Below are 68,662 nucleotides of genomic sequence, written 5' to 3' on the forward strand. Positions count from 1 at the left end.
TCCAATGCCTGAGCAGCGGGTTGGCTGTATAGACTTGTTGGCATCGGGCTGGGAGTCAGGAGACTTGGCTTCAATTCTTGGCTCTGCCACAGACTCCCCCTGTGACTTTGGACAAGTCACTTAATGTCTCTTGTTCAGCCTAACCAAAAGAAGGCTGAGGGGAGATATGATTGCTCTTTATAAATATATCAGAGGGATAAATATCAGGGAGGGAGAGGAATTATTTAAGCTCAGTACCAATGTGGACACAAGAACAAATGGATATAAACTGGCCATCAGGAAGTTTAGACTTGAAATTAGACGAAGGTTTCTAACCATTAGAGGAGTGAAGTTCTGGAACAGCCTTCCAAGGGGAGCAGTGGGGGCAAAAGACATATCTGGCTTCAAGACTAAGCTTGATAAGTTTATGGAGGGGATGGTATGATGGGATAGCCTTATTTGGGCAATTAATTGATCTTTGACTATTAGCGGTAAATATGCCCAATGGTCTGTGATGGGATGTTAGATGGAGTGGGATCTGAGTTCCTACAGATAATTTTTTCCTGGGTGTCCTGCTGGTGAGTCTTACCCACATGCTCAGGGTTTAGCTGATCACCGTATTTGGGGTCGGGAAGGAACTTTCCTCCAGGGCAGATGGGCAGAGGCCCTGCAGGTTTTTCGCCTTCCTCTGCAGAGTGGGGCACGGGTCACTTGCTGGAGGATTCTCTGCACCTTGAGGTCTTTAAACCACAATTTGAGGACTTCAGTAACTCAGACATAGGTTAGGGGTTTGTTACAGGAGTGGGTGGGTGAGATTCTGTGGCCTGCGTTGTGCAGGAGGTCAGACTGGATGATCATAATGGTCTCTTCTGACCTTAAAGTCTATGAGTCTCTCTAGGCCTCAGTTCCCTAACTGTCGAATGGAGATGACAACATTATCTTTTGTCTGCCTTTTCTGTTTAGACTGCAAGCTCTATGAGGCAGAGACCGTTTCTCACAGCACTTAGAATAACAGGGCCCCAAACCTCAGTTGTGGCCTCCAAACACACCTGTAATAATAAGACTAATAATAGCGTTGGGAGGCAGGAGCTGCTGGGTCTAATCCCAGCTCTGACTCCCTGTGAGATGAGATTGAATCTCAGAGCCTCATCATTCACGTATCAGGAAGCCAGCCTTCCGCCCTCACTGGAACGCCACCGCCTGTTCCATGGGAGTTCTGAATCCACGAGCTTCGTGATCTCTGATGGCCTCAAAAACCTATGACCCTCTGGTGGCTTCACTGAGAAGTGTATGGTGACAGTGATCTCTTCCTGCTCACACACCCGAGCTTTGGAGGCTGCCCCTGGCACTATCCTTGTGATTCTTGCACTCTCACCCGAAGGACTTCAGGCTGTTCGTTCCACCCCGAGACCCTTCACCTGTGGCTCTTCTTTGGCTCTGGCATAACGAAGCGCTTGGAAACAGGTTTCCCATTCAGACTTCAAATGGCTGTCTTTCAGCTCAGGGCTGGCAGTGGAGGGCTCTGCCTCTCTGTCCCCTCAGCTTTGCCAGAAAAACATTTTGGTCTATGAATTGCTGTTTTCTTCCTTTCACCCTGCCTGTTGGCATCTCTGTTTCCACAAATCTTCCCCACAGGTACTTTCCCAAACGTTTGGCTGCAGGTTTACATGTGTAGGATCGCCCAGATTTTAACAATGCCCCTTTGACTTTGTATAGCGTCTGGATAACGTTATGTTGCTCCAGAAAGGTAATATCTCTCCCTACACACACACGCACGCACCCAGAGGTGTGATGGGCAGCAGTTAAGCAACTAGGCTAGGAATTGGGAGAGCTGGATGCTATCCCCAGTTCTGCCTCTGAATTGCTCTGCATCTTTAGGCTAGTCACTTAGGGCCAGGTTTTTAAAAGCATTTAGGCTCATAAAGATACAGATACACCGAACTCCTATTGAAATCAATGGGAGTTCGGCACTTAGGTGATTCTGAAAATCCCGTTAGGCATCCATCTGCATCTTTAAGCACCTAAATGCCTTTAAAAATGTGGTTCTTACCTTCTCTGTGCCTCTGTGTGTGGGGCCCTGGTTCCTTACTGGGGACTCTAAGCATTATTGCAATACAAATAATCATGTGTCTTGAGATCGACAGATAAGGATTATGAAGTTATTGTTTTTATTACTGGGGGGGCTGCCAAACTTAATGATTGTTTGTGCTGTGAGATCCTTGGAGGAAAAGGGTTGAATTGTTACATTGATTCCCATGCAGCTTTCAGACATCTTCCAGCCACTGCATTTCCTCCACCGCTAAGCAAAACACATGTGCATACGCATACAAAGAGCCAACCCAGGATGGGTGCACAACTGGTTTAAGGTTAAATGCCAGATTAGCTCAATCCTTGGCAAGGAGGCAGAATTGTGGTATTTGCTTATTCGCTTGCCATCATGCGACTCACAGAGCTTTAAATAAAACAGATTTGAAACCCCGATGCAAAGGGTTTTAATGCCTGATTCTACACAGCAGAACTGCTGTCCCAGCACATGGCCTCAGACAGAAACCTAGTCAGTACCACTTCTGTAAATTGTCCTGGAGGGGGGAAAATAGGTCAGGAACTGTGTCTTCTTTCATTAGTTTCTTCTTGTGCTGCTGCAGAAAGATCTGCCTGAGTTCTTGGGGCTGGTTTTTAGACTCAGATCAGCCCTGTGGAAGCCTGTCTCCTGGGTCTGAGCTGAAGTCTGGAGGGGATTTTAGTCTTGTGCATATCTGTTTGGACTGAATCTCTCCTACTCTGCCCCCATTTCCTGAGAGTGGTGTGTAAGATGATGGCGTTTCAGGTAATCTGATAAGTGCTGACCTGGCATGGCAGCCTCACGGGAGAGATGAATAGCTTTGAAATCCAGGTATTAGAGAGAGTTTTGTGGAGATTCAACCACTTTCATAGGGGGCTAGGATCAAAATGTGATGTTGTTTGGAAAGGTTCCGAGTATTTCCACTCCAGTAGGGAAGATGCAGAGAGTGTACCAGCCCTTTGTGCTGCTGGTGGGGGGTGAGGGTGTTGGTTTGGGTTTATAAAATTTATAGCTGTGTTTATTGGGGGGGAAATCCCTTTACTGTGCCCTAAAAATGTTCTTTTCCATACCGTTCAAGGCACCTTACAAAGGATTCTGTGTGCTTAATGCCCAGAAGTCTGGCACCCAAGGATCACAAAGTACTTTACAAACACCAGCTCCCACAGTCCCTCTGTACAGCATGTGTGTCTTGTCGGTCACCATTTTACAGAAGGGGAAAACTGAGGTGGCGAGAGAGGCTAAAGTGACTTTCTCAAGGCCACAAGCAAGTCAGTGTCAGCAGCATCCTGACACCCAGTCCTGTGCCTTCATAAGAACGGCCATACTGGGTCATATTCTGTCTTCTGACAGTGGCCGATGCCAGGTGCTTTGGAAGGAATGAACAGAACAGGGGATCATGAAGTGATCTATCGCCTGTCGCTCATTCCCAGCTTCTGGCAAACAGAGGCTAGGGACACTTCAGAGAATGGTTTTGCATCCCTGCCCATCCTTTCTCCATAAAACCGTGCAATAGAACAAGCTCTTTTAAAGAAGAGTAACATTAGTGCAATGCTGCCCACATTGATTGTTGCTGAGGTCTCCTGCATGTCTGCATCCATTGATCCTGCCAGCGGGTGGGGGTCGGGGGAGTGAGCTCCAGGCAAGATCTTTGATTCTATGCCACCTCTTGTAACAGGTAGAGGTTTGCCTTGGTATGCCTGGCATAATTCCTTCTCTTGCTGCTGCTGTTGTGTACCAATTGTCTGCCCACTCCATTCCTCTACACCAGAGGTGGCTGCATTTTAGTGGTAGGTGAAAATAGAGCATGTCTGAATTCTGATCTGTGAGATACAAGATCTCTCTCTCGCTCTCGGTCTCCTTACATGCATCCCACTAGTAATGGTTTTAATATGAGAAACTACAAATATTTCATCCCCCAGTGTGGTGGTTGTTTCAGAGTAAGCTGATAGCAGTTGATACGCAATCTCAGCCCTGCACGGTGTCTTAATGGTCATGCACAGTTGATTAGCTGGAGGTAGAGTTGCTCAGACTCTGCTGACAGCTCTCCTAGCCTTCCACAGCAGCAGCTGCCTACCGACTGCTTTCCTGCTAGCCAGGGCCAGGTGAAAGGTCCCTTAATCGGCTTGCAAATCTATGGCGAGGGTCTCGTGCATGCGGGAGTGCAAATACAAAGGCTGCAGCTCTGGGATGTAATCAGGTGACAGGATCAGGGTACAGGGATCGCTGCTGGGTAGAGCCCCGAGAGGATTAGGTTTGTGGACAGTAACTACCAAAGCTGTGCCTGGGTCACTCCTATTTGTGTGCGTAAATCGTACTCCCCCTCCACCCTCAGGAATGTGCGGCATTTACATAGGGCTTATTGTCACTCAGTGGCCCCAAAGCCCCTCACAGACCCTAAGCATCACAGCTCTCCTGTGACGTATCGCCTTCATTTTACTCGGGGGAACTGAGTCCCAAGCCAGAGACTCACGATGTGGGTTTAAGCAAGTCACCAGTGGCCTGATTTTCAGTGGTGCTGCGCACCCGTGGGTCCCTTTGGGCCTGATACTCTTGCTAAAGCCCTTTTGCATTGCCAGAGTGGTGTAAAAGGGGCTGAGTTTAAATGAGAATCAGGCCCTTTGCCTTCAGTGGGAGTTGAGCATCAGCATCTCTGAAAATCAGGCCATGGGTGACTTGCTTAAACTCACATCGTGAGTCAGTGACAGAGCTGGAAATAGACACAGTAATCCTCACCATCTATCTCCTGGACTAACCACTAAACCCTACATCTAAAAATAGAACCCTGTGCCCCAGCTTCTGTTCCTTCCCCACCATCAGCATCCGCTAGGCAAACAAACAAACTCCCTTCTAGAGCTGGGCCCAGAACCCAAGGATCCTGACTCCCATTCCCTCTGCTAGAGCCAGGAGTAGTACCTAGGTATCACAGCTCCCAGTCCTGTGATCAGGTCACTAGGCCACGCTAAACTCTTAAGTGGAAAAAATGAAAGGAAACAAAACTACAGTGTTTTGTGTTAAAGGCAGAGTTTCTGCTTCTGAAGAGAGAGGATTTCACCCCCTTCCCACAAACCCAGCAGCCCCACTGCTGGCAAAGGCAGGGCAAGGAAAGCCTGACTTTACTTTGCTGTCTGAGCTGAAATCTCTGAGTCGTTTATAAACTGGGGACACTGGGAGCTACGTGTGGGCTAGAAAGAGAGAGAATGAAAGCTCTAATTAAAAATTAAGGAAAATGGCAATTAAAAGGAGGGAGGCAGGCTATGCTACACGCGTTGCGTGTGGGCGATAATCCCTGGCTGCCCAGCTACATCCAGGGGGATGCTCTATGAAGAGAACGGTGGTTCTCAACCTTTTTCCTTCCAGGGCCCCTGGTCAATCCTCCATTCCTCTAGTAGGATCTCTCTCCCATTTAGCAATAGGGGAGGGGCAAGTGGTCGTGACCCCACCCCCGATTAAGACTGCCTGGGATAGATAATCAAATAACCTTTCCTTTGGTGTTCTGGAGTTAGCATCCTCTTTTTTAACTGTGTGGGAAGGTTGATTGCCAGAAATGTTCTCCTCCTACAGGAGGCAATAATAATAATATTTGGTTTGCCTTTCTGATGTATCTTTCATCCAGAATGGTCCCTAAACTATTTCTAAGCTATGCATATGTGACGGGTTCCCCCCGGGGTGCCACCTGGAACTGCGGTATCACTGAGCCCCCTGACCCACCAGCCTGGGCTCCCTCTCACACTGTACTGCTGTGACAAGCTGCAAAGCCCTCCAGTCTGCACTTTCACCAGCATACATACGGGTAGGGGCACACCGAGCTGCAGTTACATGCAGGCTAGCTGACCAGCCCCTTCATGGGACGGCTACTCCCAGCTCCTCAGGCATGCACCCCCTCTGGAGTAGAAACCCAAAATTATACCGTCTTGCGCTGTACAGCATAAGCTTATAAAATTCGCCCCCTCCCTCAATGTGGAGAGGAATATGCAACAGCCTTTTGCCCCGAGTTATGATTCCCACATACTTCACTCCAATTCACTGGTTTAGATAAAGCAAAAACAAGTTTATTAACTATAAAAGATAGACTGTAAGTGATAGCAAACAGATCATAGCAGATTACCTAGCAAATAAACAAAAAACGCAAACTAAGCTTACTATATTAAATAGATTGGATATGAATAACAGATTCTCACCCTAAGAGATGATACAAACAGTTTGCAGATTCTTACGGGGCAAGCTACGCTTGCTTACAGCTTGGAATCCCCAGGTGTTTCATTCACAGGCTAAAAATCCTGTTAGTCTGGGTCCAGTTCAGTCTTTGTTCCTCGGGTATTTCTAGGAGTCTTCTTGTGTGGGTAGCGAAGAACAGCTGATGGTGTCACTCCCTGCCTTATATAGCTTTTGCATATGGCGGGAACCCTTTGTTCTTGGATCCCAGACCAGTTTGTGGAAAAATACTGACATCCCAAGATGGAGTCTAGAGACATGTGGTCTCATCACATGTCCTTGTAGAGTCCGAGCAGCCATCACTCACAGGCTGTCTGGATCCACTATGATCGCTAAGAGCTCAAGACCCATCTACTGAGTGGCAGCAAATTAAACTTGTAATTTAAACAGTTCCAAGAAATAAATGAATACAAAGCCGAATGCACTTGTTTGGACCTTGGGTGAGTTCGATACGTTCACCGTCGCTGAGATTCTCATATTATTATAACCCTATTCTGGGCCAGATCCTCAGATGGTGACAAATGACGGGGCTGTGTTGGTTTGAAGGGGGCTATGCTGACTTCCATCAGCTGAGTATCTGGCCCAATAATCCCCTGAAAATAAGGAGCGTACTAGGGACACGCTGACACAACCACCTTCGCTACCGCTCGTCAAGAGCCCTGGTAGACTAGCAGACAATATGGGTATTGAACAGGCTACAGCCACTGGTGTGTGACAGGACCGTCTGTACTGGGCAAACGGGCTATTAATGGCCTATTGTCCAGCTGGCCAAACACGAGATACAGTCTCTCAGGTTAACCCCAGCCAAAGAATAAGCTCCTAGTGGCTTTTGGTTGCCGAAATAATGACTGTCATTTTAGTGCCTTCACTCAGAGCCATCAAGCGTTGCAAGGCTGTGACAGAGGGTCCTAGTGTGAAGTGCTGACTACACCGCCTGGGGCTGCTGGCCATAGAGAGGCAGAGATACAAAGGAAATACAAGCCCCCTTTGTGTGATCCTGTTACTGGGCTCATTGTCAGGACTTAGGGGAACCGGGATGGAACTGCTTATCCAGCAAAACAGCTCTCCTGCCCGTGTGCAGCAGTGTGCTGAGTGCAGGTTATGGCAGCTGGAGGCTGGACCTGGAGGAAGCTTTGTGTAAATTTTGCCTTGTGAGGCCTGGCAGGGTCTCTCTCTGTGTGCTTTGGACATATAGCTTCCCTCGCTTCTAGTCATCGCTTTGGTTCGGGTGCATCACCATTTCTGCTTCACCGGGACCCCACCGGGTTACCTCGTTGTCTTCACGGGTCCCGTGAATGAGGAGTGTTGTCGGGGGAGGCGGGGGTTGAGCAAAGGAGTAGGATCAAAACCACAGTGCGCAAGGTGCTGTACATGTGCAGAGCGACTGAAAGTCCCTGCCCCACCAAGCTGACAATCAAAGAAAGACAGACGAAAGGTGGGAGAAGGGAAGCTTTATCCTCCCTGGTTTACAGATGGGGAAACTGAGGCACGGCAAGAGTAAGTGAGAGGTGGGAATTGAACCCACCACTTCCTCTCTGACCAGGGCCTGGGGACTTGGAAGCTCGGGTTGTTCCCTGTGCCAGAATCGGGCTGCTGATAATTGCAAACGTGCTGTTGCTGAAGCCAATGTGAGGGAAAAGCTGCAGCCCAGGAAATTGAGTCAGTCCCTCAAGGAGCTAAGTTCTTCTTTCAAGCAAGTGCTTGATGCAAACAGCCTGCCCTGGGATCAGGGCTCCTGCTCTTTGCTGCGGGGCTCCTGTAGATTAATAGGAGTTGACTGCCCTCCCCTCCTTGCAGGAGCATGATCTCCTGGCAGGGGTCTTTGTTTCCTGCCTAGGAGTGAAATGTCAGGGCCCCTGAAAGGCAAAGCTCAGCAGCAGGAGAACTGCATGCCAAGCAGGGCTGTGGCCTTGTTCTCTCCCCTCATCACTCACGCTTCCTGGAGAGCAATCGGCACAGACAGCTGCGTGGGTTCCCAGGTCTCCACCGGGGCTGGATTGAATGAGTTTCCTGTGGGTAAACAGGGTCATTAGGAACCAGAGAGGGGGAGAGATTTTAGCCAAGAGGAGGAAACCCTTATATCTCTGTTGATAGGGTGCTACCGAATCTGTTGTGGAAATAGCTGTGCAGTGTGCATGCCTCATCACCAGCAGGCGGGCTTAGTAATAAAGGCCCAGGACCGGTGGCTTACATGGCATGAGCTGGCTGAATAGTAATGCCTATTTCTGACCTAGAGCGTTTCGTCAGTAGGTCTCAAAGCGCTTCACAATCTATTAGTGTGTTTATCTGCACCACACCCCCATGAGGTCGGGCAGGGCTCTTAGCCCTAGTTTGTATAGATGGGGACCTGAGACACAGAGAGGCCAAGTGACTTGGCCAAGGTCACACAAGAATTGCATGGCAGGAGCTGGGAATTGCACCTGGGTCTCCACATCCTAAGCCAGTGCCCTAACCACTGTTAACTGTTACCACTCAAGAAAGAGATCTTGGAGTCGTGCATAGTTCTCTGAAAACATCCACTCAGTGTGCAGCGGCAGTCAAAAAAGTGAACAGAATGTTGGGAATCATTAAGAAAGGGATAAATAAGAAGACAGAACATATCATATTGCCTCTCTGTAAATCCATGGAACTCCCACATCTGGAATACTGCGTGCAGATGTGGTTGCCCCATCTCAAAAAAGATATATTGGAATTGGAAAAGGTTCAGAAAAGGGCAACAAAAATGATTAGGGGTATGGAACGGCTTCTGTATGAGGAAAGATTAATAAGACTGGGACTTTTCAGCTTGGAAAAGAGACGACTAAGGGGGGAATATGATAGAGGTCTATAAAATCATGACGGGTATAGAGAAAGTAAATAAGGAAGTGTTATTTACGCCTTCTCATAACACCAGAACTAGGGGTCACCAAATGAAATTAATAGGCAGCAGGGTTAAAACAAACAAAAGGAAGTATGTTTTCACACAACGCACAGTCAACCTGTGGAACTTGTTGCCAGAGGATGTTGTGAAGGCCAAGACTATAACAGGGTTCCAAAAAGAACTAAATAAGTTCATGGAGGATAGGTCCATCAATGGCTATTAGCCAAGATGGACAGGGATGGTGTCCCTAGCCTCTGTTCGCCCGACAGGGGATGGATCACTTGATGATTACCTGTTCTGTTCATTCCCTCTGGGGCACCTGGCATTGGCCCCTGTCGGAAGACAGGATACTGGGCTAGATGGACCTTTGATCTGTCCCAGTTTGCCCATTCTTATGTTCTTATGGACCATCCTTCCCCTCCATTTCCTGCGTAAGGTGGGACATGAACTGATGTTGGCAGAGTCAGGTTCAAAGGACCACTGCTTATCCCCCGGAGCAACCTCCCAGGCTGTTGGGGGGGGGATGTGCCACCTTGTGGCTAGGGCTCAGACCTGAGATTCCCATGTGTTTGGATGAGTACACTGTGAAATCCTGCGTATTCTTCATCGCAGGATGTTCTGGTTATTTCAGTCCCACCTGCTAACTAGATCTAATCTCCCTTCCGCTCCCATTCCTCTAGCCACACGCACTTCCTCCACCTCACCCCATCTGCTAGTGCAACACAACAGGCTAGTGGTAGCCTTCAAAGTGACCCTCGATTTGAGCAACCTCCGCTTTGAAAAAGTTCTGGTCTCGGCTCAGCCTCTTTCACTGAATGCATAGCCATGCTCTGGGTTCCCACTCACTTCTGGGTGCTCTTCCCAATTTCCTGCTGCCCTGCATCTTGTGCAGTCATTTACACTAGTGCCAATGGGTGTAAAACTCTACCATGTTTTCACACTCACTTTGCACTGATGTTCATGACCAGCTATAATGCAGTCAATGTTCTAGGGCCTAGACAGTCTCCAAACCTCGTCTCTTCCTCTATACCCGATCCTGGCAGTTGTGTTCAAGGAATGTGCTTGCTGTCTGTCCCTAGGGTTGGATTCCTGAGGGCATGAGGAATGGCATGGCCAGTGGAGGGATCCGAACTCTGCAATGTGAGCCCTCAGAAACTGCCAGCCTCTATCAATCTAAACTAATCTCTCCAGGCATTCGATCATGCTTGTTGCTGTAGTTTCTGAGCATGTTATTGGAATGCTGGCGTTCTCTAGGATACTGTGTAAGATGCATCTGTTCAACCTGGCTTTTTAGCCAGCAGGAGATGTACCGTTGGCTGGGGGAAGAAGGGGCTTGTTAATTTGGCAGAAGATTTATTGTCGGTATGGGGTGGGGGGTGAAAGGCAGGAAGTGGTGTAGTTTGTGGTCATGGGTTGAAATTCTGTGCTGCCCCTCGTGGAGCCAAAGGGCTTTGCAGTCTCTGCTCCCTCAGGATTCTCAGCCACCCCAGGGGGTCAAAATGACCACCAGCATAAATTAGAGCAGCCACAGGGGTGTTCTAATTTATCTCAGCCTCCCAAGAACATCTGAGTCTCTGCAGTGGTATGTGCCAACTCCTCCCCCCATCCCCATTCTGGCAGACCTCCTGTAAGGGGGCCAGTGTAGGGCTGTGCTGGGGGAATTCAGAGCTGTGCCTGCTCAGAAGGAATTCTCCCTTAACCCTTCATGTTACAATGCCAGAGTGACGGATAGGGGTTGGGGTAAGGGATGGAATCTGTCCCATAATGGTTATGCGGCAGCCTCTGCTGCTGCTTCTCGGCAAGGATAGAACCCTAGACCTCCAGCTCTAAGGCACAGGCCTCTCCTACTCGAGTTTAAAGAGTAACTGCAACAGCTAATAGCTGTAGTAGGCTGTTATCCTGTGTATTGTCCAGTCATTAGAAGGGGACACCACACACTTATCCCGTGTGTTACATAGATTAGCTTCTGTTCAGTATGAGGCCCATGTCTCCATAGGGATAGGCACCTAATCAACCAGTGCCTTGATTCATTATTTACTTAGCCCTGTAAGCGCATGCGGTCCTGTACAGTGGATATGTTTGCCAAGCAAATAAGAGCCTCCGCTCTGAAAAGCCTCCAACAGTAACGAGTCAATGCTACCTAATAACTGTGAGAATAAAAAATAAATACTGAATCACAAGGCGTGCTGGAATGGAAAGGGGGCTGTTGCGCATAGTGATGGCAAGTTACTTATTGGCAGTTCTCTGGAATATCTGTCTCTTGAATTCCACAGCAGGGGGAGGGATAGCTCAGTGGTTTGAGCATTGGCCTGCTAAACCCAGGGTTGTGAGTTCAATCCTTGAGGGGGCCACTTAGGGATCTGGGGCAAAATCAGTACTTGGTCCTGCTAGTGAAGGCAGGGGGCTGGACTCGATGACCTTTCAAGGTCCCTTCCAGTTCTAGGAGATAGGATATCTCCATTAATTTATTTATTTAATTTAATTTAGTACGTCAGAGAGTTCTTCTGGGATGAATACAAGAGAGATTCATCTGGCTAATTACAGCCCAACTGTCTGTTGAAATAGTTTCCTGTGAAATATTGAGCAGAGGTATTGCTAGTGCAGCTACTATAGCTTTAGTAAGCAGTTAAGTATCTTGTCATCAGTCCATGTAATTAGCATTCTTGCCTGGATTTAGCTTTGGGTTCCGTCAACAGTTTTATCCAAGTATTTACTATTTGGCTGTTACAATAAATGCAGATCATTCACATCACTCGGTTTAATCCCGATTTCTTAGCCAAATTCCAATGACAGCGATTTCATTTTGTCTGCTGGGGCCTAAGTTTCCCATTGCCATTTCAGTGGGATTCTTCACTTCCTGTCCTAAAGTGCTGTGTGATGCTAATCAGCTGACTCTTTCCATCCCGGGGTGGCTGCCTTTCAGTGGTGGTTGTCATAATTCACTTTGTGCTTTGGGATGCTTTGAGCTCAAAACCATAATATTGGTAATACTATAATACCTAGCTCTTGTATAGCACTTTTTATCAGTAGACCTCAGAATACTTTACAAAGGAGAGGAGTCATTATCATCTCCATTTTTCACAGTTGGGGAAACTGAGGCACAGGGAAGTGCTGTCACTTGCCCACAGTCACCAAGCCAGTCAATGGCAGAGCTGGAAATAGAGCCCAGGTCTTCCAAGTCCCAGTGCAGTGCTCCACCCTCTAGCCCACACTGCCAGCCCCTGTAAAAGAGTTGTATGAATGCACATGGTATTATTGTTTTGCTTCTGTAAAGGCGGCATTGAAAGGTTTAACATGCTCTGATAGAGCCGATAAACACGTCTATTTCCTTTCGTAGCAGCAGCCCAAACTCATTTAATACAAGAGAAGGCCACTAACAGTCATTATTTTGAAATCCATTCTTGGGAGACTGGGCTCTCTCTGGCTCATTAGTGGGGTCTGCTCCTTGTAGTTACTCAAGCGTATGCCACAGCTCAGAAGAAACCCAAACAAAAATACCCGCCTCCCCAGTCCAAGAGACTGTAGATGCCATCGCCTTCAGTGACATTGCCAGTCATCTGCAGGTTTCCAGGAGCCAGTGAGAATGCAACCCCAGTGACTTCTTCATCAGCTGATTCCAAAAAGCTTTTGTCACTTCTGCTGTGTGAGGAACACCCGCAGCCACGGTGCCCTGAGGCTAGTCTGTCTTGTTCAGTGGTTCTGTTTTTCCCATAGTAATAGTTCCTTCTGGCTACTCACCTCTTGAACCTGCTGCTCCCAAAGGTTTGAGGGAGTGTCTCCTCTCCACCTTCTTGATCAGAGCAGTGAGGGGAGGGTCTGATGCAAGAAGAGATTAAGCTCTATATTGAAGATACCCTGGCTAGGGAGGTGGAGACTAACGCCAACGTTTCCCAGAATGGCCACTAATCTAGAGCGCTTTGGTTTTTGGATACCAAACTTGAGACACAGGGGACCAGATTTTCAGAAGTATCCAGCACCCACTTCTGGCCAGGTTGGGTGCAGAGCTCTTTCGAAAACGCGTCCCCTAGTGCCAGATGTTCAGAGTGCTGAGAAGCACCTACCACACCCACTGACTCCTTCCATCTGCAAGTGCTCAGGACCGCTGCAAAATCAGACCTAAAAATAGAGGCACCCAAAATCAGAGGCTGCCTTTGACAATTTGGCCCTGGGTGCCTCAAATCAAGCACCCAAAGGTGAGTGGAAACTTTTGAAAGTTTGGGCTGAAGCTGCTTCGTTGAAGTGAAATGTCTGAAGCTGAAACTCTCTAGAGTTGGGCTTTGACTCAGCCATTGATGCAGCAGTCCTGGATCAACTCCCTAGTGTAGACGTGATTCCCACCAGTGCGGTGCTGTTTGCAGTGGTGCAATTTACCCTGGCTTGAAACTGGGGTATGCTGCACTGATGTTAGTCACTCGGCACCCTGTGTAAATCATATCTACGCTGGGGGTTGCCCTGGTACAGCTGAAAACCCAGTGCAGAGCCTTAGAAACAGGGCTGAAACCTGACCGCATCAGAGATATTTTGCACCTGCCAGGCAGGACTGATCACAACAGGGTGGAGGCATCTCCGTTTTAATGCAGCTCGTGACCATACAGTACGAAGTAGGATGAATTCTTGTTTCGGGGAAATGGGGGGAGGAGGGGGAGAACAATAACCGTCCCATAAATTACAGCCTGTGGACATTTTAATGTGAACCTCTTCATCACGTGTCAGATCTTGATTTCGTTGGAGGAAGCAGCCAGTGTTACACAGTGCACAAAGTCATAAAGATAATGAACACCGAATAGTTCAGGCACATAGCAGGAGAGGTAACTAACAATATCCTTGTGATTTCTTTGCAGCTATTTTTACCCCCAACCCACTTCCTCTCTGAGCAGGTTTATATTTAGTAGCTTATAGCAGCTAACGCTCTGGTAGGTGGCAATGAGAGGAAGAGAGATTCTCAGCACTGAGATGTTGGATTCTGTTAAGTCATTGATTACTTGCATTAATTTTGGGAGTGAGTGGGGGAAGGGGCAGACCTTTTTTCCATTCTCATTTTCACTGTTTCAGATTTAATATCTTTTTATTCCCTGACTCTTCCTTGGTTCTCCACCTCTGGAATCCAGGCTCCTGCATAGTGCCCCCTTCTGGCAATGGCACAATACAGAATCATAATAGTGAAGGAAAAAGAAAAGGGCTCAGAAGGGATATCAACTATCATGCTTCAGAGTACAAGCCAACCTCTATCTGATTACGGTCAGGAAGAAATTTTCCCTTGTCGGCAGATTAACTGCAGGGTTTCTTGCACCTTCATCTGAGCTTGTGGGACTCAGTGTCTGGCACATTCGTCTGAATATCTGATGCTGAACTAGATGGGCTCATGGTCTGATCCAGTGTCGTACTTCTGCTGTCCCTTTGTCACAGCAGGCCTGGTGGCAGCTGATACAACAGTCCCTGTGGTTCTTCAGCCTCCAGGAGAAACAGGACCTTATCCAGGGCCAGGCACCCTTTTCCGTGGAAGGGGTCAGGTACCACAGACGGCACCTGCTGAGTTCCTGCACCATTAGATGTGGAAGCTTGGGCCCATTGCCTGACCAACCAGCCTAACAGTGGCTCTGCAACATTCTGCATTCTGTCATGGACCCGTTTCACCTCCTAACAAACACCCCCATGGCTTGGGTCCCAAAATCTTCTGTTCTCTGCATCACAAGCTCATCTGCTGTGCCTTCACCGTAATAATAAATTTGCTAGGCTGGGCTAAATAATCAGTCCCTAAAGCCACTGCTTTATAGGGGCTCCCTGACTGCCCCCTGCTTGTGCATTGGCTTCTGTCCTCCTCACAGGCCTGTCTGCATGGCAAAGGGCCCTACTTGTTTTTGCCAGCTGTCGCTGCGGTGCTAGTCTTGAGCATTGCCGCAGATACACATTCCTTCCGTGCTTCACCAGATCAAACAAGTTCCTGGGCCTCGCGTCTGTGTGGCACTTGACGTAATTCCCCGAGCCACGCCACCTCTGCACCTCCCCCAGCCTCGTTCCCTACTGACGGCAGCGTCACCACTGCCCGGGACCAGATTCCAGAGTGGCTCATTGCTGGCAGCGAAGCAGAACGAGCGTGGAGAGCTTTCCTCCTGCTGCCACTGGGAAAAACAAATAAGCTTGACAAATATGCAGCTGAAGTCCCAGAACAGAGATTCCACTCAGAGCCTGGGATCTGCTCTCTTACATCCTTCCTGAGCAAGGGAGACTTTCTGTCTTGTGGTTAAGGCACTAGACTGGGATTCAGGAGATCAGCAGTCAGTTCCATGTCCTGCCACAGACTGCCTGTGTGACCTTGAGCAAGTCACTTCATCTCTCTGTGCCATAGTGCCCCAGCTGTGAAATGGGGATAATAATCCTCACCTTCTCCCACCTTTTGTCTGCCTGGTCTATAGACTGTAAGCTCTTCTGTGCATGGGCTGCCTCTCGCTATGGGTATGTCTACACTGCATTCATGGGGTGTCCATTGAAGCGTGAGTAGATATATCCGAGCTAGCTTGACACAGTGGCAGCGTGCACTCTGCGCAGGGTGTACAAGCCCATCTGGAAGCTGAGTAGTTACTCGCACTGTTTAGCCTGCTGCAGCTTCTTGGCTCCAGTACCCAAGCTCACTACAGTAAAGCTAGCTCTCGGGTATGTCTGCTCGAGCTGTAATCACACCCTGTGATTGCAGTGTCAGCGCACCCTACGTGTGTATAGAGCACGCAGTGCAAGGGACCTCTGGGCCCTAGCATAACACACATTCATCAACAACAATTTCGAGCAGCTCTGCCAACGAGAGGTTGAAAGAGGGTCAGAAATTGCTGGGCAGCCACCCTTGATATCAGACCCTTTTAAAATGTCTCACATTGGGTGCCCAAAATCACAAAGGGTCTGTCTACACTGAAATCAGAGGTGCGACTGTGGCATGTGTAGACGCACCCCAGCTAGTTTTCATCTAGCTAGCTCCAGTAACAATAGCAGTGAAGCTGCAGCAGCGTGGGCTATCCATTCGAGTACATGCCCAGGGCCCATGCCACTTCCTGTATTGCCCCAGCTTCACTGCTGTTGGTATCCGAGCTAGCTGGGGTGTGTCTACAGTCACATGTGCTGATGTCACACCTCTGACTGCAGTGTACACGGACCCTAAGTCACTTTTGAAGCTCTTGACCAATCTCTCCAGGGCTGGGCGGAGGTGTCTTGGGATATGTCTACGCTGCAGCTGGGAGCAAGTCTCCCAGCCTGGGTAGACAGACTGGTGCTAGCATGCTAACGATAGCAGTGTGGACGTTCTGGCTCAGGCTCAGAAGCCCACCCGACCCCCTATGCTTGAGAGCCTGATCCCCAGCTTGAATCAGAATATCCACACAGCTAGATCTTAGCTCCATTAGCACAAGTCTGTGCAGGCTGGGAGGCAGTGTAGACATATCTTAGACATACTGTAGTGTAGACATACCATAGACTTCGTGGGCTAGTTTGGAGGAGTCTTGCACTATGCTTTTACCTGCTCTGCGAAATGAAGCAAGGACTGTCAGTTTCAAGTGACATCTTTCAGGAGAATTTGAAGCAAAGTAATTGCAGTGTCTGGTGCTGCTAGTGTGTAATCTTCCTGAACACATCATTACGCATAATAATACTACAGTAATGATATCTGTTGTTCACGTAGCACTGTGGATGCCAAAGCACTTTACATGCTGTGTATTTGGCCCTAGCTACTGAGATGCAATCACCTCTGCAGCACCCAGCAGCAAAATGCAGCAGCTGTTTCACAGCATGCTACATAGTAGTTTAGGACAGGAAGTGAAGAAGAAAACTGCAGTTAGTTCAAAGTGGGTGCAAGGGTGGAAGGAAGAATGTAATTGCCCATATTGGAATTGGGGTTAGAACCTCTTAGGGTCTACACTGGAGATGGAAGGTGTAATGTCCAGCTCATGTAGACATACCCTCATTAGCTCTGATCCAGGTAATGAAGAGTAGCTGCGCTGCTGTGGGAGGAGTTAGCCACCCAAGTATGTACCTAGCATCTTGGACAGGTACATGGGGCAGCTAGCCCCCACGCTGCTCATTCTGCTCAAACTTCTGTTTTTAGTACACTAGGTTGGTCAGAGCTAGCGTGAATATGTTTACACGAGCCAGAAGTTACACCTGCAGCTCGAAGTGTCAACATACCCATAGTCTTTCAAAGAGTCCCATGCCATCACATGGTCAGGAACCCTGCTTGTTGCCTCAATTGAAAGACAGCTCCTCCTGCTGGGGTGTGGCTGAACATTACTTTGGCGAGAACACCCCCTATTCGAGCACGGATGCAGGTCTGGATTTTCCCAAGAGTTCTCCCATCCGCTGTCTGTCAACTAGAGCCCCAGTCAATGCAGCGCAGCGTAGGCACATGGCACAAATGCTTGGTCGCTTCCCCCAGTGCTGCTTTAACAGCATGAGTGAGCGCACACAGCTGGAGTGAGAGACATCGGATCCATTTAGCTCCATGGATGCACATGACACGAATGGCACTGTCTAATGTGCTTAGGTTAGACCTTGCTTAGCTTGTGAGATGGAGGATAGTAAATATTGGTCACCATTCTGCTGGGGCTTATTAAATAGTGGGGTTAAGAGAACGCCCCCTGCCTTCCCTGTAACCAACCCCCCAAGCCACCCAGTTGTCTGCTGTGATTCCAGATGTGCTCATGTCGCGATCGACCCTTTGTCTGTAGATGGAGAGGTTTGCCAGGCTGGGGAATGTGGGGAGAAGTGGGGTTGCAGGAAACCTGGTTGAGTGCAGCCTTAGCTCAGGTTAATTCCCGGGGTTCCCAGGCGCTGAACGTGAGAGATTGCCTCAGTGTTAGGAGGCTGGGTCTGGGATGCGTGCGCGCTGGTGCGACAGCGGCTGATGACCGTGCAGAATGTTTATATTACTGACAGATGATCTGTTAAGGTTTCAGATGCAAGCATTTCAACCCAAGTGTGCTGGTTGCCACAGCGACACGATGCATTAACTCCCTGGATGTGGTGTCTGAGCCCATCAGTCTGGAATGTGATCACCATTTGTTTGTGCTGGTATCACAGGGGCGGCCAGGGGAGGGAATGAGCTACTAGCAGACAGCAATACAGCAGACCCCTTCCTGCTTTGAAGGTCTGAACGGGATTGAGGTCTGGGGCAGAACCCCCTGAAGTAGCATTCAGTGAACTGGGAGCCAGCGGCTGATATGCCCTTTAAGATTCCTTCTGTGCTGCAGGATGAGTGACTTTAAAGGAATGCAGTGCTCCTGAATGGCAGTCCCCTGCCAGGTACAAGGGCCTGGTGGAGGGGCAGCTCATCTGAGCCCAAGATATTCCATCCTTCCCCTTTCAGGCCTCCACTGCCCTCAGCACAGCCGCCACCCTTCCAGTCAGCATCAGGGCCAGGAGACAAGGCCCAAGGCAGTCAGAGACATAGCACATGGAGGATCTGACTTCAGCTCCTTGTCCCCCAGCCCACTAGGGCAGTGGGGGTGTGATATAGAGAGAGCGATTCTAAGGTAGCAGGACCTTGATATGGCTTTCCCTGCATCTTCCCTCCCCCCATGGACTGGCAGCTGGCAAGAAAGACACAGGGCTGAGGCAGTCAGTCCCAGAGCTGCTACAGTCCCACCCCCTGCAAGGGGACATGCCCGTGAGGGTCAGCATGAACTAGCCACTGGGCAACAGGGAGGGAGCCCAATCAATGGCTTTGCCTGCCAGTGCCTTGTGGCCAGCAGGGGGTAGCTGCCGGGTGCTGCTGAGCCATCGATTATTTCCCCCCTTCTTGTTAAGCAACAGCTGCTACATTTACTCCGCTTCTGTGCAAAAAAAGAAAAGGAAAAATAGCTTCTTTCGCAGTTGGAGGGTGGGTGGAGTGGGCGCAACCAGCTCTGGCTGGAGGCAGGAGGCAGGCTGTTCCGGGTCAGTGGGATTCTGTCCGGTCTTTATGGTGAAAGGGTTCATTGACTGGGCAGCAGCCTTCCCCCTCCTGCCAGCACACCTCATTGCTCCATCGCTTTTATGGACCATGCTGCAGCTGGACCATCGTAAAGCAAAGTACCTGCTCAGGGCTGGAAGAGTAGGGGGGCTGCATATGAGGACTGGCAGAGCGGGGTGGAGATGGCAGAACTGGATGAATAGGGGGCTGCAGGTTGCCACTGAGAGGCATCAGCTGATTTCTGTATGGGGGGAACCCAGGACTGGAATAGTGGGGGGCGCTATGGGTCAGGATTGAAGGGCATCGGCTGATCTCTGTGGGTGGGGAACCCGGGGCTGGAATAGCTGGGGGCTGTCCAGGATTGAGGGGCTTTGGCAGAGCTGTGTGGGGAGTCCAGGACAGAAATGGCAGGGGTGGGGCTGCAGATCAGAATTAAGGGGCATTGGCAGAGCTGTGCAGGGACTCTCTCCCTTTACGAGGTTTGGTTTAGGGCACTGCTGTTATCCCGTCAGTTTCAGGAGCGTTACCCTTTTCCTAAAACTGTCACCCCAGACAATTACTGTAACCAGAAGGCATCTCGTCGGTTTTTAAACACCAAGCGCAGAATGTGAGCAGCTCCTAAGCCAGGCCCTGTCTCCATTGCTGAGCTAGGGATGGAAGCTGCAGCGCGCAGTGCAGTGGCTTGTAAGCATTGGGAATTAAGAATGCTGCAGCCATGCCCTGCATGTGTTCGTTTACCCAGCCAGAGAAACAATGAACTTCGCTCTTTGTCCCTTGGGGGTTTTCTTCATTTAAGGGTTTTATTCTTTAATCAGATCTGTGGCTAAGAGGATTTCAGTGTCCATAAGGATTGGAATCAGACAAGAGACTGTAAATGAACGGTGAACGCTCAGGGCCTCACTTCTTCTCTTACATCTCAGGGGTCCCCTCCCAGTCAGAACCTCAGTCCTCTCTCCCCTTGGGAGTTCGCTGGTGCCCCAGAAAGTCTCTTTGGCAAAGGCAGAGCATAGAAACTGGAGAGACGCCGGCCTGGAAGCGTAGAGGATTTTCCTTTTCTTCTCTGTGGGAGTTAAATCTTCTTTCTCTTTATTCGTTCAGTCTTTCTTTCTTTCCTTCCTTTTCTCCCCCACTCCATAGCCCTCGCCCTTTCCAGCTAGGACTGGGAGTCCAAGCATGTTGCAGACCAGAGTGAGACTATGTATTTATTTCGATATTCCTGTATTTAGGTGTCTAGAACACAGCCCCTGGGCACATGTGACAATGAACGGCGAAAAGGCAAGCACCAGGGGCCTGTTAGACCACAGTTAACTAATGAAAACACAAGGGGCCTGGTTCCCTGACTTACAGTAAGGCCCCGTATGCTGCTCTCACAACGTAAAGGGGCCTTGAAGCAGGTGGAAGGAATGCCCTGAGAATATCCCGTGTACTGGGGCCTCCCCAGCTAGTTTAGCACTGGCCTGAGGGCTCTATGCTGGCCTCCTCCCAGCACAGAGAACACACAGGGAGCGTGGCTGGAGTGCCCTGCATCTAGGGCTATTCTTTGCTTCCCACGGCCCACAGGGAAGCTGAGCATATAACAGAGCAACCCCAAGGCTGCTTTAATTGTACACACTGGGAGCTGGGCAGGCTCCTGCGCAGCCCCAGAATACATGGGGCAAAATTGTGGCCCCATTGAAGCTAATGGTAAAACTCCCATTGATGTCAGTGAGGACAGGCTTCTCCTCTTGAGCTTTGGGTTCAAATTCACCTCAGGCTGTGAATGAAAATGAACATGGTCCTATTCCAGAGCTTGTGCTTCTCTCAAAGGGATCACACACCTGACAGTCCCTGCTTAGGAGCACGTCATGGTAGGAGGGTTTGCGAGGTCCTGAATGCACTTGTTAGACGCGGGAAAGAGTTTGGAGCCTTTCATCGCTAGGTCACAGGTTCGAATCCGGTCTAGGTTGGCGTCAATCGAGAGTTGTTACCGTCTGACAACTGTTTGATGATGGGCTACAGTGGAGAGCATTGCTAGGTGTCAGGCTGTTCCCTAGTGAAGGGGTGTTCATAGTGCAAGCGATACCTTAGCTGACTCCTTCATTTACTAAGGGGGCAAGGGTGTGACTGAGGTAGGCACGCTGCTGCCACACCAGGGAGTGAGGGGAGGAGAATGGGATATCCTCTGGTACCTGTTGCCTGCTTTGTCCAATGTGCGCCATGTACAGCTCCACGGGAATAAACCTGGAAAACAGATCCACTGGGTTCGGGTCATGTCCCCCAGTTACTCCCAGACCCTTCAGACATGGCCTGATTCTGTTCTGCAGCTGCTGAAGCTGAAAGGTAGAACTTGAGCCATCGCTGAAGCTTTAACAGGAGCGTTTCACTGGCCTGCGGTGGTTATTCCCTATGGAATTCTGCTGCTTCGTCTCACATTATTAGACAGGTGCCGTAATCCATCTTAATTACCCTGCTCAGTCACTAGCGGCTTTGCAGCGCATCTCAGCAGAGCTGACGATGCTGAGCACAAGAGGGGGTCAGTATTTTAGGCATCTGCTCTTCACTGCTGTGAGGCAGCGGAGAGAAGGGAGGCAGAGACAATCATTCCTTTGGCTTAGCATTGAGGATTCACGCTTAGGCCCCGATCCTGCAATCTGAGCTGTCCGGACAGACCCCTGCAGCCAGGCCAAGTCCCACTGAAGTCAGTCAGGCTGTGCATGGGCACATGGGTTCGTCCGCGAGGATCCATTGATAGGATCAGTGGTTTGGGTCTGACCCAAGGCCTGCTGAGTTCAGTAGAAAGGCTCCTAGTGATTTCAGTGGGCCCTGGATTGGGCCTCTTATTGGTAAACTCATCAGGAGCACAGACTGTATCTCGGGCCTGATTTTCACCAAGCACTCTTAAGTCCAGTCAGTCAGTGCTGCAGGTGCCCGACACCTCTGCAAATCAGGCCCTGTGCGTCTGGCTCCAGCCCCAAGCGGGTGGTCCTGCATGCAATCCAAGCCCTTCAGCCTACTCTCCTTGCTTTCCCCTTCCAGGGCCCTGCCGTCCTGCTGCAGCACAGGATAAAATGAACAAGATGAAAAACTTCAAGCGGCGGTTTTCCCTCTCCGTTCCCCGGACGGAGACCATCGAGGAGTCGCTGGCCGAGTTCACGGAGCAGTTCAACCAGCTCAACAACAGGAAGAATGAAGGTGAGAGGCCGGCAGGTTCATTCTGCCAGCCGGGGAAACCGGTCCAGGCTTGGCCAGAATCCCCTCCAGGCACAGACAGTTGGTGCAGGGTCAGGATTTCTTTCCACTTGACCTTTAACTGTCTCAAATGGGCCCAGAAAAGCAGCACAAATAGTGTGTGCAACCTTGGGCGAGTCCCTAGTCACTCTATGCCTCAGTTTCCCCATCTGTGAAACAGGGGTAATACCTCCCCAACATTCATTCCTCTATGGGGAGCGCTGTGGGTAGTAAGTGCTGTAAAAGGACAAAGCATTGTTATTTTTACATATCATTACACATTAAAGACCAGAGCAAAAAGTGGGGGAGCAAGCAGCTATTCTGCTTAAGGCTTGCGCTTCATTAAAGCATGGGGCCCCCTTCTCCCCGCCAGAAATAGTAGCGATTGGCTCTCTGGCAGGCTCGGGCCTTGTTCACATGCAGGGCAGTTCTCCCCCCACAGCAATTGTCTCAAGCTCTCTGCAAACTCAGCCACACACTGCTCCCGCATTTCACTCCGGTCACATTTACGCCTCTCTCTGCAACCACAACAGCTAGAAACATATTTTAAAACAAAACAAAAAATCAAGGCTGAGACCCTAATGTAATCACCTGGCTCCTCCATCCAGCTATCTTCTCTCTAAGCTGAGTGTAGAAGAGACCCAGCAGCCCGTCCTAGAGATGGCTTTCTTTCCTCCTTGTCCCAGCTCCCTGCCCCTCTGCAGTGCCCGCCGCGGCTAACTGATTACGTCAAACTGCCGGCACTGCACCCCCCTTAGCAAGCAGCCACGGTGCCTGTCTGCTCCCCCCACCCTGGCAAGCTGACAGGGCTATAATTAGAAACGAGCCTTTAATTACAGGCATGGAAGCTACCGGGATGAAACGGTGCGAGACTAATGAAGTGCTGGGTGCTGACAGCAGCAGCTGGCTGTGCCTTTCTCAGGGGACATCAGCCCTGGGCTCTCTGGCCCTTGGCTCGTTATCGGCGCGCACCAAACCCAGGCTCTGTCATATAACAAGGCGTCTTCCCCGTTCTCTCACTTTAATGAGTCCTCAGCCCTGCTTGTGCCTGGCCTCCTCCCCTTCACTTTTCAAACCAAGGTCTGCAGCAGCCCACTTGTTCTGCCCACCTCTGCTGGTCAGTACCTCTCCCCGGGTGACCCGGATGGAACAGGAGTGAGGGCAGAGCTGAGTACTCAATTGTCTCCCTTTTATCGGCCATGAGTTTGTCACTTTCTTGGGGATCCCTGAACCAGACCCAGGGGTGTGTGTCTACCCCCTGTGTGGCAGGAGAACCTAGTACCAGGCCCAGGGGTGTATGTCTACCCCCTGTGTGGCAGGAGAACGTAGTACCAGGCCCAGGGATGTGTTTCTGCCCTTCTAAGAAACAGAAGCCCCCAGTACCAGGCCATGTCTGTATTTCCTTCCCCCTGTTGGAGGCAGAAGAACCTGGCTACAGTTTGCTCCCCATAGTACATAGTAAATTCCTCACCCTGCAGCCTGTGCCCTTCCCATGCGGTACAGCCCAGACATGGTGCCCATCTCCACTGTCCCCAGTTCTGCGTCATTCCATCGGCTTCATTCCCTCGCTCCCATACAGCCCGCTCCTTCTGGCCCGAGATCTCTTGATTAAGTTTCTCACAGATTGTAAACAAGCCTGTGAAGTCACCTCTGCGCTGCCCTTAATCTCCTTCCCCTGAAAGCTGCGGATGTTATTTATTAAGAGGCCTGACAGCCGCATTTGTCCAACGTGTCTCTTCAGCCCTCCGCGGATGGCATTTAATAAACCCCTTGCTGCTGGGAGCTCCCTGCCCGCAGCATTGCGCCATCCGGCATTGGCAGGGGCAGGCTCAGCAGGGGAATGCCGCGTACAGATGCACCAACCTGTCTAGCACTGTGTGGGCTTGATCCACAGCCCACTGATGGCAGAGGGCATCTTCCTACAGATTTCAACGGTCTTTGGATCAGGGAGGGGGCCATGGTTACTGCAGGTTGGGGTTCAGCAGGAAAGGGATTGGTTTGCTTTTTTCTGGAAGGGAATCGAGCCGGGTTCATCTCTCTAGGGGGAGACTGGGAAGCTCGTGGGCTGCACCATTGGCAAATGCCTCGGTCTGACCCTGTTTTACAACCCTGGATGCGCTAAGCCTTCTGTGAGGTCGTTCTCATTACCCCGATTCTACAGATGGAGAAATTGCAGCACAGGATGGAGCAGGGACTTGCCTACGGTCACACAGCCAGTCAGTGGCAGAGCTGGGACCAGAACCCCGAAATCCTGATGTTGGGTCTTGTGCTTCAGCCACTCCTCCAAGCTTCCCCCTGTGCGGGCCAGGCCCAACCATTACCGGATGTGTCCTTTCGATACTGTCGCGTATGGTGCAGTTTAAATATTCCTGCTGCTCACGTTTCTGAACGAGTCTCCTGGGCTCTCTCTGCCCGTTCTGCGTGGCGGGCTTGAAAACAGGGCGTGTTGGCATCTCCTCAGGTGAACATGTGTCCAAGGATAACACGTGCAGGGAATCAAATTTCATGCGCCATGGAGAGAGCTAATCATTGTAGGGATCAGGAAATCATTTTCCTTTCATCGCACTGCGGAGCTGGCCGGGGGAATTATTTAATTATTTTCCCCAGCCTCGGCCGCTGCTGACAGCAGGTTATTGGAACTGATTAGACTCAGAGGCAGAGGTAGAATGGCAAATTCTGTAGGGCTGGCGGGGGGCCAATAACCTGTCCCTTAACCAAGGAATGCTGCAGCCTAAAGGGGGGATGTTACCATCTCGACACTGGCGTTTTCCTTTATTATGAGCCGTATCACTTATCAATTGACCCAAGCTCTGAGACTCGGCGCCCCAGGTCTTGTATTGCAGTGTAGACATATCCAGAGAGTTTAAAGCCAGAAGAGACCACAAGATCATCTGCTCTGACCTCCTTTATAGCAGACCACCACCTGGCACCTGCCCACTAACTCAACAACCGAAGAGCGACCCACGTATTGCAGCCCGCAGGGGACTAGGGCTTACAGTGGATCCCCCACTGCTGCAGCAGTGGGAGCACTAGTGTAGACAGGCTGCTAACAGCTTTGCCTCCCTATTGTCTGGACCAGCCCTGAGCAAGGTTAGGTGACTTGGGCCTGATTTTCAAAAGGACTCAGCACATTGGCTGCGAGTTAGATGCTGAGCTCTAGTGAAAATCCAGCATCATAAGGAAAGTGGTGGGGGTGTTGAGTACTTGGGAATCTGCCCTGGATTTAGGGGCCTAGATGAGCGCCCAATTGTTTGGAAAATCCGGCCCCCACTGTGGGTGCTAAGTACTGGGAAGTCTGGCCCTGAGCTCTTTGGGAAACCTGGCCCTATGGAGGTTAAAAACACCCATGCTCTGGCTACGTGAGCTCTCTCCCTCTCCAGCTACTTACCCTTGGGAGTGAATCCCCCAGTGGGATTTTGTTTGACGTGCTTTGTTTCAGGATCAAACTTCCCAGTTTGCAGCCTCTGCCTGTGCTTCCTTGCCCAGCCCTGCTGTGTCTGTGCTGGCAGCAGGATGGGTAAGAGCTGGAAAATTTCATTTAAATGGTGACTGCCACCATTTGCCTCCACTCCCCGGAGACACTCCCTGCCACTCTGCAAATACCTCTCAATTGCAGTCACATAGGAGGAAAGCTGGAATGAGGATCTGTTCACCCTTCAACCCTGATGGCTAGCAAATGTTTCACGGCCGAGCTATGTACTTCTAGTGTACCATGATATTTAGGCAGCTGTGCATCGGTGGATGCCAGAATTTAATGTCTGGAGAGCTGCTTCGCCATCCAGGGAAGTCACAGTGATGTACAAAGCCACCAGCGTCCATTCATTGCATCGTCATATTGCAGTGCCCTCTCATATTGATATAAGCAGGAGTTGGATTGGTGAGTCAGTTCCTGGTCCTGGTCACTGCCAACTTGTGCTCCAGAATCTAAGCCGTCAATTAAAAAAACATAGTCTGTAGCCCTTATGGTTCTGAAGATAATCTTCAAATGGTGGATGGAGGGTAGGCTGAGAAGGTGATGTAGGATGACCAGATAGCAAGTGTGAAAAATCAGGTCAAGGTGTGGGGGGTAATAGGAGGCCATATAAAACAAAGCCCCAAATATCAGGAATGTCCCTATAAAATCGGGACATCTGGTCACCCTAAGGTGATGTCTGAGTGGGTCTGCAGATAGCCTGAAACAATAGCTTGGAGAAAAAACAACGAGGAGTCCTTGTGGCACCTTAGAGACTAACACATTTATTTGGGCATAAGCGTTCGTGGGCTAAAACCCACTTCATCAGATGCATGGAATGGAAAATACTGTAGCAGGTATATATATACACAGTACATGAAAAGATGGGAGTTGCCTTGCCAAGTGGGGGGTCAGTGCTAACGAGACAATTCAATTAAAGTAGGCTATTCTCAACAGTGGTTTGAACTAGTCCTGTTCACCTCAATGGGATGTTAATTCTGAAGCCTAATGGTGGCTGCCAGCCTTGGTAACTATTTCATTTTGTGCAAGGAAAGAGTGGGATGATCGTACTGAGAGTTCAGTGCAGTCTGCTGTGAGTCGCATTTCGTTCCTGGTGTGCAGAAGTTGGGTTCTGGGAGGAGCCGAAAGAGTATCACCACTTATTTTTCCCCCAGTCTGATGCAACATCACAACATGGTGTTGTGAAAACCTCTTGCCCCCTCTTCTCTTCTTGGGTGCTGGCTGGCATGTAGGGAGATTACCCTGCTGGACAGCCTTCTCTTCCCTGGGGCAGGGGTATATGATGGGAAATGAATCCAGATAGCTCCTGCAGAACCTGGGCTGGATTTCAGTCCCTGGCCCCACCTGCACTGGGGGGCCTGATTCCCCATTGTCCTGCACCTGATGTAGTCAGGTACCTCAGTGCAAAGTGAGTGTAACAGGCGAGCAGGCTTTACCCCACATTGCATTGTAAATGGAAACACAAGGTATAAAGCAGGACGGAATCAGGCCCGGGTTTTTACTGGGCACAAATCACGCCTCACTGGTGTAAGTCACAATCATGGTTAGCGCAGCGCAGCTACCCGCATGGCCGAGAGCCTCGTCATTCTGGTTGCAAATCCAGAGTCACTCCTGTTTTGCAGTGGCATTCATCAGAGGCAAACCAGGCCTTTGCTTTGCCTTGCCTCCCAAGGAACAAGGTATCGAGGGTGGAAAGAGGCCGAATGATCCAAGCTCTGAGTGGGGCTCAGCCTTGCAAGTTTAATGGAGTTTTAAGAGGAGAGTTCACACTTAGCGAGGTAATTAAAAGTTGTAACTCAAGCAAGCAGTAGAGGGTTTTGGCCCCTTTCCCTGGGAGATCAAAGCTTGTTTTGGCAGAGGCAGTGTTTAAATGTATTTATAAAAAGAGAGAGAGAGAGAGACTCGTCTAAGGCAGCTGCAGTGTCTGCCGCCTCGCTTTAACTTGCTTTGATATCCTAGGCAGCCTCATTATTCTCCGGATGTCGGGGCCTGCTGTAATCCACATGAAAAGCAGAGCGGAATCAAACAGGCCATGGCGTTTGCTCACCCAGAGCCTGACATCATCTCCAACCAACACCCAGGCAGGGCGGCGAGCACGCAAATGCCCAGCAGGCAAACGCTGCCCCCTGCTGGAGCGTCCCCTTTCCCTCTGCCTGCAATTCGCTCCCACGCTGCGCATGCACCTCAGGGTGGAGGTGCTAGGGAGTGGCTGCGTGCATGTGACCCGCTTTGTCTAGCACAGGGGCATTTGGAGAGGGCCAGATTCCATCCTTCATTGCGGGGTCTGCGGGCTGAGATTCAGAGCCGACTTCACACTCGGCTCAATCCATGGCAGATCCCTCGCTGATGTCAGTGGGAGGTTTGCACAGAGAGCAAGGGGGGAATGCAGCCTTTATGAAGTAACTGCATTTTAAAGGATGCTGTCCTTTGCTGTCACATGCAGCCCCTCCCCATGAGAAAATCTGCTCCCTTTTAGGCCAATGCTCCTGCAATCTGCTCTCTTCCTTCCCCATCCTCTTTTCTCTTTCTCTCCCTCTTCCCCTGTCTCTATGAGTCTTCTCTGCTCTCCCTTTTCCATATTCTTCCCTGCTGCAATTCACACCTCTCCAGGAGTTTCCCACCCTCCCACCTGCTTTCTCATTCCTTCTGCTGAATGACCAGCCGGGGAATAGTTCCTGTTGACATTGTAGTGAGCTTTAGAGTTGCCGCTCTAGTGAAATCAATGGGGAGCTGGGCGGCTCATGCGCCAGAGAGCTATTGTATCAGGTGTCTGCAGACTCAGGCAGACCTCAGTGTGTCACGTTACACTTGCTTCTCATTTGGACTGTTTTTTTCTCAACCATGGGGGATAGAAACTTACCCTGACCTGAATATGTCACGCAGGCCACATAAATACATTGCACGGGTCAGGTCCGACCTGTTCAATATCCCTGCCCTGGTGGCTGCCCCAGGGACTCTAAATGTATGTCTACACTGCAGTAAAGCACCCAGGGCTGGCCTATGTCAACTGACTCATGCACTGCAGTGTAGATGGTTGGGCTGGAGCCTGAGCTCTGGGCTTAAACCCGAGCCCAAACGTCTACGCTGCAGTTTTATGGCCCCGCAGCCCAAGCCCCATGAGCCTGCATCAGCTGACACAGGCCAGCCACGGGTGTTTTACTGCAGTATAGACAGACCCTGACAAATGTGATCTGCCGCTTGCTGACCGAAGCAGGAGTTCTCTTTTAGCTGAAACAGTAGGGCCCAGGTGGTCAGAGCCCAGGCCCGAGCCCGGCTGATGACCTGTGGTGTCTCTGTGGCCAGGTGCCCGCTACCCAGGCATGCATTCGTGCAGATCCTACAACACAGCTGGGTTAAGGCAGCATCCTGGCCCTACATTCTGAATGCAACAATGATCTGGCTGCTTCCTTCTGGGACAGGCCCCCTCACTTGCAAGGACTCGGGTGTGGGATGGAAACCAAGTCCCTCTGGGTGGGCTTGGGAGGAAGGGTCTCTTAGTACCTTCATCCCCCTGAGTATACTTATGCAAACCAGCACCGCTTCAGGTGCTTCCACACCTCATGGTGGGTTCTGATCAGGAATCCTTCACATAGATAGAGGCCAAACAAGAGCCAAGCATCCCTTGAACCTTTGGGCATCCTTATTACACCAGTGGCAATGTCAGGGAACCACATTTTCCCCTAGCCATCCTCTCTTCGGGTCGTTCATCTGCTGCATCTCATCCAGGAGATGGGCTAGTGAAGCCAGCCTTGACTGTCCCCCGCTCTGATCAGTGCCCTGCGAATGTAACTCTCTTGCTGATACCCAGCAGTGAGCTCATCCACAGCTGTCCAAGTAGATTGAAGTCAATGCAGTGAAATCCACGTTAGCAATAGCAGAGGGCTGTTTCTGTGCAGCTCTCGGCTAATGGAAGTGGTGTCTCAGCAGGAGGATGGCTGAGGGACGTGCCCTGGGCGACTGAGCCGAGTGTATTTTGGTCAGAAACTCCCCTGCTGACATTTAGCCTTCTCTTGCTGAGTTATTATGTATGAGTGGACACTGTTACTTTGAGTGTTACCTCTCCTTACGCTGCAGTAGCATAGTGGTTGTGGACCTGTTCCATCTGCATTACAAAATGCTTGCCAGGCAAATGCTTTCCAACGACCTCTGTTGACAAGACACTCTCCCTGCAAAGGGCTCTCAGCCTGGAGCAGCTAGCTGCCTTCAGCCTGTGGAGACACAGGGAGCCGTTCAGTGGAACCCTGGCCCCTGCAGAAACATTTGTGATTCAGTTCCACTTGGCACCATGCTAGAGGGCCTCTGTGGTGACATGCGACCCCCAGTAGCAGTGGCAGCAGCAAGAAGATATTAAGGGGAGTTAAGGCATCTTTGTATGGCAGGACACTTTCCGGACACTCCTAGTTCCCCGGGCTGACAGGGGAGGGATCTTGTGGCTGATACACCATGGCAGTTCATGAAATGTCTCCCTGACTCATGCTGCAAACAACCAGTGGAGCTCCCAGGGAAGGGAGCAGCTTGCCAGTGCCTGTTCTTGATGTATGGCATTTTCCTAATGCGGTGGTGCTCTGTGCTCTTAAGGGGCATGTCCCTTCATCCCTCCCCCACAGCACTGACCCTGGTGTTTGTAGCATCAACAGTTTATCCTGTGTGGAGGGTAAATTGCAGTGTAATAATAATCCGTATTAATGGTGAGCCCAGGCCGAAACCCCAGATCTCAACATGAGGGTGTTTGGAATCTGAACCCTGGTGTGAAATTCACAAATGGCTCTTAAGGATAACTGTCAGAGGGCAGTAGATCCCTGCACAGAAACGCAGAGCTCTTCTGCTGATTCACACTAGCAGCCAGACCCGGTGGGTCCTACTAGCTTCAACTGAGGAATACAAAAATCTTGGAGTGTCTCTCTCATAAAGCAGAGAGAACTAGGGAAGGGACAGAGGCCCTGCAGGGAAAAAAAACAAAGGAAGGGCAAAACTCAGGAGGAAGCTTAGGCTGAGGGATGTGCTTTGTTCTTAAGAATAAAGGAAACCCCAAGAAAGCAGGGTGAGCTTGGGACGCGGTCATTTTTATTTATTTATTTATTTATTTATTTATTACAACTGTTGTTGAAACCAACCCTTGAGCCTATTCCAGAGTGATGTAACTAAGCCCCGTCCATAAAGGCTGTAACAGTGGCCAAGGCAGCACGTCTGGGCCCAGGGAAATGTTGTCAAGGAGGTTGATCGATGGATCTGTTTAATTGGTTTTATGCTGCTGCCCATCCCTGTAGTATCTGGGCGCCTGCCAGGTAAAATCAGTAGCAGTAGTGAAGTCCCTGGTGGCAGCAGTCACCTGTCACCACTCTCTGAGTTATGCTGCCGAAGAACAGTTGGCGCCACTGTTCCTGCCATGTCACATAGACAGGTTAGCAGTATGTTGTGTTCCACTGTGTGAAAGGTAGCGGAGAGGTCCAGCATTGCGAGCATGGGGATCGTACCTCCATCGTCTATGACCACAAGAAGGTTGTCTTCTAGTGCCACCAGAACTGTCTCTGCTGTGCCCTGGCCCTGACGGGGAGACATCTAGGTTCGTGGCTGACGTTGCATGCTGTTGGAGTTTGATGATTACTACTTGCTCAGTTATTTTGCCTAGGAATCGGAGGTGGGCGACGGGACGGTAGTTGGAGAGAACTTCGGGGTCGTGTGATGGCTTCTAGAGGATTGGGCCAACTATGGCATTTTTCTAGAGGTTTGGGAGGTTTGTCTCTCTGAAGGAGACGCTGACTGTTTGCATTAGTAGTGGGCACAGTTGTTCTTCACTAGCTTTTACCAGCCAGGAGGGGCATGGGTGTATTTCACAGGCTGTGGCTGTAATATTTTCCTGGGCTGAAAGAAATGGATCCTTAAATTGCTAGAGAGCCTGGGCTGGGCTGCACTGCTGCTGGAGGAGTTCAAGAACTGGGTCAAAAAGGAAGCCGTGTCTGTGAAGCAGGCATTAAAGCCTGAACAGCAGTTCCCCCATTTCTGGCCTCTTCGTTCCTCTTGATCTGTTAAAATGCCAAGCTCACTTGCAGCTCTTTCTTGCTAAATGTGACAGTCCCTGTGGCTGGGGCTGGCTTGTGCACCCATTACTCACGCTGGTGAGAAGTTACTATTGTTAATTGTATGACAGTAGCACCTAGGGACCCGAACTGAGGTCAGGGACCCGTTGTGCTAGGAGCTGTACATGCACGTAGTGAGAGACAGCCGCTGCCCTAAAGAGAGTAAACTCCAAATAGACAAAGCCTAGAGGGGATGCAGAGGGCCAGAGAGGGAACTGGTCACACAGCAGGTCAAGGGCAGAGCAGGGAATAGAACCCCTGGTATCTGTCCCATCAACTCTCTGTCACCTAATGTGCAGACCTTTCTTGCCCTCTCTTCTCCCTCTCTTAGTTTCCTCGGCGACTGAGTTCTGTATCTCTGACTGGCTTGTGTGAAAGGCTGTCTGTGCCAAAGGCAGTCGCCTTGTGTTGTATCCATGCAGTCACCATGGAGGGGCCCGAAGACATTGTCATGTGTCTGCTGAAAGTCTTTTGTAAGGGAGTCAAATTTCTTCCACTAATCCTCACAGGAGGGTTTGACTCCTCTTTAAATAGCCAAACTTCATTCAGAAACATCTAATTAGCAGAGGCCTTGTTTTGAATGGCTCGCTTGGAAATAATGCCCCTGCGAATTTGGAGAATCCATCTCACAGGGATTTGGGTGACCTGTGTTGAACTCGTTAAACGTTTTACTGAGCCAGGGTCCGGGTCCTTGCGCTCCAGAGCTTCCTAGCAACCAGACGTTAATTACAGGCCGAGGAGGAATTAAGTGCAAGCCTAAAACTGGAGTCCTGAGGGAGCTTTGTGGCTTATTTTGTTCTGATTTCCTGCTCCTTTCATGGCGCCTGAGACTTGATGATGCTTCAGACTTGTAATACCAAGAGAAGAGTTATTATTCTGAATCTCTTCGGCCTTCAAAAGAGCTGTTGCGTTTTAGGACCATTTCCCAGGACTACGTAATCTGCTCAGATGTAACAGGCTGGGGCAGGGGAGCTTGTACCTTCCTCTGGAGTCTGCTGGTTTTAGGGTGCAGTAAAGGGCACTCTGTCTGCCCCCCTTTAATCCCATAGACCCTTTGCTCAGAATCGTTCAGGTCCCTGGGAGTGAATAATGATGGCAATACTGTTTGTGACATGAGCTGAAGCTACTCAGTGCCGGAGAGAGAGCGCCTTGCTCGTGGTGAAGAGTAGGCCTCATTGAAGCAGGTGGTGCTCCATGTAGGGTGCTAAGTAGTGTTGCCTACCACATAAAGCACTGGACTGGGACTCAGGAGACCACAGTTCTATTCCCAGCTCTGCCTGTGGCCTGCTGCTGCAGGACCTCGGGCAAGTCACTTCATCTCCCAGGGCCTCAGTTCTCCTCATCTGTACAATGGGAGTAAAGCACTAGCAATTAGTACTGAAAGGATATCACAGCCTGCCCGTGAGACTGCAAGCAGGGAGCAGTCTTTTCAATCCATGTGTATACAGTGCCTAGCACAGTGGAGCCCTGCTCCCTGACTGGGGCCCCTCCGCACCACCTCAGTCATAACAGCAGAGGTGCTATAGGTAGTAGAAATCCTTAGCACTGATTTTCACTTTGCAAACACACATTAGCTCCTGCAAGCTCCCCCGGGGGCGTAGCAGCGTTGGCCCAGTGTTTCGGAAGGGAAACCTGAGCTGCAGAGAGGTGAAGGGACTTGCCGAAGGCCACAGATTGGGTCGGTGTTAGGGCAGGGATCAGTGTCAAGGAGCCCCCTTACTCCCCATCCTGTACTCAGACTCAACCGTGGTATGTGATTGTCCCATGCATTGATTAATAGTGGCCAGTCTATCCACTCAGTCTCTGCTTCCTCTCTCATCAGACCTGGCACAAGGGCACCTGCAGCTGGGCCACCTGGGCAGGGGTTTCCAGGCAGAGCCAACCTCCATTTCCCCCTCGGAGGTGGAAGGCCAGTCCCCGACAACTGTGCGCTACCGAAGGAACAACCAGCGCCGCTTCTCCATGGAGGCAAGTACTGGGCAGGGTGAGGAGGAGGTGCATGGAGGAGGAGCTCCTGTGGTTCTCATAGATGGGAGGCAAGTGTCTAGGACGTGGGGTGGGGGGCATGGGCAGTATGTAGGCTGTCACGCACTACTCCCTGAATGCCTGTTTAAGGTTCTCAGCTATGTCGGGTGCTTTAGACACTAACTCTGTGCTGGCCCTGTCTGCAGGATGTCAGCAAGCGGCTCTCCCTGCCCATGGACATCCGTCTGCCCCCGGAGTTCCTGCAGAAGCTGCAGATGGACAATCCAGAGTTCCCCAAGACCTTCAGCAGGATGTCTCGACGGGCTTCCCTCGTGAGTCACACAGCTCAGGGGGTCTGGGTCTAGGGGGAATTGTGTCAGGCTCACGACACTGTGCACATATGCCACTGCTCACAGCTGTGTGCTTAAATCCCCATGCACTCACGTGTGCAAATTCCCATGTGAATGCCCATCCACCCACGTTCCCACACATGCACATCTCCGCCTGCCCACATGTACACACTGATGCAAGTAAATCGCTATTGCACACAACTACGAGTGTAAACCATCACACACTCGTGCCTACACTTGCGTAAATCCTCACCATGCACATGCTCACACCTATGTGTGCAAATCCCATGTCCATGTGCAGTGCAAATCCCCACCTGTCTGTGTGCATACTGCTACGGGTGCAAATCCCCTGCTGCACATGTCCCCGCACCCAGCCGTGTAACTCCCCACACCTGCCCCTCACATTCGGACACTCCCACGTGCCCACACTAAGGTTTGATTCTTTGAAAGGATGGGGACTGAAAACCACTTGACATTTAAGAAGCACCTGCTGGCGGCCGCCGCTCCTAGTTAAAATGCGAACGCCGATAAATAATGAATTAGTCTTCATACTAATTTCAGAGTTTCACTTTCTGTATAGCACAGCATCAGCATGCACAATGGCGACACCACAGCACCTTATTTATGAATATGCCAGCGTGCTTCCCAGGCACCAGAAACACTCTGTGTTGCCCAGTCACTGGGTCCGAGGCCTTGGCAAGCCTTTGACAGACATCTAGCCCCAAGTGGGAAGAATGGTGTAAGCTGATGTATTGACAGCGCACGCCGACCTGTGCAGTCTCTTGTGTCTATTGAATAACATATACCTAGGTGAAGCGAGTGTGCCATAAATATTAATAATCCTGTCAATGAATAATGCGTGTTTCTGTAAAACTCTCCACGTGGCGGTATGCCGTTCGTAGGCTTTCAGATCATGTCCAGCCTCCCTCACCTTCCAACAGTTACGTTATTGTCTCCATCAACTGTGCAAAATAGACTGATGTAGTTGCTCCTGCGGGAGATGGATTGTTCAAGGGAGTGGGAGTGGTGCTACTGACACTATTGACCTCACAAGTCGCTAGTTCAAATCCATCTCGTGTCAGCAGCTAGACTGTAAGTTTCCCTCCTCTGTGTTTTGGTGGCTTGTGTGAAATGAGTGGGTGGGACAGGCGCTGATTGGAAAATGCGGGGGGAGGGGGGAGGAGTGATGGCAGAGAGGCCAGAGAGACTGACCTGCGTTCTGTATAGGTTGGTTCCTCCAGGTTCCCACTTGTAAGGGGGATTGTGTCCCTGCTGTAGCCCATGGAATTCCTGCTCCGTGGATAAACAGTCTCCAGGACTTGCCACCAGTTTAAAATTCACACACCATTTTCCTGTTCAACTCCAATCAGACGACCATGATGTTCTTTATTCTGAGAGAATATGACAAACTATTTCTCTGCTCCATGGACGGTGACTGCGCTGTTCCAGAGCTCCCTGTCAAGCGACAGCTGTCTCTCTAGCACCACCTACTGATGGAGAGGTGGCATGTGTTGTATCGATGAACAGAATGCTGGGAATCATTAAGAAAGGGATAGAGAATAGGACAGAAAATATCATGTTGCCGCTATATAAATCCATGATATGCCCACATCTTGAATACTGTGTACAGATGTGGTCGCCCCATCTCAAAAAAGATATATTGGAATTGAAAAAGTTTCAGAAAAGGTCAACAAAAATGATTAGGGGTATGGAATGGCTTCCGTATCAGGCGAGATTAATAAGACTGGAACTTTCCAGCTTGGAAAAGAGACAACTAAGGGGAGATATTATTGAGGTCTATAAAATCATGACTGGTGTAGAGAAAGTAGATAAGGAAGTGTTGTTTACTTCTTCTCATAACACAAGAACTAGGGGGGTCACCAAATGAAATTAATAGGCAGCAGGTTTAAAACAAATAAAAGGAAGTATTTCTTCACACAACACACATTCAACCTGTGGAACTCCTTGCCAGAGGATGTTGTGAAGGCCAAGACCGTAACAGAGTTAAAAAAAGATAAATTCATGGAGGATAGGTCCATCAATGGCTATTAGCCAGGATGGGCAGGAATGGTGTCCCTAGCCTCTGTTTGCCAGAAGCTGGGAACGAGCGACAGGGGATGGATCACTTGATGATTACCTGTTCTGTTCATTCCCTCTGGGGCACCTGGCACTAGCCACTGTCGGAAGACAGGATACTGGGCTAGATGGCCCCAGTAGGGCCGTTCTTATGTTCTTATTATGGTACATATCAAAAAATGGAAAGCCACTGCACTTCCCTGAGATAAGAGTTGTGTTTGTGACTGTCCTGTACGTAAACACATACCAGGTGTGTGAGAGAGACATATTAGTTATGTCACAGGAACACCTATCCATGGGATTCTTTCGTCGACCTAGCAGTATGTACGCTGGGGCTTAGATTGGCTTAACCACATCGCACGGGGAGCTAAATTTTTCACAGCCCTGAACGATGTAGTTAGGTCGACTTAATATTATAGTGTAGACCAGACCTGCCCCAAAGTGTTTAAAATCTAAATAGACAAAGGCCGTGTCATTTTCTCATTGGGAAACTGAGGCACAGAGAGGTTAACAGCCTTGCTGACGGTCACACAGAAAGTCTGTGGTAGGAACTCAACCCAGATCTCCTGAGTCTCCGTCCAGGGCCTTAACCGCAAGACTACCCTTGCCGGGGCTGTGTCTATGATAGTGTCTCTCTCAGTGTTACTTGAAAGAGTGACCATTGCAAACAGGAAATGTCTCTTTCCTGGTTGATTTGAAAAGCACCTGGGATCAAGGAACAGCATTCTACTGAAGATCAACACGTGGGAATTGACTTTTAGCACAAGGAAGGGGCTGCCTACTTGATGTGAACCAGGGTAGGTGTCTTTGATGAAAGGGGCATCGTTGCATTTAAAAAAAAAAAGCTCATGTTTAAATTCAGACTTAACTGCTCAAACGTCAGGATGATGGGTGAAGGAGGGACAGATGGACAGAATGATAATGGAATCGTAGAGATAGGAGCAGTGGAAGGCAATATTTCAAGCCACGGTCACATTGCAGAAGAAGACACTTAGCGCAGTGATGAAGTTAATAACTTGCGTCATAGTTCCATGGAGGGAGAAAGCAGGTATCATTTGTTTCCTTTAAGCAACCGGTTTTGGTTTCCCTGTGATTGATTGGCTGGCTGGCTGCTCTCCCCTGCAGATAGCAATAGACGTTGTGTATCTAGAACTGCTGCATGCGAACACCTGCCTTGATTTATCTCCCCCCAAAGCTCATACTGCCCGGCCTCCTTGACGTGACCTTCAGCCGCAGGGCTAATCTTTCCTAGGGAAGGATGTTTCCTGCTGATGTTCTTCCCTTTTCTTTGCAGTCGGACATCGGATTTGGGAAGCTGGAAACCTATGTGAAATTGGAAAAACTGGGGGAGGTAAGAAGAATGTGAAATCAACTCAAGGTTGTAGATGAAGTTCAGAGCAGAGCCCAAGCTGCAAAGGACAGACCCGGAGCCAGACTTCCTCAGCGTATGGGCGTGTTTGGACCTGGGGGTTTGGTCCTGGCCCAGCGTTAGTTATAAGTAACAAGAAGTACTCAAACGTAGCACTTACAGAGTTCTTTTGGGCCTGATCGAAAGACCATTGAAGCTGACAGGAATCTTGAAGTTGACTTTCATGGGCTTTGGATCAGGCTTTTTATCTTCAAAGCAATTTACAAACACTCTGTACAATCCCCGCTTCCTTCTGGGATAGCTAAGTGTTGTTGTCATTTTACAGGGGCAGAGACGTTAAGTGATTTGCCTAAGGCTACGGAGGGAATCGGTGTAGGAGCTGGAGTAGAACTCAGATGTTCATGTTACCCAGGCTTGTTCTCGTGCCAGTAGATCATTCCCACCCTCTCAGACTAAACCCTGACAGGACCATTTTCAAAGAATGGTGCCTAAAATGCACCCACAAAGCCCTTGGTTTTACAGGCAAAAGTAACTGGGTGCTTAGATGGCTACTTTAAATGCAGGATTGTCTTTGCCATTTGAGCTCCAGTCTTGAAAAATCTGGCCTTCAAGGTTTAAGCCCAAAACTTAGACTTCCCTCCCAAAACGCTGGGTTTACAAAAGGTATTAAATTGTGCAACGTAATACTGTATTTACAGGAGGGGAAATTGCCACCTGATCCCCTGGGTTACTGAAGTGTATGACATTGATTCCTATTAATATCTTGATTTATGTAACAATCCCAACCACCTTTCGTCAGCAGGGAAGATAGCTGGGTCTCTCCCACTTGAGTTAAAGGAGCAACTCCATTAGATGGTAGCACTAGTGAGTTATTACGTTCTACGTGAACCAACCACTGGAGAGGGATTTAGCCAGTGTACACAGCTGCATTGTTACCAGTGTCACCAGTGGTTGTAAAATTATCCTGCCCTTGTTTTTCAATCCCTTCCATCCAGTGATAAAATGCTCCCATGGACATTGGTTTGCGGTACATGCAGGGTGTCAGATCCCGGCTCCCCATAGCAGCCCTGCTCCATGCCATCCAAGTGTAAGTTCATGAGCTGCATTTCTCTGTCTCTTTCTCACAGGGCACCTACGCCACTGTCTTCAAGGGGCGCAGCAAGCTAACTGGGAACCTGGTCGCTCTGAAGGAGATCCGTCTGGAGCATGAAGAAGGGGCACCCTGCACAGCTATAAGGGAGGGTAAGGGGCAGTAGATACTTTTTGTGCTAAAAGGCATCACACACAGGGATGGACCACAGCTCTGGGACTCACGATTATAAATGGTAGCAATTTATATCCACTTACCAGATGGCCCTGCCTCAGCACAGGGGGCTGGACTTGATGCCTTCTCAAGATCCCTTCTAACCCTATACTTCTATGATTCAAATGAGCCCATAGTTAAGGCTACAGGTATTTTTAGTAAAAGTCATGGACAGGTCACGAGCAGTAAACAAAAATTCACGGCCTGTGACCTGTCCATGACTTGTACTATATACCCCTGACTAAATCTTGGGCAGGGGGGTCGCGGGTGCTGGGGGGTGGCCTAGGACCCCCGCTGGTGCTGGGGGGGTCTGGGCGGTGGCGCAGCCCAGGACCCCCGCTGGTGCTGGGAGGGGGGGCCGGGCGGCGGCACACAGCCCAGGACCTCTGCTGGTGCTGGAGCAGGGAGTGTTGGCGGGGCTGGCAGGCTTCCTACCCAACTCCATGTGTCCCTGCAGCTCCTAGGGGGAGGGAATGCCAGGGGGGCTCCACGCACTGCCCCCGCCATGAGCTCCACCTTGGCAGCTCCCATTGGCCGGGAACTGCAGCCAGTGGGAGCTGTGGGGATGGTATCTGCAAGCAGGGACAGCGCGCAGAGCCCCCTGGCCCCTCCACCTAGGTCAGGAGCTGCTGGGACATGCCGGCCGCTTCCGGGGAGCCCCCCTGACTGTGTGAAAAGGGGGATGATGCCTGCAATAGAAAGTTAGTAGCGAATCAGCTTTGCCTTAGGGCTGGATGGGCAGCTCAGCCAGCCAATCCAAACCCACTCAGTCCTGAAGGACTGACTCTTCCATCTGCAAAACACTGACCCGGTCTATGAGGACCAGATATTGGGACCAACCAGCCCTGCCTGGGCAGGTTTCCACCCCTCATGACAAAGTATGCCGACAATGGACCCTCATGGCTAACGCTGCCTTCTCCTTGCCTTGCAGTTTCCCTGCTGAAGAACCTGAAACATGCAAACATTGTGACCCTCCATGATTTCATCCACACTGAGCGCTCCCTCACCCTTGTCTTTGAGTACCTGGTGAGTCCAAGGGCTGCTTGCCTGGGTGCTTGGTCTTGTGCTGGGGCAGTCTGGACACCCAGACTTTCCCCTGCTGCAGGAGGGATGGGGGCTCATTCCAGACACGGAAATGGTTCATGGAGTGATGAGAAGTGCTGGTTGCAAAAAAAAAAAAAAAAAAAGGCAGGGGGAATCATGGGGAACAAAAAAATTTTGTGTTTTTCAAAATTCTGAAAATTTCCACACTTTGAGAATTCCCTGACCCGCTTTGTAATAGGTCAAAAAAGGGAACATTTCACAGTAATTTAATCAGATATTTCCCTGTTTTTTTTTTTACGTTACTATCTGTTTATTTAGGAAGCAGTGACGGGTTTATAAATCCTTGCCATGTAAATATCAGAAACAAAACAATCACCATTACAACAATGAGCTTTTGTTTAAAGAGACATTATGCAGGAATATAGACATCAGATTGCTCTGTGTACCAGGGAGTTACCATATTGCAGCCTTAGCATCATTACAACACCCACACAATATTAACATTTGATAGATAGGCCTGGTCTCTTCAATATGTGCAATCAGAGATTTCACTCCATATTTTTTAATTAACAAAATATTTATTCACTTCTAATAACAATTGTCTGCTCTGAGCTCCTGTGTAACATGGGCCATAGAATTTCACCCAGAGATTGCTGCATCAAGCCTGTTCACTTGTGTTTGAAATGAGTTTTCCTAGCCCTCCATCTCCACCCATTCCCCCGAGCCACTTCGGGGAGGGTTTGGGATGATCGTCATGGTTCTTTCTGACCATAACTTCTGTAAATCTGTGAAAAAGGCCTGTGGGATTTAGCCACCCAGCCTTTGTCAAACCTCACTCACCATGCTCAGCTTGTGCACCAACCGCTTGACCATCGCCATGTGTTGTCAGTAACTTGCTGGGCACACGGTTATTCATGGTCACTTAGAAGATTCCTTCGGGACGTGCTTGTCGTTGCAGGAAAATGACCTAAAGCAATATCTGGATAACTGCGGGAACCTGATGAACGTGCACAACGTGAAGGTACGAGACCACTATCTTGCGGAAGGGGTTTACAAACTCTCAGGGGATGCTCTATCGTGGCCATGTTGAAGACCCAAGGAACTGACCCGAGGTGCATTGCAGTCGTTGGGGGCTCAAACATTCACACTCAGATTATTCAGATGATCCCATCCAGTGTGCATTATCGTGTACTTCTCAACAGTGAATTAATCTGCCATCGCACTGCCCATTCACTTAGCATTGTTAGACGCCTCTGAAGTTCCTCACCATTTTCTCTGGCCTGGACTAACCTGAATAAATTGGTGTCATCTGCAAACCCTGTTCACCCCCTTTCCTCAGCTAGTTGTCTGTATTACCATTCATCCGAGGGTGATTTCATTTCCTTCCTTGCATCTTATTGCAGGAGCTTGTCAACAGTTTTTAGAAAGTTCCCGAGACAGAGACTCCACCCCTTGTCCAGCTCCTAGCATAGTGGGGTGTTTGGTGTTAGTCTCGTGGCAAATGAGGAAACTGACTTTGTTAAGAACTGAGTGCAGCTACACTGGGGGGAGAGGAGCACACTTCATAACTTCTGGAGACCGAGCTGACTGCACACCCCAAGAACTCCTTGCATCCCTCCATTCCCCTCTATTTCAGGGCCTCCCTGCAACTACTCCTCAATCTCCCCCCCCACCGGGAGTTCTGTGTGCCCCCCATGTCCCCCTCCACTATACCAGAGTTCCCCATTCTTCCCCCCATCCATGTTATAGACTCTGTCTGCTCCCCTTCCTCACATTCCCACCTCCCCACCCCTGTGCTCAGGGCTCTGTGTATCCCCCACCATATCAGGCCCCCCGGTTTCCCTCCTCCCACCAGGAAAGGTGTGGGCCTCCCATTCCCCCTTCCTCACCACCATTGATTTTTGTCTGGGAGAGAAGTTATTCAGGATGTCAGCATATTAGACTGTTTTGGGAGGGTGAGCAGGGCTATTGTTATGCTGGACAGCAATAGCAGGGGCCATCAATTCAGTTCTTTAATCTGTAGACAATTGCAGAGGTGCTTGAAGCTGTGTCTGCGCTAAACACATGGCCGGGGCACTATGCGTCCCACATTTCCCCCCTTCTGGTTTTCCGATTTTCCCTAAAATTGGTACGGTTCTGCCCCTGGATGCCTAGAACATTCCCTGCACGTTTGGAATTGATCAGATGTGGCAGAGGGAAGTTCCAGACAAACACAGAAATACCATCAATAATAATAATTATACCCAGCTCTTACATAGCGCTGTTCATCAGTAGCTCTCAAAACGCTTTTCATCCAGTGGAGTGTACGGCCTTCGCAAGCTCTGCCAATGAGTAAAAAGAGAGAGAGAGAATCTAATGCTATGCTGCAAAAAAAAAAATCTCTATGGGTGTGCAGACTTGGGCTCACGGGGCTCTTGCTACAGCGTTAAAAGCAGCCGTGTATCCGTTCTGGCTCAGGCAGGACCTTGGGCTCTGAAGCCTGAGGAGGGGAGAGGCTGAGCCCCAGACTGAGCCAGAACGGCTCCGTGGCTATTTTTAGCACTGTAGCTCCTGTCTGAGTCTGTCGAGCCAGGTTCTGAGACTCACTGCCGTGCAGTGTCAATGTATTCTTAGGGTCAGATTTGCATTGGCACACTGAAGGCCAGACTGTGTAAAGAGTCCCTGGCTGTGTAAAGGGGCCTTAAAGTGGACATGAATGTAATTTAGAAGTCCGTGTAATTTGCAGCCACGTTAAGGCCCCTGCATGCTGCCACACTGGTGTAAAGGGGCCTTAGTGTGCATGTGAATATGGCCTGTATTCTTGTGCTCCAGGCTGGAGACGCGGCAGTTCTGGCTTTGCACATTGCTCCATCCCTGGGTGGCACCTGTACATAGTTTGAAATCAATCCAGAGCTGTCCACTGTGATTTTTATTCCCCGTTATAGGGTCCCAAGCCCATTGCAGGTTCTGCTTGTCCCTACTGTGTGCTGAACAACATGCCAAACACTGCTCTCACCCCTTCTGCTCCCCTCCCCAAGATCTTCCTCTTCCAGCTGCTCCGCGGCCTGTCCTACTGCCACAAGAGCAAGATCCTGCATCGAGACCTCAAACCGCAGAACCTGCTCATCAACGAAAGGGGGGAGCTAAAGCTGGCTGACTTCGGTGAGTAGGGCAGGGAGAGAACAGCGTTGGCCTGGATTGGGCCAGGTTCTGTGCAGACAACAGTGGGTACCGTATGCAATCCCTGGAGCTGCAGAGCAGCATGGGGCATGGGTTCCCGTAGCAGCCCAGGACACAAGCTTGTATGCACTTCTCAAGCTGGTGCTTTAGTCACCTCTGTATGGAAACTGCCTGCTCCACTTAGCAAGGTTTCAGCTTGGTGCCTGTTCCTCTGAGGCACACAGGCTAGGGGCCGGGCTTAGTCTGGGAATGCAGGGGGGCGGGACCTCTGGGGGCAGGGCTTCAGCACCTGACAGCTCCCATTTAAGCACCTAGATGCAGTGGGCCAGATTGTCAGACTGGCAGCTCCAAATCTGGCCCGCTGCATTTAGGTGCCTAGATGAGAGCTGAATTCTTTTGCAAACCTGGCCGTGCGGTTCCCTGGGATGAGCGCAGTGCTGCCGCAAAACACAATAGGAGCAGTCTTGCTAACATCCCTTTCGTCTCCAGGTCTAGCCAGAGCCAAATCAATCCCTACGAAAACATATTCCAACGAGGTGGTCACGCTGTGGTATCGGCCACCAGATGTCCTGCTGGGATCTACTGAGTACTCCACGCCCATCGATATGTGGTGAGCCGGCATCTGCATGCAGGGTGGGGTGGGACGGCTCCGTCAGAGTCCCACATTAAGATTCCAAGCTCTCTGGGACAGGGGAGTTCATTGTCTCCCATGTGTCTGTACAGCACCGAGCACTCTGCTGCCCAGTTAAATAATGTTAAATAATAACATTGGGCTGCCGCCTGCTTCGGTTTCTGTGCCATGTCCTGCATCTCGGGGGGCACAAGCTCTTTGGAGCAGGGGATGGGTCTTATCTGAACATGTGTGGTGCTGAGTGCATGGTTAGCAGTAATAATAGTGTGGTAGCTCTGGGTACTGATTTCTCTTCCAAGGGAACTGGTGGGAGCCCCATCCAAGGGCTGGGACTGGAAGGAACCAGGCTGCACTGGACACAGGGCAGGGATGGACTACGACAGCTTTCCCATCTCTAATTCCAATGTCTCTGCTGCTCCTTTAGGGGTGTGGGCTGCATACACTATGAAATGGTCACTGGACGGCCCATGTTCCCAGGCTCGACTGTGAAAGAAGAGCTCCATTTAATCTTCAGGCTTCTTGGTGAGTTGTCTGCATTCTCCCTTATCTCCAGGAGAGGGAGGTGGCTGACCGAGCAGAGGGAAAACAGTAACCTTCCTGGTGCACTTAGGCTGGCCTTTAACTCCCTTTCTGTAAATCTGGTAGGATTTACGAGAGACTTGGTTCTCAACCAGGGGTACGCAGAGGTCTTCCAGGTGGTACATCAATTCAGCTAGATATTTGCCAAGTTTTACAACAGGCGACATAAAAAGCACTAGTGAAGTCAGTACAAACTAACATTTCATGCAGACAATGACTCATTTATACTGCTCTATATACTATACACTGACGTGTTAGTACAATATGTTAAAAATGAGAAAGTCAGCAATGTTTCAGTACTAATGTGGGGTGACACTTTTGTATTTTTATGTCTGATTTTGTAAGCAAGTAGTTTTTAAGTGAGGTGAAACTTGGGGTACACAAGACAAATCAGACTGAAAGGGGTACAGTAATCTGGAAAGGTTGAGAACCACTGTACTAGAGAATCAGATGTTTTCTATAAGGTTTTATACCCTTCTTGTAGAATTTGATAGCAGAGAGAGAATTCTCTATTCAATTCCAGGGGATGGTTCAAACCACCTAGAGAATAGCTATTGTTTTTTACCAGATTCAGTGTTTTTTACCAGATTCAGATTTTGACAGGGAGCTATTCTCTCTAGTGTAATCTAGTGTTGTTACTAGCAGCTTTCCATAGCCCATGCACAGGGTGATGTGTCTAAACCTGCCTTTCTCCCCCAGGCACCCCTACAGAAGACTCCTGGCCCGGAATCACATCCAACGAGGAGTTTAAGGGTTATCATTTCACCCAGTACCAAGCCCAGCCCTTGATAAATCATGCACCCAGGTATCTCCTTGGAGCAGAGACCTACACTTGCACTGTGGTTTCAGGCTGTTCACAAATGGGAGACTAGGGCGATGAGTGTTGGGGTAGGGGCTGGACTGATAGCCCTGGATATTAAGGATCTGCGCCAATCTACAGAACAGATGCAGATGAAGCCAGCATCAGAGCAGGCCTCCTCCACTGTGCCCTGCTAATGTGCATACAACATGCCCTGGAAGGACGCCCCTCCAGGGGCTCGCAGATAAGTACCCATCTGCAGGGCTTATTCCGTCCTCCTTTCTGCTGAGACTGCCACCACACCACATAGCAAGTGTGAAAAATCGGGACGGGGGAGGGGACTAATAGGGTCCTATATAAGACAAAGCCCCTAATATCGGGATGGTCCCGATAATATTGGAATGTCTGGTCACTCTACAAGGAGTGCTAATTAATACTTAGAACCCCGCCCACCAGCTGTGCAGGGCAAGGCACTGTTCCCCGTTGTGTCGTGCAGTGATCGATCCTGAGCCGTAGAATAGAATTATAGAATCATAGAATATCAGGGCTGGAAGGGACCTGAGGAGGTCATCTAGTCCAACCCCCTGCTCAAAGCAGGACCAATCCCCAACTAAATCATCCAGGGTCTCTGGGGTATGGTCACAGTCTCCGTTTTTTCTCAGGCTGGACACAGAAGGGATCGACTTGCTGACGAGCCTCCTCCTGGTAAGTGGCCTGACCGTCCAGCCGGATTGCAAGGGGATGTCTTGGGTGGAGGTGCCACCATTCAGCACCCTCCACCCTGGGGCTCCGGGGGTGCTGCCTTCCTTCCTGGCTTAACATTAGTGCTACCTACCTTCTCACCGGGGGGCAGAACAGGGGGCCTGGCCAGCTGCAGCTGGGAACACTGCACCCACAACAGCCGATCTGATGCTAACTTGGTGTCTGATCATGCGGCCGTTGGAGTCCTCTACAGGCCCTGGATCAGGCCCTCAGTCCCATAGAGCAATGGCAAGGGGTTATGGATGCAACTAAGCCATTTCTCTGACGCTAACGCCAAGGTCTCAGTAGACCTTAGTACCAACCCGCTCCCATTACTCCACCCCGCTAACTGCCCTGAATTCACTCAGAAACTCTCCCCTAAGTGCTGGACATGCCCTTTTACCTTCTTCTCCTGGTTCATGTCCTCCTTGATCAGAGCCCTTGTCATTACCTTCCCTTCGGCTTTTTGAGACCAGCCCACTTGTCCCTGTATTTAAAGTCAGTGGAACTCCCGAACTCTGACCCAGCGTCTCACCTGCGTTATCTGGTCGCTCACCTTTTCTCTGCTGCCAAGTTCCTGGTTCCACTTTCTTGGATTTGCCCAGAAACACAATCCTGCCCTGCAGCTGCTGCTGACCAGAAACGAATGCCATTTCCATCACGGCACTACTCCCCGGTGCCCACATAGGTGCCCCAGCGTGGGATTTGGACGCCCTACGGAGGGGCCCTGATTGAAATTTGGGGAGCTTGTCTCCGCCTCCCCTTCCCCGTCTTCTCCTCTCCCATGGAACCTGACACACAAACACACACACTCTATGTAGACACACACACAGAACATAGGTAAACACATGCACACACACACACACACACTGCTTATGTCATCGTTCACGCTCACACTCAGAGCTTATGTCGACACACACGCCTTTTTCTGTGGTTTTTACAGTATGAAGCCAAATGCCGGATCTCCGCCGAAGAGGCCCTGCGACACCCTTACTTCAAGGTGCTGGGGGACCGAGTCCAGCTCCTCCCTGACAGTGAGCACACAGATTATCCTGTTGGGGTGTCCAAGGGCAGGACCCAGCACTTCAGGGGCTGCCCGGCCAGTTGTTACATTTCTTAGTGATACACTGTGGGAAGTAACACAGCCTCCCTCGCCATTTCTGAAAAACCCCTTGTCTGAGTCATGCACCTCTGTGAAGTCCCCTCGTCTGTATTAAGGGAGAGGGAGCGAGATTCGGACACGTAATAATAATACTTAGTAGATATAGAGCACTTTACAAAGAAGGTCAGGATTGTTATCCCCTTTGGACAGATAGGGAAACCGAGGCACGGAGAGAGGAAGTTTCTTGCCCAGGCAGGCCAGTGGCAGAGCCAAGAATAGGACCCAGGTCTCCTAGTTCCAGTCCAGTGCTCTGGCTATACTGCCCGCATGGGCACCGGGCCCAGCCAGGGGATGTGTCTAGGCTCTGTCTGCTCCCTCGTCCCCGTGAGCGCCGCATTCTGGCTCAGTCCTGCACTGAGCAGGCAGGGAGCGCATCTCACGGCAGGGCCCGGTGAAGGTGCTGAGGGGAGCTGGTAAGAACAAGGTTTCGTCAAAAATGATTTTTTTTGTGAAAAAAATCTTGGGTTTGACAGTGTTTTTCATTGTTTGAAAAAGTTTCTAAATGGAAAATTTCAGGTTGGGGAAGAGATTTTTGGGGGGTATTTTTGAAATTGTTCATGTTGCGAGTGTGAGGAAACTCTGCCTTTTTCCCCCTATAAAAGCAGAGAGAAGGGTTAAGAAGAGTGTTATTTTCAGAGTGGTAGAGACACTTTCAACCCTTTCTGACGATTTTCCAACTGTCATAGATAGGTTGGAAGACAGTCAGAAAGTGGGAGTTTAGCAGGTTTTCTCACACTTCCTTTATTTCTGAAATGTTTCCCATGGGAAAACTGTGGTTTCCTTCGGGAAAACTGCTGTTTCCTATGGGAAAACTTCAAATGAGCATTTTTCCTGTGAAAAATTCCCACAGGAAACATTCCCATTAGCTGGCCAGTTCTAGAGCCGATCAGGAGAGAGAGCACAGGGGCACCCTCCTGCATGAATGAGAAGCTGCGGAGTCAGTCCTGCCCCTCAGCAGGCGATAGGCCTAACAGGCAAAGGCAGGGCCTTATTAACCCTCTAAGGATTGTGCTTAAGCACATGTCTGTTTAGAGATCCCCATTCCATGGCTCTGTGCCCATTTAGAGAAAGGGAGCCAGGTACACAGGTGGCTTGAAGCTGTGGCATAGTAGGGAGGGGAATTGTGGGTCCAGGGACACCACAGTGTGAGGGATCTGGGAACTATGGGCACAATGGGGTGGGGAATTCTGGGCCTGTGGGTGCTGTGAGGTGGTGGATCTGGGCATGACAAGATGGAGAATTCATGGGAGCCGCAGAGTGAGCACCATGGGTGAAGCTCTGAGAGTGCATTGGTGTTTGCCTTCCTATGGAAGCTCAGATCCCAGCTCTCCCAGCCAGTCAGGTTAACTCTCAATTTCTTCTCTCTCTCCCTTCACCCAGATGCCTCCATCTTCTCTCTGAAGGAAATACAGCTTCAAAAGGACCCTGGCTACCGAGGTTCAGCCTTTCAGCAGTCAGGTAGGACGCTGCAGCGGGGCACAGACCCCTAATCTGGGCCCCGTGGGAGGAGAGGCACTCTAGAAATGTGCAGAGCCAGAAGGCGCCATGCTCTCCTGCAGCACCTTCCATCTGTGGCTCCCGAATTGCAGAACAAGCACATGTGCAATTAGCTGCCCAGCCCCCTAGAAGGTAGATATCGTCCTATCCCTGTTTTACAAATGGGGGAAACTGAGGTACAGAGTGGGGACTTGTCCAAGGTCACACAGTGAACCTGATTCTCCACTGCCTTGCGTCATGGGGAGTCATTTACCCCCCAGGTGTAAAACACTGCCAAGTCAGAACCCTGTGCTCTCACCAATGGCTGTGTTTCACACCCACTTCCCTCTAGCATGAATAACAACATGAGGTGCCAGGCAGGGGGTGCCCAGGCCCAGTGAGTCTATGGGTCTAGAATTCAGGGGCCCAATCCGCCTCTCGCTCACACCAGTTTTACACTACTATCGGCTGCAGAGTTACTCCAGATTTACACCAGTGTGAGTGAGAGCTGAATCAGGCCCCAGGTGTGACGGGTTGGATCACAGAAACCCCCTTGGGAGCTGCCACCCAATGTGCCAAGACTACCCCTGCTTCTGTTTTCCCTGCCAGCTCAGGATTCCAGCACCCTGTCTTGCTGAGCCAGACACTCCAGTCTGCTCTAACAAAGACTCAGGGTCTGAATTACTAGTCCCAAAGCTGCAAGTTTACCCGAAACCAGCTCACAGGAGTGTGCTTGTCTTTAGCACTCAGATGCCCAACTCCCAATGGGGTCTAAACCCAGATAAATCCGTTTTACCCTGCATAAAGTTTATGCAGGGCAAACTCATAAATTGTTCGCCCTCTATAACACTGATAGAGAGATATGCACAGTTGTTTGCTCCCCCAGGTATTAATACATACTCTGAGTAAATTACTAAATAAAAAGTGATTTTATTAAATACAGACAGTAGGATTTAAGTGGTTCAAAGTAGTAACAGACAGAACAAAGTAAGTCACAAGCAAAATAAAATAAAATGCGCAAATCTATGCCTAATCAAACTACATACAGATAATCTCACCCTCAGAGATGCTTCAGTAAGTTTTTCTCAGACTGGACACCTTCCAGGCCTGGGCACAATTCTTTCCCCTGGTACAGCTTTTGTTCCAGCTTAGGTGTTATCTAGGGGATTCTCCATGATGGCTCCTCTCCTTCTCTGTTCTCTTCCACCCCTTTATATATCTTTTGCATAAGGCGGGAACCCTTTGTCTCTCTGGGTTTCCACCCCCCCTCACTGGAAAAGCACCAGGTTAAAGATGGATTCCAGTTCAGGTGACATGATCACATGTCACTGCAAGACTTCATTACTCACTTGCCAGCACTCATATACAGGAAGACTCACAGGTAAACACAGTCATCTGCAGACAATGGTCCTTGTTAATGGGAGTCATCAAGATTCCAAACCATCATTAATGGCCCACACTTTACATAATTACAATAGGCCCTCAGAGTTATGTTTTATATTTCTAGTTTTAGATACAAGAGTGGTACATTTATACAAATCGGATGATCACACTCAGTAGATTATAAGCTTTGTAATGATACCTTACAAGAGACCTTTTGCATGAAGCATATCCCAGTTACATTATACTCACTTATATTTTTATAAAACCATATAGACTGCACAACGTCACACCCTCCTCCTGAACTTACTGCCAGAGACTTGGACACTGACCATGGCGGAGGCAGTATACCTAAAATTCGTTTTTGGGCTCCCCTATGGGGCAGACACTCCTGTGTCCCCCAAAAGGGAAAGAGACCCTGATCCAGCTGTAGGCTCACAGCTACCAGCTATGAGAGACCTTTCGCTGGCCAGCAAAATCCCCCCCCTTTCACTCAGGTTGGGTTTGCTTCCAGCTAGAGTCCTTGGGGTTTGTTCCCACCGCAGCAGTCACCAGGACCCCAACTTCCAGCTCCAGGATACATGTCTCTGTGCACCTCTTCCACTCCATTACAGCCAGGTCATGCTTCTGGGTCTTAATTGCTTTGTCTCTTAAGTCCAGGCTGGTGGGCAGCCTTTTCTTTTTCCAGGGCAGCCTTTTCCCAGGCAAATTGTACATCAATTTCCATTTGTTTTCCCTTGAGACCATCACTTGATGAGCTGGGATACCACAGAGAACACCCTCCTGCCAGAACAGGCACCCCTCCCCTCCTGTCTTGCTAGGTTAGACACTCCAGTCAGTTTCAGCACAGACAGAGGTTGGGCCACACCCATCTGCAGTTCACTGAAACTGAGATGTACTCAACTCAGGGGCTTCTTAGTTAACAGAGACATTTCCAGCGCCCATTGTTCAGTCTTTCTGGGCAATTTGCAACTTGTGTAGTTTTAGCTTCTTTTGATCTTCATTCTTACTTATTTTGCTTCCTTTTCTGTCCCTAATTTCCTTTCCCGAAATAAGCAAACAGAAAATAACAAACCAGTAACCACTTTGTCTGTTCTCCAGCCACCACACTTAAAACTCACTTAAAATCACTACCAGTATCTCAAAGCAATCAGCTGTGCACAGATCCTGCTCGACTACGCCACTGTGACGGGTTGGATCACAGAAACCCCCTTGGGAGCTGCCACCCAATGTGCCAAGACTACCCCTGCTTCTGTTTTCCCTGCCAGCTCAGGATTCCAGCACCCTGTCTTGCTGAGCCAGACACTCCAGTCTGCTCTAACAAAGACTCAGGGTCTGAATTACTAGTCCCAAAGCTGCAAGTTTACCCGAAACCAGCTCACAGGAGTGTGCTTGTCTTTAGCACTCAGATGCCCAACTCCCAATGGGGTCTAAACCCAGATAAATCCGTTTTACCCTGCATAAAGTTTATGCAGGGCAAACTCATAAATTGTTCGCCCTCTATAACACTGATAGAGAGATATGCACAGTTGTTTGCTCCCCCAGGTATTAATACATACTCTGAGTAAATTACTAAATAAAAAGTGATTTTATTAAATACAGACAGTAGGATTTAAGTGGTTCAAAGTAGTAACAGACAGAACAAAGTAAGTCACAAGCAAAATAAAATAAAATGCGCAAATCTATGCCTAATCAAACTACATACAGATAATCTCACCCTCAGAGATGCTTCAGTAAGTTTTTCTCAGACTGGACACCTTCCAGGCCTGGGCACAATTCTTTCCCCTGGTACAGCTTTTGTTCCAGCTTAGGTGTTATCTAGGGGATTCTCCATGATGGCTCCTCTCCTTCTCTGTTCTCTTCCACCCCTTTATATATCTTTTGCATAAGGCGGGAACCCTTTGTCTCTCTGGGTTTCCACCCCCCCTCACTGGAAAAGCACCAGGTTAAAGATGGATTCCAGTTCAGGTGACATGATCACATGTCACTGCAAGACTTCATTACTCACTTGCCAGCACTCATATACAGGAAGACTCACAGGTAAACACAGTCATCTGCAGACAATGGTCCTTGTTAATGGGAGTCATCAAGATTCCAAACCATCATTAATGGCCCACACTTTACATAATTACAATAGGCCCTCAGAGTTATGTTTTATATTTCTAGTTTTAGATACAAGAGTGGTACATTTATACAAATTGGATGATCACACTCAGTAGATTATAAGCTTTGTAATGATACCTTACAAGAGACCTTTTGCATGAAGCATATCCCAGTTACATTATACTCACTTATATTTTTATAAAACCATATAGACTGCACAACGTCACACCAGGTCTCCAGACCCAGTGCTGTACTTACCCCACGAGAGCTAGTCCCTCCCATGTGGACGTCCCCGTGAGATGACAAGGCTCTGTCTACACTGGAGTGGGAGGTGTGATTCCCAGCTCGGGCAGACGTACTTGTGCTGCTCTGATGGCGCTAGCAGGCTAAAAATAGCAATGTGGCTGCAGCCGCATGGGCAGCAGGAGGGGCTACCAGCTCAGGGTCCAGTCCTGTCTGAAACCCTAGGTATGTACTGGGGTGGCTAGCCTGTCTCACCGCTGCGGCTACGCTGCTGTTTTTAGCACACAGGCTCCATCACAGCTAGTACGGGTATGTCTGCCTGAGCTGGAAATTACACCCTCGGCTCCAGTGTAGACAGACACTAGGAGCAGCAAGGCCAGTGTGGGGAGCCCTGCCTCCCATGCTCTGATTCAGCCGATCCTGTCTCCTGCCGGCCTTGGGAGATCCTGGCCTGCCCTGCGCTGGTGTGGTCACACTGACGCACGCTGCAGTGATAGCATTGGACTGCATCCATGTGCAACACCTCAAGCGCTTGGTATCCTGCCAGCCTTTCCACACCGTCCAGGCAGTGCCATGCAGGTGATGTGTACGCCGCGCTGCGGTGACCTTCTCTTCCAAGCAGCCAGGCAGGTCCCATTGTTTGTTTCTCAGATTAATGTCAGGGGAAAGTCTGTTTGGATTAGTGGGAAATGCCACAAAGCAGCCTCTCCCCATCCCCTTCCCCATGTGCAGGTGAACACACCTCAGAGTCCCCTAGCTGATTGGGAAGAGGTTATTAGTGAGGTGAAATGATTGGGCCTAATTATAGTGTCATGACTAAGCATCAGGACTGCTGGGTTCTGTTCCCAGCTCTGCCACTGCCCTGCTGTGTTACCTTTGGGACGAGTCATGTCCCGTCTGGAGACTTTACTGACCTCCCGTAACAGGGGAGGGTGGGTTCTCAGGCAGGCACTTGAAATTCCACAGAAGAAAAGCAATACAGTACCCGCTGAGAGGGCCAGACACAGCTCCCAGTCCGAGCCCCCCAACACCCCACGTTAGAAGATTCAGATCCAGATCTTTGTCATGGACTGAACCAGAACCCTGGATCAAGGGCGCTCATGACCTGTTAAGTTTGGATCAAGATTCAGATGTTGTGGCGACCCTGGACCAAACTAAACACATCAGATCACAACATCACTGAGCTTCGGGCGAGTTCGGCTCCAAAGCCTGAAACGCGGGGCCCTTCTTCTCCACCTTCGTATTATTGACACATTTGTTAATATTCAGCTGTGTCCAGAAAAGCACAATGGGGCCAGTGGCCCCCTGGCATAAGTCCACTGGTTTGGATGCAGCTATGTCAGGGATCAGTCTTGGCCTGAACGACACTGCATGGTCTCCAGACTCTGTTTCCTTGGCTCAAAGGTTGTAGCGGACTCATAAACTTTTACACATGACCTAGCCGCTAGAAGGAGACATCGCACCAGACTGTTAGTGGGTTACATCAGGAAGAAGCACCTATATTTTAGCCTTTCTGATCTCTCTCTCTCTCTCTCTTTTACTATTCCAGCCCGAGGGAAAAGCAGGAGGCAGAGTATATTTTAAACCTGGCTCTTGTTCCCTTTGTCACCATGGAGATCAAAGCACTGAGAAAGGAGAGGACTACATGCTCCCACAGGACCCATCCACAGAATTACTGACTCTAACAGGAAGATACTGGAATGCCCCTCTACCGTGGGCTGCCCTCTGTCTGTCCCCCAGAATCCCACTTCTGACACCAATCGCCCCACCAGTAGTTCTTGTCAAAGGAGCTCTGCCCCCAGTTGCTCATTTTTCATGTGACACCACCAAGAGTAAGCTACTGCGTTCCATACCCGGGTAAGGTACTTTATCTAGTGACTAGCTACCCTGGGAGTAGCCCTGAACTCAGGAGACTTGTGTGCTGGTCTCGTTACAATCCTGGTTCCTGCAGTACAGGGAGGTAAGCTGGAGTGCAGGCAGAGGGCAGAATCTCCGAGGATTGGCAGACAGCTGGGTTGTGGCATGTAGCGATCATATCGCGGAAGACGTTTCTGTGAGTGCACGGCATGCCTGTGCTTGGGCATCCTGCTATATCCACCATTGGGGAAGTCTGACCTGGCAAGACGTATTGCACTGAATGAAGGACATGCTATCACAAGCAGGGGACGCCCTACGGTGAGCCCCATCCAGGGCTTTCTGACATCAGACATTTAGTTGGGACTGAAACATTTAACAAGGGAGAGCTCTCCTTCAGCCCCTTCCCCCATGGTTATCCACCAGGGATCCCTCTTCCCCTACCCATAATTTGAGCCTCCTGCACAGTTGCTGGGATTGCCTGAACGGCAGCCCCAAGAGGTCCAGAGGAAAGAGGCTGTTAAGGGGAAAATGCAGATTAGTCGGATTCCTCTGATCCCTCGGCTTCCCCAACAACCCCTCACCCCCCCCCCCCCCCCGACACCTGGCTGCTGTCTAAAGACATCCCTAGAGCAAGAGCACACAGTGCTGTAGCACGGCTGGTATTCAGGATGCAGACTCTGTCATTAAATCCATGCAAAATGGGTGCAGTGTTCCCCCGGGACGTCTCTCACGCCATGTTTCGCGGCAGTTCCGAGCCCCTCTGATTTAGCTTTTCTGAGAAACCAGTGAAGTCCCGTTTCCCACATCAAGATCCTGCTGTGTTTCTAATCCGCCTTGCGCGGAAAGGTGCGTTTCCACTAGGAAAAGGACCCATTTCCCAGCGAGTGGCTCAGGAATTGCAGCAAATGGTCCAGCCACTTGGGCCCATCTTTGAGCTCATGGCAAAACATGAAAGAGCACAAGTAGTTTCACTGATTGGTGCGAATGAGCTGTGCATGCACAAAGCTGCGTCATTCTACCTTTGTGGTGGGCGTGCAAAGGTGCCGACCCTACTTCTGCGAGGCTGTGGGATCTGAGTATAGAGCCTATGAAGCCCAGATAGGCAGGTCTAGTTCCATCCTGTAGAGGGCAGTGGAGCTATGCAGGCACTATAAGTTCTTGATGTCCAACATAGTGAGGATAATGAGGTTTTGGGGCAGCTAATGATTTGTTACACTGTTAACAAGGGCAATGTTTTCATTGACTTTTGGGCAGAAGAGGAAACAGTCGTCTACTGGTGCTTGCAGGCTGTTTTCCAGGGGGGCCGAGCACCCGCCACGCCCACTGAAATTAACTTTTGTCGGAAGTGCTCAGTGCCTCTGAAAATCAGGCCCTGTCTGACTCAGCTTAAATCCTTCCAAGCCTAGGGACTAGACCTTCAGATAAAGTACAGACCAGGCTTTAAGACGGCTTACAGGGGAGCAAGGGCCGGTGGCTTGGTAGGGTCAATAGAATCAAAGAAATTCAAGGTGGGAAAAGATGTTAAGTCTGCTCATCCATCCCCCTTGGTCTTTTGGCTCTAACAACACAGGCTTCTACCACTGGTGCTAAAGGAGAGCTCCCTTACCTGACATCAGTAGCAGGCCCTTTGGTCTCCGGAGAGCTCCACCAGTCTCATGTACAAACACAGCAGCATAGTGCGTCCCCTGCCTCCCACCCCAGTGCCTATGGGGCTGATTTTCAAAGGTGTTGCTGAGCCTCTGCAGCGCCTGTTGGCTTCAGCTGAGTCAGTGGGTGCTCAGCACCTCTGCCCTTTCCCCATCACTCTCCACTCGAGAGAGGCCCACCATGGAAATACCAGGGAGAGAGAACAAGGGAGGCAATGTCATTGACTGGCGTGGAGTCATCTGGGGCTGTAAACTGGGACAGAAGGTTATAGAATGACCGTGACCGTGCAGCCAGGACTGTTTTCTCCAGGTTCAGCACGTGAAGGAGAAAGTTATTTCCAAGCCTGTAACCTGGACGCTCTTTACTCCTGCGTAGCTCTGTCCGTTTCCCCACAGACCCTTCCTGAAGGAGATCTCTCTGGTGGGACGCTGTTATTTATTAGCCTAGTGAGCTGCTATCAGTGTGAGTTTAAGATAACACCTTTTGTTCCAAGGCATTTCGGTGGCTGTTTATTCCTATTCAGGAGAGTGATAGCACATGTAAATATTTGGCACCCCTCTGAGCAGGGTTTGATTTATAATCCCCCGGCACTTGCTCCCTGGCAGGGGTTGGCAGGCTGAGTCCTAGTTGTGTGATCTCTGGGTTCCTGCACATGCTCCGCCTGTAAATGCCTTCCAGACACCTACATCTGAGCAGAAGCTTTTAGTCCAGTGGCATGAGGACACTGGTAAGATCCTGAGCAAATGTAAATTGCCCTGGCCCCGCTGAAGCTTGTGGTGATAGGGCCAGATAGACAATGGTATTTAGGTGCCCAAAGAGACAGATAGGCTCCTACTGGGGTTTACAAAAGCTTCTAAGCAGGTTAGGTGCCAAACTCCCATTGAAAGCCAGTAGGCGATAGGTATCCAACTCACTTGTAAATCCAACTAGGCACCTATCTGCATGCTTAGGTGCCTCAATGTGTTTATAAATCTGGCCCCTACACAGATTTGCATCTGCTGAGCATCCAGCTCTGTCTCCTTTGGCAAATTAATCCAGTTCTGTTCCACTGTGCATGTAGAACGTTGCATTAAGTTGAATGTTTTCAAGGCTGAAGCATTGGTTGTATTTTGTTTCCTAGGGTTTCACCGGGCATTATTTGCTAATTGCATGGTGCCACTGAGCTGTTTGCAACAGGGAGATGGCAAATGCAATTGATAATTTCATAGATTTAAGAACTAGAATAGAGATTTAGCCAGGAATCGCTGACCTACCTCGTCTGTGTGACAAGAAGCATGCATTGTACTGTAATATGGTATTGCCATCAGCTGGCACACTTCAAGGCTGTGATCGACCCGATTGGCTACTCTGGTTGGAGTATCAGCAACATTATGGGAGTGTATTAACCCAGTTGTTCTTGCTGCACATCAAGTTCTTTGGGCCTGGTACTCTTCTCACTTAGCAAGGTGTATATCAGCCGATTACACTGAAGTCAGTGGAATTACCTCAGTATAAAACTGGTGTGAGTCAGTGGAGAATCAAACCCTGTGTTACTAATCCAGTATTAGGTTTGTGAGCACAAGGAGTTCCTCATTGGAAACTGGGTTTTGTTTAGCTCTGTCCCAGTCTAACAGCCAGTTCAGGCAAGGCTTGGAGAGAGTCTTAACCAAAACCTGCTCTATCCCCAGTGATATGTGAACCTTTTCCCCTCTCATTGCCAGCAAATAGAATTAAAAGGACCTAAGAACGGCTATACTGGGTCAGACCACTGGTCCATCTAGCCCAGTAGCCTGTCTCTGGCACTGGCCAGAGCCAGATGCTTCAGAGGGAATGAACAGAACATGGCAATTTTGAGTGATCCATCCCCTGTCGTCCAATCCTGGCTTCTGGCAGTTGGAGGTTTAGGGACACCCAGAACATGAGGTTGCATCCCTGGCCATCTTAGCTAATAATAGGACCTGCACACACACACTTAAATTTTTTTTATAAAACCTAATAAAAAATGGCTATGACTTTTATTAACTCAATACATTTAAATCGGTGGATTTAAACATTCTCCAGAACAGCAGCACTGAGACCAGGAAGTGAAACTGATCAGTCTAATATCTCCTGGTGAAGCACGTATGTGGAATACTGGGTTAAAAGTAGAGCTGGTTGAAAAATTGGAAATGTCTGGGTTTTTTTAATGTTCACATTTTTGAATGTTTTTTGACCAGCCTTTAGTGTGGTTGAAACTTTTTCAACAATTGGAATTTCAAGGAAATTTTTCAGCAATTTTTTTTTTTAATTTCTTGAGTTTTTTTGTAGACTTTTTTTAATTTCTTGACCAGCTCTAGAAAAAAGTGAGTTGGATTTTTCTTTCAAATCTAGGCACTACTCCTTTAAAACTCTGTATTCTTCCATCACAACAGCTGATATCTAGCTCCAGTAATGCCGATAACGCTAGTGTCAATAACAATGTCTACGTTACAGTGCAACAATAAAACTTTGGAGACATAGTCGTTTTATTTCCCACTCCCCATATACATGCAACTTTCCTGGCTTGACACATTTGCAGATTTTTGTTGCGATTTTAAATAGCAAAACTGCAGTGTGTCTGTTATCATGGTAACGAGAAAATAAGCATTTTTCTCCCCCTCCTTTAATGTGGAAAATTAGAGGAGCCATTTTCCCCTAGCCTCCGAGCTGTGTGTGTTTTCTCATGACTTGGCGTCACTCAGAAACGAGGTCACTGTTAGAACATGATCTTGAGGCGCTGATTTAACTAACATGATGTTTAACATGACTTTGCGGTCCGTGTCAGCTTGTAGGGGAAAATGGTGCTTAACATCAGACCAACTGGTTGGGGTTAAACCAAGGGGTCCAGCTGGCACCATATTAACACACACAGATTTCTGTCTGCACTGACTGCAAAGGTGTGTTTAACACCACTTTAGTTAATATGACTCCTCAAGGTCATGTTCTAACTGCCTCATTTTTGAATGAGGACAAGGCCTGAGTGGCGATGCAAGCACCTTGAGTTACTAAGGCTCGGGGTAAAAGCAGACAGGTGGAGAAACAGCGGGAAGGTGGAAATGGCTTAGCCCTACAGATTGAGGTACATTAGCATCTCAGTGGGCTTTGTGCCTTAATATTTACGTGTGGAGTGGAGACCAGACCCCCATGGGTTTGATTCTGCTCTCGCTTACGTGGGTATTACACTGGTGTAACTGAAAGCAGAAATAGATCCCATTATCTTAATTAGGATGGTGTCACTGTGATCTCTGATAGGAAGATTCCATGTCAGGTGCAGCAGCAGATTTTTGATACCTGCCAACCTCACTCATTGGAGAGCATCCCCAACGGAGTCCTAGAACCAGGCCATAACCAAATGCTGCAACATAATTTGTATCAGTTCAACCAACCTGCTCCTAGTGACATCTCTCAGTACATAGGATCTGATCCACTGCTCACTGATGTCTGTGGAAAGCCTCCCATTGACTTCAGTAGGCGTGCTGCACTTGCCTCTGACATCTTAATCCCGAGGGGCCTGCACAGCCCCCAGGGAGGTGAAGTCCACAGAGAACTGAAACCATCGCACCCCACACTACCACCATTTTCTAGCCCTAGTTGGCCAGAGTCTGCTCAGTTTCACCTGTGCAAATCTGGCATCCCGCTGCTAAAGTCTGGATTTACACTAGCTCAGAGCAAAATATTGGCCCATATATGTGCAGTCCGGTCTTTGTGAGAATTGGGGTTGAAACTAACAAGGCCTCTCGCGCCAAGAGCCACGGATCTTTGCCTGAAAATATTGCTGCAGCTGTGCCGTATCTGTTCTGTTTCTGTACTCTTGAGTCTAGTTGTTGAATGCACCTTGCTGTCCCTTCAGAATTTCTTGCTAGTGATGTCCTGTGTTAACAGGGACAAATAGTAAGAAGCCCGCTTTCTGGTTTATTCGTCACCTGCATCGTGCTTTTCCTGGAAGAGGAAATACACACACACACACGTGCACAAGCCACCAGGATACCCATACTGTGAATGTTCTCTGGTGTGATTCATTTGCAAATACAAATAATATATTTAACTATTATTGTAAAAACAGAAGATGAATTTTAAAAGAAATAATTTTAAAGGTTTATTCCAAAAGATGCAATGATTTTTTTGTATGGAAAGTTTTTCTGGAATTAATCGAAAGGTACAAAAATAAATAAAAGATGGTATCGCTGTGTCGGAATGTTTTATAAAGATCCTGCGATTTTTGTATTTCAGATGTGCCATGGACTGTTTTGAGAATGTGCTCGTTTTCTTGCTAAGGCTTATATTACAAATGTATTGTGAATGCTACGAAGCCAAGATTGGAAAATAAACTTTATTGAGTAGATGGTAGTTTTGTTTGGGGCTTTCTCTATTTGGAAGGGTTAAATGTCTGCTTTGGCGTGTCGTTTTGAATCAGTGAGGCTGGCTAGTGCGGTCACTTTGCTAGAGCTGGTTGAAGTTTTTCCCCTTATGTCTAGGATTTCATTGGTAGCTTGGTGCTTTTGAAAATCCCCATAGGTGCCTATCTGTGTGTTTAGGTGCTTCAATACCTTTGAAAATCTGACCCTAGGGCTTAGATCCTCAAACATATTTAGCCACCTAGCTCTCATTGACATCAGTGGGAGCTAGGCACCTAAATAGCTTGGAGGATCTGGCATTAGGTTCCCAGTTTAAATCCAGACCAAGGGCCCAATTCTGCAATCCAGTCTACATAGCCTTCAAATCAGTGGGATTCCCCACATGTTTAAAGACCCAGCCACCTGGTGCCAGCTACAGGATCAGGGCCCAAGTGTGTAGGGCCTGAAAGATGTTGCTATCTGATAGTGGGTCACTGATGTACCTCACCACTAGTTGGCAGGGAAGAGGTTAATACTTTGTTGGTCAAAAAGGATGTTGAGTGCCTGGAGTTGGAGGGCTGGACCAGCTGGGGGTAATTGGTTAATTTTCCTGTACTGTGCTGCCTGGAGTTTGGGCCTGAAGCTGACTTGGACAGGGAAGATCCATGAGAGCTGAGCAGAAAACCAAGGTGAGCCACTTTTCTGTCTGGTCTCTAGATGATGAAGGTTTTACTGCAGGGGTTCTTCAGCTTTGTTCCCCAGCCCCCGGGACGGTGGGGCTTAGGCTTTGACTTTGTCCCCCTCCCCACACACACACCGGGGGTGGCAGGGCTTGGGCAGGTTCAGGCTTTGGTCCTCCCTCCTGGGGTCGTGTAGTAATTTTTGTTGTCAGAAGGCTGTTGCGGTGCAGTGAAGTTTCAGAACTGCTGTTTTACTTGTATTTGTTTGGTCTTTAAAGGGACAGGACAATGTATTTGCAGGAATTCATGCCTAATCTCATTTCCTAGGATGTGCAGGCCTTTATTTTTTCACCTTTCTCATGCTCCAAAATCTTGTGCCACTTGGTGCTAATATGTTTGTTCCCCAGACTTCAAACTAAACCACCCGGCAGGACCACGGATTAAAGGGAGGAGGACAATTTGTCAGTTTGCTAGGAGTTCCTCAGCAGAGAAATATGCTGCTTGGTCAGGTTGCTAGACATATCAGGTTCCCCTAGCTGCAAGTGGACACCGCGAGACAGAACTGGGGGGTTGTGTGAGGATTACTTGGCCCAAATTCTCCACTGTTGTAAATCGGTACAGCAGTGCCAGTTTAGAGCAGCGGAGAATTGGGTCCATGATGTGTGTAAAACACGGAGTTCCCCTGATGAGAGGTGCTGTAGCAAGGCAAAGCAGTTCACATCCAGGGCACTGTCGTTCCTTGAGGTGTGTTACCTTAATTAAAATCTGAGCAGTGGACCTGGGCAGGCAGTAAATGTGTTGCTTTCCCAGCTGGAGCATATCTCATCATCCCTGGATCAGACACTTGGAGATCACAGCCTTGCAGCTGACTTGCTTTGTTTTTGCTTAGCACAGGTGACTGTATTTCTCTCCTTTATCTCCACTTTTGCATGGTCCTCCTAGAGAGACTCAAAAATGCAATAAGCCCCGTGGCATTCAAGGCATTGTCGCAGGACTTCAGGGCCACCCAGAGGATTCAGGGGGCCTGGGGCAAAGCAATTTCGGGGGCCCCTTCCATTAAAAAAAGTTGCAATATTATAGAATACTATATTCTCGTGGGGGCCCCTGCGGGCTCGGGGCCTGGGGCAAATTGCCCCATTTGGCCCCCCGCCCCCTCTGGGCAGCCCTGCAGGACTTCCCTTTTTTTTCCCCGTGGTGAAAGCTCAGGTCAGACACAATGCTTTGCTGTGGGGTGAGGCTTCTGCTGCCTTTACCCAACCTGGATTGAGACACAAGGACAGAGGGGCTTGCCCACGATAGAAACCACAGGCAATTCCAGAGCTCCTGTCGTCTGAGGATCTCAAAGCACCTCTCAGATAGTTCACTAAACCTCACAAAAACCCTGTGAGGGGGGTGATTATCTGACAGGTGGTTTAACTGAGGCAAAGCACTGATATGGCTCACCCAGGACTACCCTGCAAGTAAAGGGCAGAACTGGGAATAGAACCCAGGTATCCTGGCTGCCATTGCCCTGGGAGCCCTGACCACTAAACAATGCTTTCTCCTGGCGCTCAGAGCCGTGTGAGCCACAGCTGTTTTTAAACACCACTGCTGGCCGGGTTTGAACCCAGTTCTTGGACTAATTGGGGGACTATAATATGCCGCTGGAAAGAAATCCCAGTCCACAGCGCAGTGCTGAGGGATCCGGTACTGGACCCCAGCCAGCTTCACTCATGTTTAAACAAGGCTGCAGCTGACACAGGTGTGACGCATGGTCAGGTGCTGTATGATGACATTTTGGTTGTCAAACTGGTTCTCCTTTGTTTCCTAATTGCTCCAGTCACACGGCTGTGGCATGGCTGGCAGTGTACTGTTGGAATGTGGTCCTGGGTCTTTCCCCTGGGGGACTAATGGGAGCTGTGGTGTACGAGTTACCCAAACAACTCTGACCTCTTCTAATAAGCTGAACCTCATTAGCCGATCTATTTTTGTTTCCTTTTTTGACTGATCTCTTTTCCCTTGGGTGCGATCTCCTGCTGTCCGTCCCCAAATAATACACCAATAGAGCCCACTGGAATTTTTCTGACAAAATACGGGATTTAGTTTTCAAGGGACAATGTTTAATCTTGACTAAATTTTCTGTTTTATCACTGGGAAAATTCAAAGTAAAATGTTTAGTCTTGGTTGAAGATGTTGAAATGTTTCACTTAGACGTTTCTGAACTGGAATTTTCCCAAGCTTTTTGTTCCATGAAAAAATGGCATTTTGACTTTTGGGGATCAAAACAAACATAGAAACATTGGACTTTCCCGTGGGATAGAAATGCCATTTTCTAAACAGCTCTGCCTGCCAGTGATTCCACACAGCTCCACAAGGATCTGTTCATATGGGTTGAGCAAACCACTTCCCTCTCTGTGTATCAGTTTATCCATCTGTAAAATGGGGGTGATATTTGCCATCCTGAGTGAGGTATTGAGACTATTTCCCCTCCCCCCCCCATTAAAATGCAACCACCTCTGGGAAGGAGCGTGGTAGCTCTTTAACAGCACAAAGCAATAATGTACAACAGTTTCAGGTTGGTAAATGAGGAAGAATTTTGAATCCAGCTGAAACTGCAGAGGGAATTTAGATGAGAGGAATTATTCAAATTGAATGGCCGGGAGACAAGAGTCCTGGGATCTTTAATGACCAGGCCAGGATTTCAGTGTTACATTTAACCAGGAAGGTGTAATCTAGGGCCAGAAATCAAAGTACTCAGCACCCACAATTGGACCAGATTTCCAAAGCATCTAGCACCCAATGTGCTAAACTGTTCTGAAAATCTGGCTGATAATATCTCCAGAATATGAGACGAACATGCTGCAGTGCTAGCTGCCCGGGACCATTCATTCGCAGAGCACAAGCTCTGACGCTGAATTTGTGCACTCTGGAGTAATTCAACCCATTGTCTGAGAGTTTCCATTATATTGTGTGTAAAAGAAACACAAAGTCTTTTCTCATTAAGTTTCAATGACTCTCGCGGGGTGTTTCCATTTCCGCACAAACTCGCGTAAGGGTCTTAGCTTGGCCATTGCAGCAGTTGAAAGGCTTTGAAGGTCACACCCAGTGGGCATGGGGGAAGCACACATGACACATCTCTTGTTCTTCCCGTGGTGCCGCTGTATCTGGCTGCAATGCATCAATTGGCCTGGATCTGTGGATCCCTGAAAAGGGTTGGAGGGAAAGGACAAGGGAAGGGCAGCAGAGCTGGGGGAGTGCATGCTGTAACCTGTAGAAGCCCAGGCTCTGCAGGCCACATGCTCTTGTGCCTGTGAATTCATAAAGGGGTAAGGTTCCTCAGCCAGGAGCATCAGACAGGAAGTGGAATGCCCGGTGCGCACCATAGTCCTGTTCCTGGGGAAGTACTGCCCCAAATCCTGCTCCAAAGCCTTGCAGCCCTCATCCCTAAAGGTATTTAGGCACCTAACTCCCATTGATTTCAATAGGAATTTGGCATTTAAATACCTGTTCTGAGCTGGGCCTCAGCCGAGGCGGCCAAGCCAGCTCAAAAGCTAATGGGAACTCAGAGTGAACAAGCACCCTCCCTTGCAGAACCACCTATGTTACAGCTGGTCCTCAGGCAGGTGAGGGATGAGACCTGCTGCCTGGAGTGGCCAGAATGTTCAGAAGTTGCCAGCGATTCTGGGTGGTTCCCAGCCTGAGGTACTTCAGGGCTGATTTTCACAAGTGCTGGGAACCCACAACTCCAAATGACATCGATGCTCACTCAGCAATTCTGAAAAAAACAAGCGCCAGGCATCCAGAACCACTGGCCACTTCTGAACGATTTGGCCAGTGTTGGCAGGAGCTTCTCCATACAGAGTCTCTGTTCCAGTGCTGGGACGCTAGCCAGCTCTGCCAGTGGTCCCCGTGTCCTGACATGCAGCATCCCTCCCTACTTCGCTGCTCTTTCTGTATGAAGACAGGCTGTCCTGTCCCGCTGCTGCTGGGTTTGTGAACAAGAGACCAACCAATCCTGCAACTGGGCCTGGGATGAGAGTCCACGATTTGCCCTGGTGTCTTCCCAAGTGAAAAGCTAAAACAGACTGCCCCACAGAGCCCCGCCTCAATCAACCCCTTACTTGAGCAGTGATTTCCCCTCTCCTCCAGAGATTGGGCTGAGGGAAGCAGCACCAGCACCATAGGAATATTACATTGAATGATGACAACCTGCTTGGAGCTATATTTATTCAAACCCAGTCATGACAAACCATGGCCCATTACATTAAGCAGGCAATCACTCCATCCGCCACAAAGAGGAACATGTCTAGATAGGGGAGACTGAAACAAGCCTTCATGCCTCATGCTCCCCAAACAAGAGGGGCTGAGGGCAGCAGGATGTGAATAGAAGGCGTTGCTTAAATACTCCGCTCTCTTTGAGCCATGTTAGCAAACATCAAATAGTGTTGTTGGCTGTAGTTCTGCTGCTATTAATAATTCATTCTTGGTTTTACCTTGCAATTCGCAGCAGGCACAGAAATGTGGCTGCTAATTCACTGGCCGCACAAAATTGATCCCAGGATTTGAAAATCAGCTAAGGTGTCACTTTGCAAAACTACACCTCTACCCCGATAGAACGCTGTCCTCTGGAGCCAAAAAATCTTACCGCGTTATAGGTGAAACCGCGTTATATCGAACTTGCTTTGATCCACCGGAGTGCACAGCCCCACCCCTCCGGAGCACTGCTTTACCGCGTTCTATCCGAATTCGTGTTATATCGGGTCACGTTATATCGGGGAGAGGTGTAGTTCTGCTGTTAGATGCAGGCCATGGAGCTACCGTTATATGTACTATTAGTTACTCAGTACAGCGGCTCAGCCCACTGCGGACACTAAAGGGTTCGTGTGTTCGTATGCAGACAAGCCTTGTAACATGTCAACTTTTATTTACCAACATAACTCTGTCACCTCCCTTATCAGTTCCCAGGAGCAGTGCTGGTATTTAAATCCTTACTTGCTAAGGCCACGTCAGATGTAGCTGGAATATGAAATGTGCTAACAGTGACAACGAACGTAGACGTTGCTTTTCATTAGGAGTGCCAAAGGATTGTTATCTCCGTTTTCCAGCTGGGGAAACTGAGGCGCGGTATTGCTTAAGGTGATGCAGTAATTCAAAGCTGGGAAGAGAACACGTGCCCAGTCTAGCTCCCTGTCCACTGGTTCAATAAAATTTGATCCAATACAGAACTGATCCTGGCGTAAGATACAGGACAAACATAAAACTAACAGATTTGTTTCCTCATTCACCATCTGGTGTGATTAAAAGCAAAATAGTTGAAATCCATCGTTGTTCATACCAGTTCAGAGTCCATACAAAAAAATGTCTATAGCACTTTTCATCTTCCAAGCACTGTGTCACTTCAGGCCTCTCAGAAACCAAACAATCTCCAAGCTTTTCCCACAGATTTTGCATAGTGTGTGTAAAATGCCTGGCAACTTTGAAAAATATTGCTATAACTTTATACTTGACAAGCAGCCAAAGTGCAGAGTCCTGCACTTAGGAAGGAAGAATCCCATGCACCGCTACAAGCTGGGGACCGACTGGCTAAGCAGCAGTTCTGCAGAAAAGGACCTGGGGATTACAGTGGAAGAGAAGCTGGATATGAGTCAGCAGTGTGCCCTTGTTGCCAAGAAGGTCAACGGCATATTGGGCTGTATTAGTAGGAGCATTGCCAGCAGATCGAGGGAAGTCATTATTCCCCTCTAGTTGGCACTGGTGAGGCCACATCTGGAGTATTGTGTCCAGTTTTGGTCCCCCCCACTACAGAAGGGATGTGGACAAATTGGAGAGAGTCCAGCGGAGGGCAATGAAAATGATTACGGGGCTAGGGCACATAACTTACGAGGAGAGGCTGAAGGAACCGGGTTATTTAGTCTGCAGAAGAGAAGAGGGGGGATTTGATAGCCTTCTACTAGCTGAAGGGGGGTTCCAAAGAGGATGGAGGTAGGCTGCTCTCAGTGGTGGCAGATGACAGAACAAGAAGCAATGGTCTCAAGTTGCAGTGGGGGAGGTCTAGGTTGGATATTAGGAAACACTATTTCATTAGGAGGGTGGTGAAGCACTGGAATGGGTTACCTAGGGAGGTGGTGGAATCTCCATCTTTAGAGGTTTTTAAGGTCAGGCTTGACAAAACCCTGGCTGGGATGATTTAGCTGGGGATTGGTCCTGCTTTGAGCAGGGGGTTAGGGTGACCAGACAGCAAATGTGAAAAATCGGGACAGTGGGGGGGGGGGGAGTAATAGGAGCCTATATAGGAAAAACACCCAAAAATCGGGACTGTCCCTATAAAATTGGGACATCTGGTCACCCTACAGGGGGTTGGACTAGATGACCTCCTGAGGTCCCTTCCAACCCTAATATTCTATGATTCTAATTCAAACTAGAAATAACAAACTTTTAACAGAGCAGGTGGTTAACCACTGGAACAGACTACCACGGGAAGTGGTAGAGTCTCCATCTCTTGATGTTTTCAAATCAAGCTGGGAGGCCTTTCTGGAAGAGACGCTTTAGCCAAACACAAGTCATAGGGCTGAATACAGGATAACCAGGTGAAATTCAATAGCCTGCATTATACTGGAGGTCAGACTGTTATTTATTTATTGTGCCAGGTGCTGTACAAACACAGAACCAAAAGACCTGCCCCACGGGGCTTACCATCTAACATCAAACAAGAGACAGCAGAGAGATACAGACCAACAGGAAGCACAAGGAAATGTTGAGATTATATTGGTTAGCATGACAGACAGTGGTCTCAGTTCACCAGCAGCTTAACTGTGGTCAGATTTTTGTATCGCTATTATTGGGGATGTTAAGGAGGGAGTTGAAGGCAGATAACAAGGAAGCTGTGTGGCAGTTTACGGGAGCGCCTCCCAAGCATGCCGGCCAGCAGGGGAGAAAGCAAAGCACAAAGGGGCTTGTTTGAAAATGTAACAAGTGGGTGATAGAGGCTCCTTGGCCAATAGGAGGCAGGAGTGGACCTCTTGATAGTGGAGGAGAGAGGATCGGTTGGGTGGAAACAGGCTGTGAAGGGTATGGAGGACAAGGAGCTTATGTTTGATGTCAGAGGCATAGCGAGCGCCCTCCGACCGGAGGGGGCCCCGCAAGGAAGGGGCCCCCTAAAAGTGGCAAAATAAATACCGCATTCCAGTTTCTGCATTGTAAGGGGCCCCGCCCGGACATATGTTCGGAGGGGGCCACCGTTCGGAGGGGGCCACGTTCTTTGTTGCTACGGCCCTGTTTGATGTGATAGAGAAGGGGTGACATGATCAATGAGACAGGCTAAGAAAAGATCTTCACAGCAGCATTCTGAATGGATATGAGTGAGGCAAGGCTAGAGAAAAGTAACTGAGACAGCTGATAATGCGTGTCTAACAGTCCCTTCTGGCTTTCAAATCTCTCCTCAGCCCTTTTACAAACATCCTGACAACTTCCCTCTATGCTGTCGATAAGAATCATTATCCCCATTTTACAGATGGGGAAACTAAGGTAGAGAGAGGAAAAGCTTTGTCTAAAGTCAAAAGTTATGATGTGGCAGAATCAGGACCTGAACCCAGAGCTTCTGACCACCCCTCCTCTGCTATCATTCATAGGTTACCTGACCTGCCTAGTAAAAAAAAAATTGGGTGCTGGATAAGTCATTAGGATACAATTCTATTTCTGGCTCTGCCACTGACTCACTGAGTGACCTTGAGCAAGTAACTTCACCACTGGGTGCCTCAGTTTTCCCAGTTGTAAAATAGGATGATAACATTGACCTATCTCACAGGGAAGTTGAGAGGTTTCTTTAATGGTTTCGTCTTCCACTCAACAAACAAGGGAGTTCTCACACTAGCCTGTGCCTATTCATTAATGTTTCCTTTCCTGGGCTGCTTTTGTTTATTAACTCAAAGTCTTTTGGAGACAATTTGTCTGAGTGAGATGGGAAATGAGAGCCTGATTCTGAACTCAGTCAG

At 49.3% G+C, this 68,662-nt stretch overlaps 1 protein-coding gene across 3 annotated transcripts; it reads left to right on the top strand.

Annotated features, from left to right (window-relative positions):
• Positions 1-22,088: 22,088 nt before the first annotated feature.
• CDK18 (cyclin dependent kinase 18) lies at positions 22,089-53,761 on the top strand. 3 transcript variants are annotated; one of them, XM_065402724.1, is made up of 15 exons: positions 22,089-22,253; positions 33,712-33,765; positions 33,969-34,094; positions 37,483-37,539; positions 38,685-38,799; positions 39,792-39,886; positions 40,863-40,925; positions 42,922-43,045; positions 43,553-43,673; positions 44,119-44,216; positions 44,973-45,078; positions 45,735-45,777; positions 46,757-46,847; positions 48,356-48,433; positions 53,727-53,761. In XM_065402724.1, the coding sequence occupies exons 1-15, from the start codon at positions 22,089-22,091 to the stop codon at positions 53,759-53,761; spliced, it is 1,371 nt and encodes a 456-aa protein (XP_065258796.1). The 3 variants fall into 3 exon arrangements, with proteins under 3 accessions (XP_065258796.1, XP_065258794.1, XP_065258795.1); XM_065402722.1 differs by having other exon boundaries at positions 22,089-22,212; positions 33,620-33,765; XM_065402723.1 differs by having other exon boundaries at positions 22,089-22,212; positions 33,632-33,765.
• Positions 53,762-68,662: the final 14,901 nt, after the last annotated feature.

This window comes from Emys orbicularis, chromosome 4 (assembly GCF_028017835.1).
Source record: "Emys orbicularis isolate rEmyOrb1 chromosome 4, rEmyOrb1.hap1, whole genome shotgun sequence".
Lineage (NCBI taxonomy): Eukaryota > Metazoa > Chordata > Testudines > Emydidae > Emys > Emys orbicularis.

What these genes read in the sequence shown, in the direction of transcription:
- CDK18 (XM_065402722.1), top strand. Translation starts at nt 22,089, where the DNA reads ATGAACAAGATGAAAAACTTCAAGCGGCGGTTTTCCCTCTCCGTTCCC. An exon ending in TGTCTCGACGGGCTTCCCTC is followed by an intron (nt 34,095 to 37,482) that starts GTGAGTCACACA and finishes TTTTCTTTGCAG; the next exon opens with TCGGACATCGGATTTGGGAA. An exon ending in CTGCACAGCTATAAGGGAGG is followed by an intron (nt 38,800 to 39,791) that starts GTAAGGGGCAGT and finishes CTTGCCTTGCAG; the next exon opens with TTTCCCTGCTGAAGAACCTG.